Source organism: Stegodyphus dumicola, chromosome 10 (assembly GCF_044657685.1).
Source record: "Stegodyphus dumicola isolate Sdum_Otavi_A_Nest chromosome 10, ASM4465768v1".
Lineage (NCBI taxonomy): Eukaryota > Metazoa > Arthropoda > Arachnida > Araneae > Eresidae > Stegodyphus > Stegodyphus dumicola.
In genome coordinates, this window is record NC_140777.1 from 72,516,265 (window position 1) to 72,588,353 (window position 72,089).

The 72,089-nt window shown below is 32.5% G+C and overlaps 1 protein-coding gene across 1 annotated transcript; it reads left to right on the forward strand.

The window, feature by feature from the left end:
• Positions 1–7,276: 7,276 nt before the first annotated feature.
• On the forward strand, positions 7,277–41,672 carry LOC118204549 (uncharacterized). The gene is made up of 3 exons (XM_085826068.1): positions 7,277–7,757; positions 19,442–19,668; positions 39,235–41,672. Exons 1-3 carry the CDS (start codon positions 7,523–7,525, stop codon positions 39,388–39,390), a joined length of 618 nt encoding a protein of 205 aa, XP_085682194.1. The 5' UTR covers positions 7,277–7,522; the 3' UTR covers positions 39,391–41,672.
• The last annotated feature ends 30,417 nt before the right edge of the window (positions 41,673–72,089 follow it).

The following is a 72,089-nucleotide window of genomic DNA, read 5'->3' on the forward strand; positions in this document are numbered from 1 at the left end:
AGTTAGTTTTTCAGAATTGGCAACGGGATATATTTTCTCCATCTTAATTTTGATGATACGCAGATGCTGCCTTCTGTTGATGAAAAAGTGTATTATATGTTTTAGAAATATATGTTTAAGTCTGGTGTTCAAATTATTCAATGCGCGACTCTGAAAACAATATAAGAGAAAAAATATAAAAGACTTCCCTTTAATGACAATTCATCACATCATGAAAATGAAATTTTTTTATTTGTTAATCTACTTAAATTTATTTCAATAATTTTATCCTTTCTAGTTTTCCATGAAACTTTTAACTTATTTCTTAGGTTTTCTATTCATAATAGCATATTTGTTTACTGTCATATTCTTAATACTTAACGTTTCTAATTTGTAATATTTTATATAATTTCCACATATTTTTTTCATATCTTTTATAATTTTTAACATACTCTGATTTTTAACTTATATGTTATATTTCACAAACGTAATTGTTCCCGGACATGCTGTTTATTTGTTACATTACTTAGATGCAACTTCGCACTTTTTTTTAACGCTATAGTCTTTAATATATTCTGAATTTTAACTTCATTTACATAACTATACTGTTTATTACATTGTTTAATTTTAAACATAATATTTCTTATTATTAATTTTAAACATAATATTATATGATTAAGACACAATAACACGCCGAACAAATACTAATTCAGAAGTCAAGCAACAAAAATCTGCGTTATGTTTTCAAATTTTCACAGGACTAGTTTCGATGGTTTTACCGAACCACCATCGTCAGCTGCAAAAGCGCAAAATGATTTTGAAAATATAACGCTGATTTTTGTTGTTTGACTTCTGAAATAATATTATATATTTCTTATTATTTATATTTATTTACATCTCTTCTTTCTTTGTCTATTTTTTAACCGTTCTAGTTTTCTATACACACTTTCATTTTAACTTACTTGTTTTAAATTCTGTTTCAAAAGAAAAAAAAAAAAAAAAAAATTCTGTGATTTTAGTTCTTTTACTTAATTTTTTACAGAATTTCTAATTTCTTTCAGATGTTTAACAATATCTTCCTTACACTGCCCAATATTTTTTTTAAATTTAAGTCTATAACTGTTAATTACTTTTCTTACGTTAATAATTTCCCTTTTTCATAATTCTAGTTTAACTTATTTATTACTCTGTTTTTACTTCTGTCTCATCATTCGTAATTCCATCATTTTATTCCATTTTAGTCATCAATACAGTTTTTAACAATATGGATTGTTTTCATTTACTACGAATTCAGACATTTCCTTACAATTTTTAAAATACTTGTTATATTCTCCGATCGTATTTGATCAGACTTAGAAATTTCCATTCACAACTTTACAGTTTAACACCATTTATATCTATTTCTTTCTCATATATATTTTAAGGTCTTCAAAAGTTTCTAACATCATGTTTAGTTTTAAATCCCGATTGCCTATAAGTGTATTCATAATTTTCGTTTCTAATTTTACAACCACATTCAGTGTTTCATCCACACATACCAAAATATTTCTTACATCTTCTGATATTTAGTCTACGTCACATTTCAGTACTTCAAATTAATTTACACTGCTCACACTATTATTTTTTCATGTTTTAGAGACACTAACTATGCAAATTTTACCTTTTTCCTGCAGTAATTGCATCTATGTCCACACTCACGGAAAACATTTAGGGAAAACTAGCAATTTTTTGCATCACATGCACAAAGAAAATCTTAAAACCAACTTTTTCAGTATTGCACTCAAATTACTATTTTCCAAATGTGAATTACCAGAATTCTGGGGTCACCAGTATTCTTGGTTTTTACTCTGTTGCATCTTTTTAAATTTTAACATCTTACTTTTAATTCTAACATACGTCTTTTGAACAGCTTTTCCTTTTAATACTATCGTATAACCTTACCTTGTTTGCTCAAATTCCATACAGTATCTTCTTTAATTCACGATGCAACCCCAATGTCTTTCACTAACATTCTATTTGATAATACTACAAGTTTCCTTAATTGACAAAAAGCGAATTATTTCTCATTTCAAAATAGAACTAGTATATTTTTTATAAACATTACCTTCTTCTATTCAAAACACCTCATAACCTACCAAAGGAGATTCTTATCGCACGGTGCTCAATTGTAAAAATCTTTCGACATTTCAAGTTTTTAGAACTTCTTTCGCAAGTATATCAATGCCATCAGAAAATACACTTGACATCTTTACTCAATTTAAAGGCAACATACTGTTGTAAGAATTGTTTCAGTTAAAGTTATAAGGCAAATAAATACATTTTGTGCTAAATAGGCATAAACATTTAGATTCAGAATATTTCTTTTTAATCCGATGTAAGACATGAATTTCATTCATGATACGGATTGTCTCTTGATTTATTTGACCATACACTAATAGAAAAGTTTTATTTTACAAGTTCAGCTTTTAACGAAATAGAAATAAAAACTACGATACACCTTTTTTTTTTTTTTACTTCCTTGTACGAAGTAAAAAGGAAGTATTGTAATCGCGGAAAGTTTCACGCAGCATATTTCAACGAAAATATCCATTTTGACCGCTATCGAATGCAATTTAACGATGTTTTTCCGTGATATCTGTACGTAAGAACAGAATAAAAGACTCGTTTCCTCCAAAAGAATTAAAAAACTGCTTTAAAATTAATTCTGAAGAGAATTTTTCGTGGCGTCTGTACGAACGTATGTACGTACGTACGTATCTCGCATAACTCACAAACGAGTAGCCTCAGAACGTTGAAATTTTGTATATAGGACTGCTATAACATGTAGATGTGCACCTCGTATTTTGGTTGCAATCGGCCGCACCAAACGTATATAAATATATTTATATATATATATCCACTCTGTTACCTGGCTCAGTGATCTCAGTTTCTTTACTCTTATATGTTTGTAAATTGTACATTTTTTTCCTGTTTTTATCTTCCGGTTAAGGTTTTTATGCCTTTAGTAAATCTGTATGCAATATTTTTAGAATTATCAACAATTTTAAAGTTGTTCAAGTGCCGCTAAGCCTTTTTTTATGGCGGCCATTGATTGTTTACATTTAAAACAGCAGACTAGTGGACTTGTTGCCAATCTAGAGAAACTTAGCTTTGTAACAACAAAGATAACGCCCTCATTTATTATTGCCAATTAAATCATGCTTAATCCTTTCTGGAATTTTTTCGAGGAAATAAGTGTTTAAGATTTACTTCGCAATTTTTAATATAGATATTTTGAGTTTTTATGTATTTTTGGCTTGTCGCGAAGTGAGAACTGAATTAATTGAATGAGAAATGCTCAATCGTCCGTGAAAAACTGTTTCTTTTTTGTTTTATTTGCTTAATTTCTTTTATACATCATTCTAACTTTATTATAGTATTTGAATAGAACATGTGGTAACGATTAGATAATTCTTTTCTTTAAACGATATAAATTTTGTGCATTATGAGTTATAATATGAACGAAATATAATACTGTTAAGTGAATCTAGCGCCAGAGTGTCGCTATGGTAAACAAATAATAGAGTGAATTTTAAAGAATGCATTTATTCTATTGTGGTTTATGCGCTGTCGGCGAAGTAGATTTAATTCAATCCAATAAGTTTAAAAAGAAATGCAAGAAAAAATGCGTATAATTTAATATTCCGTACAAGGAAGTCATGTGGTGAGCATATCAGATGGTTTTTTTTTTTTTTTTTTTTTTTTTAAAGAAAAGGAACTATATTTCTGGAAATGGAAATGCTTTTAGAGTTTTCTTTCAATAACGTTGGTTTTCATTACTTTACTAATTTCAATAATTCTTTTATTAGCTAATATATTTTCTTATGAACGAAAGATTGTTAAAAAGTGACACAATATAACTCTTACGAATATACATACCTTTACCAGCATACACACATTACCGATTAAAACGAAGAAAGACACAGATATTTTACTCCAATCTATATTAAATTTCAAAAATATTTAAACTTTCATACCTTCCGGAGTACAAACGAGAACTAAATAGATATTGTTATTTTTGTATATTTTAGATAAAACTTTTATGAATGAGATTTGAAGTAATACTTTGAACTTCATAAAAGTGAGCATTCACTACGTTAATACATATATCATCAGTTATTTACATTAATCAATGTAATATCATTATTCATTACATGTACTATATGCATATATAAAGTTTAATTATCTTATGGCTGAATAATTAGCTATTGGGAGAAAGAGGTCCATATCTTACACTATTTAATTCACATTGAATAAATTTTCTCAAGACCCACATTGAACCACGTTCATTAATTTCGTGAAGGCTCTTTTTTTTCTGCATTTTCACACTCACGACACATTTTAAAAGTAACTACTGATTACCATTTCAGACACCGATATCATAACTCAATGTAACACTACACCATAACTCAATTTTTACTTACAATTTTATATATTCAAGAAGTACATCTAAGACTTGATCATTTTCTATGCTCTAGAAAATCGATTCATTTGAGAACAACATACCATTAAGACTTGTGATTTTAGTAGACTTTCATGTATTAACGATGTCATCGTTTCTTCGTTTTTGCAAGATTCGCATCAAACCATGTCGCATTCAAATGGGGTGGTAATAGATCCCTTTTATGTTTGTTGTTTGGTTGTTTGAAACACTTGTAAACAATGAACGCAATTTCTAAGAAGAAGAAGTATCAGGTTGTTTCAAAACATCCTCATCAGTATTTGTTTTTAACAGCTGCTACATTTAAAAAACAAGTTTGATGAGATTTCATGAGTTTCTTTAAATTCTGTTTCACTTGAAAAAAATATAAATATATGCACATATAAAACAATCCATTACTATCCAGCTTGATCCACTTACTTCTCTTGATACACCAACCCTCTGAACACGGTGTGCTGCAGATTTGTAAATTTTTATTTTTATTATTTATAAATTTTATAGCTTATTGAACTATTTTTTTTTTACATCTATGCACTTATGGAATTTAAGTCTAATCTATAAGTAATTAAGTCTAATCTATAAGTATGCAAATAAAACATTACTAAAATTAAATAAAATAATAATAAAGTATTCCTCACAAAGTAATATATTATGTACTGAACTATTAAATAAAGTAAGTAAAATAATACATTGTACATTATTTTGTACTCTTTCCGTCGCTCATGACTATAAGAAAATAAAAGATTGTACACTATATACGCAAAACACGATTAAGGAATGAAAAAGTATACTTCTTGTATCGTACAGGATAATATATGATTTCAAAGGATGGTAGAAATAAGAGTAATTTCCTTTTTTCTCGCACAAATGGCATACTATAGTAGCTTGAAGCGCTAAGAGAAGTCTTTCATTTTGAGCCCTTATTGTGACAAAAGTACCTTTAGAAGAACAGCCATAATACATTACTAACAAGAATAGTTTGGTTTGGTTTATTGAGATTACAGCAAAGCACACTAGGGCTATCTGCCTAACGGTAGGGATGGCTTCGTGGAGGACTTTCTAAGGGAAACCGTCTCGTATACACGTTACACATAGAGAAAACCACGAAAACGCCCATGCAGCCGGCCCGTTCGCGGGATTCGAACGAACCTCGGACCGAACTACCAGTATTCAGCGACTTCATACATTGTACATGTATACATTGTACATGTACATACATTGTATCGCTCGGCCGCTGGTGGGCCCTAATAAGAATGCTAGAAGTAAGAAGGGAAGGGAAACAATGGTGAATTAAATATTTTATCGCAAATGATAGCCAAGATTCCCTACCAACATATTTATGACCATCGAAGCTGGGGTGTGAAGACAGGGGTTGGCAAGTTTCCCTGCAGCATACATATATCTACGTATATATATTACGGTGAAACACCGAAATTTAGAGAATGTCGACTTTCACCGGTGAATGTCAACGTTCACATAGTCTCTTGGTGTATGTCCGAAATATTTTCCAAATACTCTTATTTCTGACTTACACCGGTCAATGTCGACATTCCCCATGTACTAATGGTGAATGTTGAACATTTAACAATATTATATTTTCTTCTCCGTAATTCAGTCGCGAATAAACGCACTTGAGACTTGAAATAAGAACTTAAGAATATGAGAACCTAAAACACACAATACATTCAAAATGAGAAAGGAAAATAATAGAAGTTAAAAACTTACTTAATTATACAGTACGTTCTAGATGAGAAAAATAAAATAACAGTCATAAAAAATTTACTAAATTATGTGATTCAAATCTTATTTATTGCAACAACTTAAACTATTATGGCACTTTACGACCTCTCTTTTCGACTTTCACCAGAGCATATCTGTGATTGTCGACATACACCGGTGAGGGTTCGAATATACAAGAACGTAGTGAAATATTCGGTCTTTCACCGACGTATTTGGTGAATGTTGATATTCTCCGGTGAAAGTCGACATTCTCCAATTTCGGTCTTTCACGGTAACATATACATAAGTTTTATAAAGATTTCTATTTTTCATATTCAGTTACATCGGCCCAGAAACGAAGTTGCAGATACGTGGAAAGACAGTATCAGGCTTGTTTGAGCTGTTCATATCCGCTATATTACGAAATGTTGTTAGTTGCATTTCGAAACTTGGTAGTTTGTGAAACTTAACGTCATTCTCCTTTCTCTTTTGCAGTTTAAGGCCGCGGATACGGTGGCACGACTGTACTTACTTTAGAAATTAAAAAAGTAAAGAAAAAAATTAGTATGCCTTTTAGATATCAAAAGTATTAAATCCTGCTGTGGAAGTGGAGCAAAATCCATTGTATCCGTTCTACCAATTTATAAACTTCTTTGACACAGAATACACCCGAGGAAAAAATAGCCTGTGTATTTAATGTCTAGAACGACGTCTGTTATTCTTCAGTCACCCTTTTTCTTTCACATACAGCCTTTAAATCTTACAATCATTGTTTTTTGTTCACCGTTTAGCTTAAATCCTAGCTGTAAAAATAAATAAAAGAAAGTAAAAAACTAAAGATGAAAGGGAGAATTGGAAACAACTGTAGAAACGATAAATCCCACGGATTAGGAGGATTGGATGTGAAATCGATCGCATGGAAAGCGGTGCCGAATGCACCACTTGCGGGGCGAAGGGGCGGGGCCCAGGGTAGAACTCTGCTCCTATCCGCTTTCGGCAAACCTGCCGATAGTCGGATAGGCGGCCAATCGCCGGAAGCCGCCTAATCGGTTTACCTTTCGCCGACTCCCCTGGGGGATTACGGGATCACGATCCACGTTTCGCACGCAGGAGCTAATCGTCTGAACGGCCTTCCTTGCACCGTTGGTGTGTTGTGTGTCTCATGAAATGCTCCGACCAGGATATCAAGACCATGACATTAATCCTTCTAAATTAAATCAATGACTGTGCAATGTAAATATACATGATTTCATAGAGTTTCAGAACTGGAGAGCTTGACTCTGTTTTCAACTAATTCAGTGTAGGCGCATCAAAAGTGGACAGTAAAATTTCTGTATTCTCATCATGCTACCCGGTTATCCATCCTTCCATAATGCTTACCCTTGTTGCTTAGTGACGGATCTCTTTAGGACACCGGCTGCCCCGCAGAGACCAGCGACTTCTTTTTCCATCGATAGCATATTGTCTAGAGACTCATCTTCAAATACTACCCGCTTAGCGGCTGCTTCTGGATCGTGGACCTCTTCTGCACCTCCACTTCACTATCATCACCATCATTACACTGGCACCGATCTGTGTGGTAAGTCGCGAAATTTTAAACAGTCATACCAGTAAAATTGCTTAACTGTCCCTCTTTTAGTTAGGTTTTGTTTTTAGTATTCGAGATCGCATTTATCAAGAGGTATGGGAATGATTTTTCATTGCCAACATTTCTATTGCATCACGATGTACCTCTAACATATCGCGCACAAGAAGAAGCGAATGAAACATTTATTAAAATTTTTGAAATTTCTTGTTTATATCCTCTAACCCCTTTCATTGCAAACTAGGCAATCCACTCCGATATTAAAGTTCTAGATGCGTTTAAATAGCCGAAAAATGTAAATAAAAGCACGATACGAATGTACAGGAAAAGGGAGAGGGACGAATTATCTGTACGGGACGAAGTAAGTTGAAGCGGAACGTCGAATGTATGGGTTCTAGTTCTAAATAAAAAAAGAATCGAAACTGTAGAATCTTCGAAAAGTGGGAGAGGCTTGATTGTTGTTATTATCAGTATCTTGAAAATCTTTCAAAGTCTGAATTTTAATTCTTTTCTCAATGTCTTCGAATATGCTATTCACACGTATATGTAAATAAATATTAAAATTTTAAACTATTATTTTTCAATAATCATCTGATCTAACTGGTAAAAAGAAAGCAGAAGCTTCAGAATTTTTTCATGAGTATTTATTAGCCTTATGCTAACGTGTAATTTAAGTTGTTCTCGCAACTTTAGAAAAGTAATTGCATGGGTCTTTTCAATATTCTGGTATTTTTCGTCTACTCTAACTATCAAGACACATCTAAGTTAAACTACCAAGAAAGCGTCTTAATTGAAGAAGCTTTGTTTGAGAAATTTTAATGTAAATATTTAGGAAAGAAGCCTCTTGAGTTGAGTCTTATTATAAATATGCAATACTCTATCGTCAAAGTTAAGAGAAGACCAACTTCAGTACTGATTTATTCAAACTTATAAAAATTAGAATCATATTATATTCTCATTTCTATACATTTCAACAATTAGATAGATTACGCTAACTAAGAAACAATTAAAAGACATCTCTTTAACGACCTATGCCTTTCCGAAGGAACTTTCTTGAGGAAACTGATTCATGTTTACGTAACACATAGGAAGGAGCACGAAATCCTGAAGTAACCAGGCTGCCTAACCACAGGGGGGGGGGGCTATTACATACGTTCAGTGAGCTTTATGCTCGATACCTGGTGTTCTTGTGTTCCCTTATAAATTTGACAGCAATTTCTTCAATTTATTTGCTATTATAGAATCGAAAGAACTATGCTCAAGGTTTGATGAAATTGAACAGGCGATACAATTTTCGAAAATGAGATTTGTTCGACTAATGCGTCATAGTTTTAAAAATTTTTTTCAGTCAAAAATATGCAGAGTAGTTGATAAGAAACAAATTTCCGAACATTTCCAATCTGAAAGTTCTTTTTTTTTTTCTTCTAACCCATCGTTTAATATTAAAGAGTAAAAATACAATCCAAAAAAATTCGCAGATTTTTAAAAATTTTAAATTATAAAAAGATAGAAAGCTGGCATGCCAATGTTCTATCTTTCTTATTAAAAATATAAATATACAATTTTTTTTTTTAAATTTTAAAACACAAACATACTGCAGAACATATTTAAAGAAGTCAAGATGGACGCAGTATGCTATAACGACGCTGAATTATAGGGGATAAAAATTCGTTGTAAATAATCAGAAGACAACAAAAAAGAATGAAAATATTTCATGAGAACTGACAGAAGGTTTAAAAACTATTGCTATAAGAATGTTTTTTTTAACATATTATGTGGCTAGAATTGCCATCATATGTTATGATGGCACTTCAGGAACAGTAACATATTAATAATATTAAATAATAATTTATCCATAGTAATAATATTTATCCAGAGGAATAATAGTTATCCACAATATAATATTTATCCATAATAATAATAATGATGATGATAATATTTATCCATAGTTTCAAAAACATCCTGAGAGCAGAAGACGGCACAAAGTGCAGAAATGCTTAAGTAATTTTATTCATCTTTAAAATCGCGGAAAATCACTTTGCGTGTGTCATACACGGTGTTTAAGGAAGCTAAAATTTAGCCTCTAAAAATTCTTTAATGCATTATATTCATAGTAAATATTTCGAACATAAGCTAAGAAATTTAAAAAAAAAGAGGGGAAGGAATGCAATAAACTTCAGCAAAGTTTTGCTGGAAAAAAGTAGATAGTTAAAGTATTTCGATTCTCATAAAAGCAAATTTTATATTATTTTAAAATTTAAAGTGGAGATAATAATGAATCATTTAATAGTACAAAATTAGGTAATTCATCCATTTCCTTTAAGATTTTCTCGTCTGATGCTTTTTGTGATAAAAAGTATAATTATTCATATGAAGTACATTTTTTTTTAGAAATAAAATATTTTTATTTACGATTTTGAAACAAATGCTTTGTTGTGAAAGCAGAATCCTTGCTAATCTAATTATTCTATTAAAGAAATCATTCTTTTCCGCTAATTAAAATTAAAGGTAAAAAACGTAAGGATTATTTAATTAATTAAAGTGCTGAAAGTTTAATTAAATTCTGGATTCTAAAAACTGATAGAAAAAAAAAAAAAAAAAAAAAAAAAAGACTTTCAGTCAAACAAAAGCTTAACGTATTTTAATTTTAAATTATCAACCAACAAATTATTTTCTATTTAAAAACCCAACTTTTGGTTCAGTTAATCATACAAATTTATGTATACATATAGATATATAAACTTAGGTAGACATATACATGCATAATTAATTATTTCAATCAATAGTAGAAAAATTTGAAAGCTCTCAGATTTTATATTACGTCCAAAGGGACTTTTTTTAACTTTTTTTGTGTAACCTTTATTTATCAAATATCAAGTTCTTTGCACTTAAGTCACATAAAATTCAAGTCGATAACAATAACAGAAAATATTTAAAAACAGCATACCTCTAGAATTTTTGATAGACTGTCTCGCACGCTGGAGATTTTTTTTTTTTTTTTTTTTTTTTTTCCGTACAATGTTGCCAATTCCCGTTTTGAAATCGTTGAGTTTGATAATCGAAAATTTGTTGAAGATATTAAATAGATAATAAAATGAATTCGAAATTCAAAATTAGGGCTTCCAGGTGCCGATGTTCTGGTGAAGGATTACGTTATTCAAAATTGGATGGCTCTAGGTACCGTCGTTTTTTCACAATGCGAGAAACATAAATACATTCATACAGATTCTTCATTATTTAATATCTTTAAATATAATACAGGGCGATAATATTTGGTGGCAACAATTTAAAAAATGATACTCCGTTTATAGTAAACCGAAGCAAAATACCGTTTCAAGACTAGTAACCCTTCTGAGCTAAAGCATTAATTTAACATTGTGTTGCCAGTTCTAATTATAATTATCTCATTATGTTTATTTGTTTATTAATTATGTTTATCTCCTATTTTTGTTGCACCAAATCAGATGTTCAATTTATCCTGTGAATCTCAAATTGTATTTCTACTATTTTGTAATCTACTTATGCCCTACACCATTATTTTTAATAAATACTGGATGCGGGGCGTACTGTGGAATTGCACGATGTACCATAATAGGCAAACTTTAGACCTTTTGAAAAGCTTCAGTCTATGCAAATTCTTATAAAACTTGCAATTACCCCCCCCCTTTTTTTTTTCCTCTCAAAGAGTTAGTATGGGAAGCCATTACCAGTTCACCTATGGTACATCGCTGGTGTCCCCCATACTTTTACCTTTACCTTTACTTTCTGAGCTAAAGCTGCTTTGATCTAAAAAAAATATTATTAAAATACTTATTTTTCTTGTATTATAAATGTATATAATATGTTTGTGCCGAAATTTTTAATTAAGCTTATAACAATAAAGAATAAGCTTTACAAAAATAAGCTTTATAATAAAGTCCTTTGAAGAATACGTTTTATAAAAGAATGTTTCGGATGCTGTAGCACTTAATAGCCCAAAGCCTAGAGGTACGGCTTATTAAGTTTGATTTAGATAAAAAGAAACGTGCAAATAATGCTTAAAATTACTAAACGATTAAGAGAATCAGCATTAAGATATACTCATAGTGTAGGACCGAGGGCGAGACGAATTGCCCAAGTTTGTTTAACCGAGAGGATATGAGGCTTTCTAGAGAGAGTTTTAATGATTTTTTCTCTAATAATGATGACAAATCACGCGAGAACTGCATGGTTAAGGGAGAGAAGGAACTTGCATAGCAAAACTGTTTTGAATTTATGCTTCGTAATAACGGATAACCAATAAATCTATATCCAACTAGAATTAAGCAATCAGAATCCGAATATGAAATATGCTATAAATATTTTGCTTCTTTAGCCACTCGGGTACTGGTGGTCTCGTAATAATTTAATTAATATAAATAGAACGATAGTTTTATAGAAATAAAAAGGAATTAGGAGAACACTAATGTATAAAAATGTAATAAATGTAAAATTCACCCAAAAAGTATTTTGAATCTCTTGATGTTAAAATAAATGCGCTTCCGAATGAAAGGTTACACGTTCGCCACTATTAGTCACATAATGTGAAACTTGCCTTTTTTTACCCTTTAAGTTAGATTAGGTTATTTGAATATGCCAAAGCCACGAGGGCTGTCTGCCTCAGAAAAGAATGCTTTTGTAGAGGGCTTTCTGAGAGAAATTGAATCTAAGCACAAACATCCACCAGTCTTAACCACTTGGCAGCTAGTGGGCTCTTCTTGCATATTTAACAAACAGATATTAAAAGAAAAATGTACTTCTTAATGATTTATCGAAGTTCAAAATGATATACATATTTATATACACTAAAATAATTTTAAATCGATGAAATTTAAATGTTATTTGAGGAAGTACTGTAATTTAAATTTATTTCTTCGTTTAAATTCCGAAAAAGTATCTCGAATGTTTTAATTATTTTACATTATTTTGTGCGTTTTTAGACCTTCCAACTATTATACATATCTATATATATAACGAAGAAAGCCTGCGTGTTTGTTCGCAAATAACTCAGTCACTACTATAGCTATCATCATCAAACTTTCTACAATTCTTTTCTCGGTTATGGAAAAGGTCGACATCCACTTTTTTCCAAAAAAAAAAAAAAAAAAAAAGTAGCTAAAATCAGAGTTATTAATAAAAACTCGGAAAAAAGATAATTTTCGCCCTCATTTTCCAAATGGCAACAGTCTTGCAAGCTGGAGATGAAAATCTGCTTTATTTCGAAAGTTGTTGCCACTGCTCGCTTTCAAATGCTAGAGTTTCTTAATACAAAAGTCTGTGTATTTCTTCGCTAATAGTAGCTAAAATCAGAGTTATTAATTAAGAACTCAGAAGAAAAGATAATTCCCCCCCCCCGCAAGCTGGAGATGAAAATCTACTTTATTTCGAAAGTTGTTGCCACTGTCCCCTTCAAATCCTACTGTTTGTTAACAAAACATTTGTAAGTTTTACTATGAAATAGAAATATCATTGCCAAACATTAAATACATTATTCCCGGTTCCAAAAATTCGTGGGAATCCGTTTCGACTATTTCGATTTCCCTACGACTTTAATCAGACGAAATATTAATTAAAAATTCTGAAAGCGCTCATTTTCGCACACATTTTTCCGAGTGGCAACAGTCTGGTGCGTTGGAGATAAAAATGCTTTATTTCCAAAAGTGTCGTTACTGCTTGCTTTCAAATCGTAGAGTTTGTTAATCAAAAATTTGTAAGTTTTACAAAATCTATACACATAAAGAAGAATGTCAGTTTGTGTGTTTGTTTGTTCGCGTTATTGATTTCTGATCAATTATGATAAATTTTTTGGCACATTTCATCGACTAAAATTGAATATAGGCGAAATATTGGATGGAACTTGAGCTTTTACGACCATTTGATTAGAAAGACGAAAATCATTAAAAACCGCGTGCCATTGTTGCTGACATAATGAGACAGAATTAGTTTATTGCTCTATCGAATTTTTTTTATGTGGGTTCCATATCACATCAGACTGAAAAATGTATGACTATGAATCGTAGTTTTTGCGTCGTTATTAGAGAAGGATTACAGCGGTATCGTTCTCTCTGTTGTTAGATGCCATTCCTCTCAATCTAACTTAACTGGCATCGGCTACTTTCGCTAGTACATATATATTGAAGAACAATGAGAAGTTTTTCATCTTACTAGTTATAAAACAATTTATGAAAACTATATAATTATATAGCGTTCGTATTTAACACAAAAATTGTTAAAATATCCTACTGCCACCCGTTTTCCTTTCTAAGCAACTCAATATTCAGTTAAATTAACTCATACTCCATACTGATAAACTTAAACAAACGTTTATTTATCTGTATCTCAATTCTAAAAATAATTAAGGTTTTATTTATTTTTTGTTCGCTGCATAAAAAGTTTATTTGTAACTATATAATAATTTCTGTATGTATGTTTAATATTCTTAATTCATAAGGTATTTCTAAAATTCATAATAACATTTAAAAACTTTTAATTTGCTGTTTTTCGGATTTAAAAATTCTCTTGTCTATGTAATTTCTTATTTGAAAGAAATAGAAGGAATGCGCGAAACAGTTTGATATCCTACAGGATTTATTCTACGTAAGTCTTCATTCTGTCAGTGTAATCAATAGCGAGATATATTTGTTCAGGCTTAGCAAAGTAGGGATTAATTTGTTTTTGACGAAACTGGATGAGGTTTAATTCAGCTTACACATCTAGGGATTGGAAGACGTGAGCAGTACTTTAATATAAGAATTCCTTCCCTTCTTTCCCGTTCTCTAATTAGAGATGTTTCCATTTTATTAAAGTATGGGCTTTAATTTAATGCATTTGCTGAAGAATATAAGAATTAACTATTCTTTTAATTTCCTTTAATTAATTACTTCTGAAGAAATTTATGTGATTTTTTGTTTGAATTATCATTATTGAATAAGTTATGGCATTTTATTAGTAGCGGGTAAATACTACATTTTGGTCAGAATAACTTTTAGCATTTAGTACTTAAATTGAAGTAAACAGATAATGTTGTTTGTATGAATGCAATGTGTGTTTGTATGAATTACATTAATGTATATGAATTTTACTGCAGTCAGTAGCTGTAATTTTATTACACCTTTGAAAAAAATTTAAACTCTGCAATTTTTAAAAGAACTTGATTCTACATTTGTGCTAACATCGTATGAACACGCTTGCTATATTTAAACGTTAGTCCTAAAATCATGTCATCAAATAATCCATATGTAATGATTTAAAAAATGGCTTTAAGAATAAAGGAAAAAAATAATAAACTAAAAGGAATCTGAAAGCTTTCAGATTTTACATTACGGCCAAAGGAGCGTTTCTATAATGTCTTGTGTGTCAACCTTTGTTTATTAAATATAGTGTTCTTCGCATTTAAACCATAAAATTCGATTCAATAGCAATAGCGCAACATAATTTTAAAATGAGCATATCTTTAGAGTTTCCGATACACAGTCTCGCGCGCTGGATATAAAAATGTTGCTTTTTAGTCCAAAGGGGCTTTGTATCTGAAGGACTATTGTTTTCGTTTTCCGATTTTGCCTTGGTTCACTATAAATGTCCGTTTCACTTTTCAAACTGTTGCCACCAAATGTTAGAGTCCTGCATTATATTTGAAGAAGTTAAATAATGAAAAATCTGCATAAATGTATGTATATTTCTCGCATTGTGATAAAACTACGGTACATAGAGCCATCGAATTTTGAATGACGTAATCCTACTGCGAATATGGGCATGTGGAAGCCCAAATTTGAAATTTTCTACAAATTTGTTTTATTATCAATTTCATATTTTGTAAAACTTTAATGAATTTTTAATTAACGAACTCAAGGATTTCAAAGCAAGCAATGGCAACGTTGTACAGAAAAAAACCTTTTTATCTCCAGCGAGCGAGACTCTGTATCGGAAATTCTAAAGATATGCTCAACTTAAAACTAATTTGCGATATTGCTCTTGAACTGAATTTTATGGTTTCAGTCCGAAGAACTTAATATTTAATAAATAAAGGTAACAGACAAAATGTTAAGAAAACGCCCCTTTGGACGTAATTTACAATCTGAAACCTTTCAAAATTTTTTTAAATTTATTTATTTATTCCCCCCCCCTGCACAGTGTTTGAAATCGTTGAGTTTGTTAGTCAAAAATTTTTTAAAGTGTTACGAAATATGAAATCGATAATAAAACAAATTCCAGATACCAAATTAGAGCTACCAGATGATCTTATTCTGTGGAGCACGCCGTTATTCAAAATTTGATGACTCTAGGCACCATTGTTTTATCACAATGCGAGAAACATGCATGCATTTATGCAGATTCTTCATCATTTAATTTCTTTAAATATAACGCAGGGCGATAATATTTTGTGGCAATAATTTCAAAAGTGAAACGGACATTAAAAGTTTTCGACGCAAAATGCCAAAACGAAATTAATAGCCCTTCTGGGTTCAGCCGTTTGGGCTAAAGAAAGAAAGAAAGAAAGAACAATCTGAAAGCTTTTGTAATGTTATATTGCGCCCAAAGGGGCGTATACTTCATTTACATGCACGTATATGTTTCGAGATCATTTAACTAATGTTCTTTTTGGCTAAAAATATTTAAAAACAGCCTATCTTTAGAATTTCCGATAGACAGTCTCGCGCGCTGAAGATAAAAATGCTTTTTTCTGTACAGTGTTGTCATTGCTTGCTTGGAAATCGTAGAATTTGTTAATCGAAAATTCGTTAAAGTTTAACAATATATGAAATACGCAATAAAACAGATTCGAAATTCGGGCTTGCAGGTGTCCATATTTCGGTGAAAGGCTACGTTATTCAAAATTTTATAGCTCTAAGTACCCTTGTTTTTTTACTATGCGAAAAGTATGCTATCATCGCATTCATACAAATTCTTCATTACTTAATTTCTTTAAATGTAATACAGAGCGATAATATTTGGTGGCAACAATTTGAAAAGTGATTCAGACTTTTATCGTGATTCAACGCAAAACCTCTTTTTGAGACTAATAACTCTTCTAGGATAACGCTCTTTGGGTTAAGAAAGAAAGAAAGAAAAGAAAAGAATTCATCTCTGTTGCATAACGCGGGAATGGAAAAGCCCAGATGTAAGAAATTTGAATGTATATTCTGTAAGGATATCCGTATGAGCTCCAAAACGATATTTTCAAAATTTGATTAATATTTTACTTTTATTTAATATTGACGCGATATTTATGGATCCCTTGCATATATTATTGTTTAGCAACTGACATATTCATTACAAAAGAATTTTAGTTTTCACAGTCAAATAGAAGTGAAAATAATATCCCAGATCTCTGAATCGCTAGCATAATTTACCGATTTTTCAAACAAACATTCCAAATCAAATTATCCTTCCAATGTTCTCAAACTGAAGCGTCAGATACTTGCAGTTCAAATTTTCTTGGATAGTGAGAAATGATGTTTCAAACATTTTTACAAACAAGAAAGGTAAATAAAAATTCGGTGAGTTTCTGAAATGTTACTCTTTTGAGTACTGCTAAGGAAGTCTACGCTTCTTTATTGATCAATGGCTGTTTCAATCACTCATTTCTTCACGCGAAAATGACATGATATCACTTATCTATATGTATAAAGAAGAAAGTCTGTGTGTTTGTTCGCTAATAGTAACTAAAATCTGAGTTATTAATTAAAAACTCAGAAAAAAGATAATTTTCGCCCTCATTTTTTCTTCCCCCCCCCTGCAAGCTGGAGATGAAAATCTGCTTTATTTCGAGAGTTGTTGCCACTGTTCGCCTTCAAATCCTAGTGTTTGTTAATAAAAAACTTCTAAATCTTACGATGAAATAAAAATAGCATTGCCAAACATTAAATACATTATTCCCCACTCCAAAAATTCGTCGGAAGCCATTTCGACTATTCCCATCTTCGTATGACTTTAATCAGACGAAATATTAATTAAAAATTCTGAAAGCGCTCATTTTCGCACACATTTTTCCGAGTGGCAACAGTCTCACGCGTTGGAGATAAAAATGCTTTATTAACGTTGTTACTGCTTGCTTTCAAATCGTAGAGTTTGTTAATCAAAAATTTGTAAGTTTTACAAAATCTATACACATAAAGAAGAATGTCAGTTTGTGTGTTTGTTCGTTCGCGTTATTGATTTCTGGTTAATTATGATAAATATTTTTCCACATTTAATCGACTGAAATTGAATATAGTTGAAATATTGGATGGAACTTGAGCTTTTACCACCATTTGATTAGAAAGACGAGAATCATTAAAATCTGCGTGCCATTGTTGTTGATATAATGAGAGAGAATTAGTTTATTTTTCTATCGAATTTTTTTATGTGGGTTCCATATCACATCAGACTGAAAAATGTATGATTATGAATCGTAGTTTTGGCATCGTTATTAGAGGAGGATTACAGCGGTACCGTCTCTGTTGTTAGATGCATTACTCTCAATCTAACTTAACTGGCATCGGATACTTCTTCTAGTACCCTAGTATATTGAAGAACGATGAGAAGTTTTTCATGTTACTAGTTATAAAACAATTCATGAAAACTATATAATCATAGAGCGTTCGTATTTAAGACGAAAATTATTAAAATATCCTACTGCCACCCGTTTTCCTTTTTAAGCAACTCAACATTCAGTTAAATTAACTCATACTCCATACTGATAAACTTAAACAAACGTTTATTTATCTGTATCTCAATTCCAAAAATAATTAAGGTTTTATTAATTTTTTGTTTGTTGCATAAAAAGTTTATTTGTAACTATATAATAATTTCTGTATGTATGTTTAATATTCGTAATTCATAAGGTATTTCTAAAATTCATAATAACATTTAAAACTTTTAATTTGCTATTTTTTGAATTTAAAAATTTTCTTGTCTATGAGCGTTCAGGGAACCAAAGCATAGAATTTTCCCAATAATAAAAAATGAACTTCTTTCTTTTGTTCGTGCATTGCGAAATGATGTATGTGCGGTATCTCCAACGTTTTGGACGGAAGCGAACATGACATTTTATGGAATGACGGAGATACTTCAAACACCGATTCACATTACAACAGTGATATTGATACCCTGAGTGATTTATTATGAAGTGATTTATTATGAATTATGTATTATATTATTAGAAATTTTGTCAATCTTCTAACAGAGATTGTGAATTTTATGACTATAAAACTATTACCATAAAAAGAAAAACGCGTCTTTTTTTGTGTGTGCAACTGATGAAAAGATTATTTAATTAACAGCACACATTTGGTAAAATTACTGATTTTATTATAATGAACTTTTTTTTATATCAGTAATGTTTTAGCATTAGACTGTACAATATTGTGTAGTAGATTGCCCCACATTATAGTTGCACCTAGGCTTTCACAATGAAAAATTGGCCCCCCAAAAATGTGTGACTATTACGCGTGTAAACACAGTATTTGAAATCTGGATAACTGGAGTTCTACTGTACTTTCTAACAAGATTTTCAATTAATTGTACGCAGATTATTGCATTTGAAAATGTTACCGTATATCATAGTCGAAGTTTGCGTGAAAATGATGCCATAAACAGGATTTAATTAAAACAATAAATATTTCTAATTCGTTTTCATTGCAGTTCTTTTCAATAAATTGCCCTGATTTTTTCTTTTACAGCAGGATTCGCAGGCGGCATCCTGTCTCCTTATTTGCCACCCTCTCCTGTGTTTTTAGGGAGCGGTGCACCGGTGGGAAGTCACAGGCGCAAAAGAAGGCATAGGACAATATTCACAGAAGAACAATTAGAACAGCTCGAGGCTGCCTTCGAAAAGACACACTATCCTGATGTTCTTCTAAGAGAAGAGCTGGCACTCAGGGTTGATCTCAAAGAAGAAAGAGTTGAGGTAAGAATTATTTTTGCCTTTTTTCAGTTTAATAAATTAATAAATTAAGCAGTTTTGAAAATCGTTTATTTCAAAGCATAACAGTTTAGCATTCAACTATCAGGTTCTGTTCCGCCTTACTTTCTTTGGGAACATGCAAAGACCTGACTCGGAACAGGGAGCTTACTAAAGCTATGTTCAATACCTGTGGGAAGTAGACAGGATACACAAGAAGGGTATACAAAACCCTTTATTTTTTCTCTATTTACAATAACTTCCGTACTTCGGAATACAAAGACCCACTGCTTGTGGTCTAAACGTAAAAATATAAAAATAAAACTAAACTCTAATTTAACTTTAAAATAATAAACGTGGAAGATTGGCCTTATATTAACAGGAAGCCGTATGTAGTACAGAGAACTGTGAACACTACAATACGTTTAAAAATTATCAAGAGGATTAAACCTCTGGCCTGGAAGGCAACCAGCAACTGAGTAAAACTTCTAAGGTAAGCGGCCTGCTTCGACTAACTGCTTCCTCTCCCTCGCTTGGCAAAAAGCCACAACTTAAGTACTTGGCGTTCGCCAGACAAACTTTGCATAAATACATTAACGCTTATAATTCTGGCCGGAAGTAGAAAATAAGAAGTGATAGTAAAGATTTAAAATAAAATAAACGTTAGTAAAACTTAAGATCCTTACACAACAACGAACATGAAATTTCCAATTTCAGTCTCTGTAAGTTTTTTTTTAAATTGAAATCTATCAGAAAACTCTAAGATACTTACTTTATTAAATTCATAAAATACTGAACTATTTTGTAATCAACTAAACTGAAATTGGTAATTAAAATGTTAAATTTATAAAATGTAAATTTAAACCATTGAAACAAAAGAATCATTGCTGATTCCACAAACATTTTGAAATTCTTTAATTAAAAATTTTTTCCCTGTATTTCTTTACAAATTATGTATATATTAACCATTTTAAATCAAAACTGTGGACGAATTAACTTTACTGTTATCCGAAAAAAGTGTTCATTAAGAAATGAACCTAATTATTGCAATTACAATGCGCAGCAAGCTTATCTCCCTTCTTTCTACATGCCTTGGTGGTGTAACGGTAGCACACTTGGCAAGTATTCGGGAGGTCCAGGCTGGAGTCCCAGCGGGGACATTGCTCATTTTTCACGTCCCCTGCTTCTAAGTAACCTAATGATTCTACAACCTTTACAGGCTTTATCCTTGTACCATTCTAAAGAATTCTTCTGCAACTGTTACTTAAAAACTTCCAATGGCATCCCAGTTCCCATAAGTTTCTTTAGTAATATTACAGAGTTGCTTTTACAATGTAGACCTAGATCATAAATATCGCCTCGTAGCGGCCCTTAGAGACATACTGTAAGTTATTTATGCGAATTCAGAGCTCCAGAGTTTAAAGTTTAACTGAATTAACACTTGATAATAAAAATATCATTTAATAATACTCTCCCTTTTCCTTTGATTTAAAATTTTGCATTGATATTCAAATAATGTTTTTCAACTTTTGTTGATAATATGTATTTTAAGATTCAAAAGTTTAAACTATTTTCTTTGTTTAGTAAATTTAATTTCCATTAATTTGATAAATAAGTGTACTTTTGAAAAATGCGTTCTTAAATTTTTGTTTGCCATTAAACTCTGCTAGTATTCGAAAGATCTGGGATTCAAAAGATTCGAAAATTTTTTAAGATATGGATTAGATAAAACTTGTCGTTCCTATCATCTCTTGAAAAATTACACACATACATATCTAATGCAAAACTGAACATCTTTTTATGCATGTTCCAGAGTCATTAAGTAATATCGATGCAGGAACAGGAAAAACGCACTTTGCCCTTGCCGGGATTTCAACTTCAGACCTCCCGATTGTGCGACCGACGTGCTTCCAGTTACACCACTAAGGCACGCAAAAGAGAGGGAGAAAATGCCTTATATACCTTCCCTTTTAAAAAAACGACTGGGGATGAAGTGACCCATTCGCCAAACCCGGATTCGTAATGGCAAACCGCACATTGAGTTGATCAATGTTAACGAATTTCGTTTACTGCGCATTTGTGTTGTGTACCGTTGGCGCAGTTGTGTACCGTTGGCGTGGCAGGAAGTACTGGGGACTAAGCATAAGCAACCATTACACAAGCCTGTTCACCATGTAGGTCTTATCGACTATTTACAATTACAATACTACCGAAATTTATTTGTGCTTAATGCATTTGCTTCTGTTTCATTTCATTTTGGTTTATTTTGTTCATAAACGTTATATTTAATATCAGTTGTTTATAATAATTTCGTTAACTTTAATTCAGCAATTTAAACTGGATTTATTCTTTAATTTGTTAAAGTATATACGAATGGAACATATAGTTATTTACCTTATGCAATTGCTTTTACTCTTCACAAGTATATCAATAAAGATTCAGCTAATATATCCAGTATGATTCCTGTTTTGTAATCATTCTTAAACAAAACTTTGACTAGTTTACAATCGATAGTTATCCTCTAAGTAATAAAGGAACATACAAACTAACAAGTTTTAAAACCCCGAACTCTTTACGCCCAGATAACAAAATATCAACCACACACCGTATTTATCTTCTTTTAAAATTGTACCGTAAGTCGTAATACGTCGAATTCTCTTCTGGGCATGCGCAGCATACGAAATTCGTTTAACATTGATCAACTGAATGTGCAGTTTGCCATTACGCAACCCGGATGATGACGAATTATTATCCTCGCCTTTTAGTTCGGTCGCCACTTTTGGAGTCATTGGGTAATATGGATGCAGGGATATGGGAAATGCACACAACGTTCGCCGGGATTCGAACTTCGGATCTCTCGAATACGCGTCGGACGTACTATCAGTTACACCCCAAAGGCAAGCGGAAAGGAGAAAGAAAATACCTTATAATTTCAGAGAACAATTATGTATATGCGAAAAAGCTATCAAATTCTTAGCTATCAAAAACGTATTCTTAGCTATCAAAAACAAGTTTTCTTTTATCCCCCTCCCCACGCTTTTTTTTTTTTTTTTTTATATGTTGATAAGAATTGGAGATAAACCAGTTTTTTTGATAGACGACAAACTAGTTTTAGGACGTACCAGACCCACAAACCGACCAATAAGTGATCTTTCCGCGGTCTTTAGAACCACTAGGTTCGTAATTTGTATATTCCCGTAGCCGAGACTGCCTAAGTACAGATCCTAGCCAGTAACTTCGCAGAGTTCTCTACGTCAACCTCCGGAGGGGGGATAATGCAGAGTAAAAGTTAAAAAATTAGCCTTATAGAATTTAAATTATATAATTTTTCCTGTGTATGCATTTTGTTTAAAATTTTTGAGTGATCACTAATATATTTGGCCATACATTACTAGTGAATCAATATTTTTCAATTATCCTACTTTATGTATGCTTATGATATATAAAATAAAATCAGAAATATGTTTTTATTATCATTATTTTCTTATCAGTGATGGTTGATGTTTTTGTTGATTTCGATATAAAATATTTAGTTTTTTGTAAAAATTTCACAAAATAATGAGTTTTTATCGCTTTTGTAGTGATTATATTTAAGTGTGAGTGCAATCCAATAAAAAAATTTCATAACTTCAAACATATAACAAGCATTTTGGAAAACGCCCTTCGAACAAGTTAGCTACCTGATGCGGTTCTGTAAAAATGCAAAATATTCATAACTCTTCAGAAAGTGAACGGGTTTTGAGTCTTCCTATATTAAACTGCCTACATAGGCATAGAGTTTAAATTAATGCATAGTAAAAAAAAGTTCAAATGCATCATTTCAACGCAGTTCTTTCCTTTGTTAAAACTTATATATCGGTTTTCAAATATGTAGCTCATTCCTTGTAAACGTTTCTATTGTGTACAAAGTTTTGATATTTTTTAATAAACTCCTATTTTACTAATCTTATCCCTCCAATAAAAGATAAGGAAGAAATTTTACGTATCCCTCCAATAGAAAATAACGAAAAATTTACTCACATATACCAAGGTTTATTTGCGATCACTTAACGTTCACAAGGAGAGCAGGCGGGGTGATAAAAAATCATCGTGATCATCACCAGTCTTCTTTTCTCTCCTGTGAGAGAACAAGGTGAAAAAGACAACTTTTAATTAACACTTAAAAGCATTTCGGAAGTCCATTCTCTGATCAGAAATTTATAGGCGATGGAATTCTTTTCCACGCTGAGGCTCGATATATCGCTTTTAGAAGAGAGTGAGGAAAAAATGGAGACGCATTATTCTAAAACAGTGCCCCGCGAAATAGACTTTGAAGTGGTGAAGTCAGGGAGGCGCCGTCAAGTGGCACCTGCTCGTGACATTCTCCTCTCCAACGTGCGGTTCCCTGAAAGGAGGTCCGACATCTTGGGACACCACAGGACTGCTCTATGTCGGTCTCTACACAAAGGGATCCATAACATTGCTGATGATTGCATTTCCGCTCAACAGCAGAGATCAGCCGCTTCCAGTTTCAATTGTTGTTCTGGTATTGAGATAACAAGTTTTCAGAGCGCAGATTAAATGAACAAATAAAGTGACTGGAAATCATCAGCAAATGCTTTCTAAAACGCCCAATGTGTATAACTGCAGAAGGCATTGATTAACAAGTTATTAGGATTTGAATCGTTGGTTTAAATTCTTCATCCCGTAGTTCTATCAGAATACAAATTAGCCGTTATGTATTTAAACCGAGAGTTTGAATCTTTCAGAGTTAGAAGTCCTGGCAGCCTCGGACTGCAGTTACATACTATCGCCAGCTCTGACAGAGATTTATTCTGCCTTTAGGCACTTTGCTAGCCGAAGTTTAAATATGCGCCGTTAATTACTTGAACTAACTTGAGTACATATTGTGCGTAGTCACACACTACGTTACTTTAATTCATACTTCATCTTAACGTCATTTTAAATACTCGCAAATAGCGGAGCTATATTCTGTAGTACAAAGTGGTGCCTGCCTCTTGTTATTTTAGAGAGTTCAATAAAAGGTTATTCTAACTCTTTTATTGAAAAAGATTATTCTAACCTTTCTAAAACTTCGTTACTTGAATTCAAGCTAGAGCGATAATTCGCTTGCCAGTCTAATAGGGCCTGCAGACCGCTGAGTTAAGTTTCTAGATATAGCAGAACCATGCGTAATTACTGATGAACTCGAAAGTAGACGGAAACAAAACTGTACTGTAAAGATTTTGTGTCTATAAGGATGTAAATCTTTGCCGCATTGTTAATAATTTAAGTTTTCTCTCGCTCTTACACTCGTAAAAAGCTAGTTTATTAATGTCGCCATCACCATTTTGTTTTCTTCGTATTTCAGGCTGTTCGAATCCATCTTCCGCCATGCTTTGGTCTTAAGGATATCAACCCAAAATGGCCTAGATCTAAAGATCCAAAATTTAAAACGCCCCCAAATCCTCCTTTAATTCCTTCCCCATTATTATTTTTTTCCCTTAAAAACAACGAAAACTAGCTTATATATTCCTGAAATAGCACCGTATCTAAATCTCCAGAGTGAACCATACTGGGCAAAGAAATTTCCAGTCTGGACCTCCATCTAATTTGGTGCCAATTATATCCTGAGCCATATGTAATACCTACATAAGGAGCAAATTCTGCAACTAAAAGGATTGTATTGCAATTAGGATTGTATTCCAACCGCATTTGTGTACCAAATACAACACGTAGTTATCCGCCAAATAATTCATGTACACTCATGTCCATAAATTAAGGATAATACAAAATCAGGCAAGGGAAGAGTTAGAAGCAAAACAAATTTGACTAATTTGTAAAGCTTCTTTATTAAACAAAAGGTAAAGAGCAAAAAAAAAAAAAAAAGGTGCTATATGTTTGATATTATTAAAAAAAATTAGCGATTTTTCTCCCTGGAGCAAATTACAAAAAACACCTATTTACAAAAAACCAATATTACATGGTTGGTATGATTGTTAATACATTATATGTCTCACAGACGATGCAATACAGTCCGTACAATGCCTAGGCATGCTGAGTATCAAATTATCGATCTGATCTTGGGGGACATTACACCACTCAAAGAGCAATGCTCTCCGAAGTTCCGGTAGACATGTAGGAGGAGGCTGATGGGCTGCAACTAGTCGGCCAAGCATATCCCACACGTGCTCTACTGGATTCAAGTCCGGTGAGAATGCTGGCCAGTCCATACGGGTGATAACCTCCGATTCAAGGCATTCGCTTACTATGTTTGCACGGTGAGGACGGGCGTTGTCATCCATAAACACAAATTGTTCGCCCATGGCGCCCCGAAACAAACGTACGTGTTGTTCCAGAATGACGTCCCGATAGATTTGGCTTGTCATGGTTCCAATTCGAACATGCGAGTCAGTTCTGGAACCCAGAATAATTCCACTCCAAACGAGCACTCCTGCACCACCGTAACGGTGTCGTTCAATGATGTTTTCTTGATGGTAACGGGTACCTGAAGCTCTCCATATGAAAGTCCGGCGAGAATCAGACTGCAAGCTAAACCTGGACTCGTCGGAAAACATCACACAAGCCCACTGTTGCGGTGTCCACAATGCATGCTCTCTACTCCAGGCTAACCGCAGGCGACAGTGAGTTGCAGTAAGTGGAACGCATCTGACAGGTCTACGAGCATATACACCAATCTGCCTAAGCGTCTGTACACGGTCTGCCTTGAAATTGTCGCACCAGTGGCTGAAGACAGCTGACGAGACAGGTCTGAGGCTGCGCTCCGCCTGTTTCTTTTGGCAGTAAGTCCGTCATAGCAAAGTATACTACTGCATTCTCGTTTTCTATTACCTATCGCTTGGGCCATGCTATGATTATAATTATAAAGTTTTATGTTAATTATTATGATTTGACCTTTACTACAACTTCTCTTTTCAGTAGTCCTCACCAGAATTCAAATTTGTTATATGTGTATTTAAGCAGAGGGTTTGTTTGTTTATAATAGATCACTCTTCATCACCTCTCTCTTCGAGAACCATGGTTCAAAAATCACTACTGTCATGAGCACCTCGCGGCACTGTCCCATATGAGCCTTAACAAGTCGTACCATCTGTACGGTATACGCTGCTAACCAGCGTAACTTGTTTAGAACAGAACTTCTGGTAACATATCTTGCTGTTAGGTATTATCACATTGCCAATGGTTAAACAATGGGTGTCCGCTGCACTAAAACCTGAACCAGTTAGGTATTATCGCCATCTCTGCGTAAGTTTATTTCCGGCTTTAGCGTCTTTTTAGTTATCGTTTAAAATACGTAAAGTACGAATTGTCTTAAGCCAGCTTAAGTAGTTTATTTTATATTGTAATCTCAGACTACCTTACATTTGAACTAAACTTTATTTTATGTTAATTTAAATATTCGTAAGTAGCGAAGGTTCGTCTGTCGCACAAGCAATGACTTTTTGATCATTTAAGAGTTAAATAAAAGGTTATTTTAACCTTCTTAAGACTTAGTGCTTTCTTTCAGACTAAACGATAACTCACTTCTAGTCTAGTAGGATGTGCAAAACAGTAACACAAACTTCTAGCTATAGCAGCACCGTACACTGTTTGAAGCCATTCTAACGGCTTGCTTCAATTATCATTTAAATTTATGACCTCTGACATATCAAACTTATGAAATGTTACACAAGCTTAGCTAGTGAAACCTATATCTTTGATTTCTTCATCTAAAATCATATTATATTGGAAGATAATATAATCACAATTTTCAAAATTATTTTCATTCACCCACCACGGGGGGAGGAAACTTTAGATTTATTTTTACTTTTTTGTATGTCTCAAAATTTGATAACGAGCGTTGAAAATTGGCTTGAAAGCAGGAAATCACATTTATTAAAATTATTTTCAAATTTTTACTTTCAAATTATTATTATAGATAACTACTCACAATATCTGCTCTAAGTATCTACGTATGTCAATTTGAATAAGAATATCTTTTATTAAATTCTATACCATTGCAAAGAATTCTTCTGTAAGATGTTTATTTATAACTGATTTAGCATAATAAGTATATATTTTAAATACTTTGCCACTAATTTTTGTAGAATTTTTTTCATAGGATATCTATGCTCAAACACTAATTTATTAAGTTCTTCAAGACCAAATGAGTCAATGCAAAACAACTACTTCCTCTCTCATCTCTGAAAATTTTACTCAGTGGTATAAAATAATCGTAGTATGATGTCTTCATATTATGGGACTGTGATAATATGAAAAGACCGATATATGTTCGATGCTCTCTGTACTTTTATCTATGCAGCTATTTGTCGTCTCGTACTCGTATAAGTATCAAAAACGTCAGAAACCTTGTGTAAAACACTCTCTCTGTATCAAATGCTTGCTGTTTTGGGAAGTCTAAAATTTCTCTACCAATAAATGTGAAACTGTTTAGATTTCTCTTCTCTCTCTCTCTCTCTCTTTTTTTTTTTTTTTTTTTTTTTTTTTTTTTTTTTTTTACTCTGAGATTCACTAAACTTGGTCAATGGTATAAACATTCTGTGAAAAATTATGTGAACAGCATGAAGTGTTGATAATGATTTTATCTATGAAAAAATTCTTTTAAAAACATGTTATGATGCACAAAAGGCAACACTGTGTTTCTTTAGCCCAAAGGGCGTTAGCTAAGAACGACTATTACTTTCGTTTTGGCATTTTGCGTCGCAAACATTAAATGGCTGTTTCACTTTTAAAATTGTTGCCACTAAATACTATCGCCCTGTGTTATATTTAAAAAAAAAAAAATTATATAATAAAGAATCTGCATAAATGTGTGTATGTTTCTCGCACTGTGATAAAACAACGATACCTAGAGCTATCCAATTCGAATAACGTAATGTTCCACCGAATTTGAGCATCTGGAAGCCCTAATTTGTTATTTGAAATTTTTTTTTATTATCGATTTCATATTTTGTAACACTTTAACGAATTTTTGATTAACAAACTCAATGATTTCAAAGCGAGCGATGGCAACACTGTATGGAAAAAAAATACATTTTTATCTCTAGCGCGCGAGACTGTGTATCGGAAATTCTAAAAATATGCTCATTTCAAAATTATTTTGCGATGTTGCTGTTGAGTTGAATTTTATGCTTTAAGTGCGAAGAACGTGATATGTAATAAATAAAGGTAACACACAAAACGTTAAAAAAATGCCCCTTTGAGCGTAATGTAAAATCTGAAAACTTTATTTATTTTTTTTACTTGCTAATAAATCAGGAAATAAAAAGTGCAAGTGCGAAATTAATTAGTAATAGTGGGATGAAAAGCCATAAATTGACAATAAAAGAAAGTATTTTAAGTAGTACCCCAATTTAAAATTAAAACTAGTGTTGTAAAAAGTGCAAAAAAGAGAGGTTATATTGTGAAGAAAATCCTAAATGTATTATATTTATACTTACGCATGTTGGTGCTTTATAAACTAAATAGTCTTCCAAGCCTGTGTGTTTTTAAAGATGAAGATCCAGAAAGGGAACTGCATTTTAATCTTTTAAATTTAGCTTTCAGCTTAACATCTAAAACTGCGTGAACTTGTATATTTGCAATGCGAAATGAGAAACCGATTTTTCTGATCTTTTTAATGATGATAAATAATATTTTAACACCGAAAAAAATAAAATCTGAAATGTTCCAGATTTTAAATTACGTCCAAAGGGGCGTTTTTTAACATTTTGTGTGTTACCTTTCTTTATTAAATATTATGTTCCTCGCACTTAAACCCTTAAGATCCATTGCAACAGCAATATCGCAAAATAGTTTTAAAACTAGCATATCTTTAGAATTTCCGATACAGAGACTCACGCGCTGGAGATAAAAATGTTTTTTCTGCACAACGTTGCCATTGCTCGCTTTGAAATCCTTGAGTTTGTTAATCAAAAATTCGTCAAAGTTTTAAAAAATAGGAAATCGATCATAAAACAAATTTCAAATTTCAAATTTGGTCTTCCACATGCTCATAATCGTTGGAGGATTACGTTATTCAAAATTCGATGACTCTATGTACCGTTGTTTTATCACAATACGAGAAATATACATACATTTATGCAGATTTTTCATTATTTAATTTCTTCAAATATAATGCAGGACTCTAACATTTTGTGGCAACAGTTTGAAAAGTGAACCGACATTTATGAGTCCGACGCAAAATGCCAAAACGAAACTAATAGTCCTTCGGGATTCAAATCCCTTTGGACTAATAATGATATGCAGCAACCAAAATAATTTAAATACATTTTGTAATAGTATTATGAGGAAAATATACTCATGCATTCCTACGATATTTTTAACACTGTGAGAAATGCTTAATCCTATTTTTATTATAATAAGAAATCTTCACACGATAACGAGAAATATTTGTAAGCTCTCATTCACTGAAAATTCACTTACAAATGAATGGGAATGAGGTGTTTTCCAATAATAACAGCGAAGGCTGTGATAACATTCTCTTTTTATACAATCAACTTGATTCGCAATTGCTCTTTTCTAAATATATATTTCCAAAATTAAATCCAAACGATTTATTTTAGTATTGCTGACCGTAAGAAAAATGGAAGATTTTAACGTTCTGTCGAATATATTTAACATTTCTTACTTTAAAATTAACAACTTCTTAATTTAATAGGACATGATTTTGTTCGAACTTGAATCTTTTCCTGAAAGGGAAAATGGCGATACCTAATTCTGAGGCTTAATGATAGAGTCTATTGGAAGAACATGAAATTTAGGGGGAAAAAAATATTAAATACAAAAATTTTTAAAAATCTGAAAACTTTCATAGTGGCGTTTCTTTAACGTATTGTGTGTTACCTTTATTTATTAAATATAATATTCATCGCACTTAAACGACATAAAATTCAATTCAACATCAATATCACAAAATATTTAAAAATATCACAGCTTTAGAATTTCTGACAGACAGTGTCGTGTGCTGTAGATTAAAAATATTTTTTCCGTACAGTGTTGCCATTGCTCGCTTTGAAATCGTTGAGTTTGTTAATCAAAAATTCTTTAAAAGTTTACAAAATATGAAATAGATAATAAAATAAATTGAAAATTCAAATTTAGGGCTTCCAGGTGCCCATGTTCGGGTGGAGGACTACGCTATTCAAAATTTGATGGCTGTAGGTATTGTTGTTTTTTTCTGAACGCTAGAAATATGCATACAGTCATGCATATTCTCCTTTATTTAATTTCTTTAAGTATAATACGGGGCGATAATATTTGGTGTCAATAATTTAAAAAAGTGATATGCCGTTTATAGTGAACCAACGCAAAATGCCGTTTCGGAGCTAATAGCCTTCTTTGCTAACACTCCTTTCGGTTGAAAAACTCTTTAAAAATATATATTTATTTACGGACAAAATAAATTTATTGCATTTCCTCCACCTTTTTCTCTCTATGTTGTGCGTGTGGATATATTCACATCTTGTTCACAAAATTCTTTACCCGGATTTTATTTTCGCAACCATTGGTCGTAGACAGAACATAGGGAAATGTTTTAAATAATGCAAACTACCATATTTTGGCAATTTAGTTTAAAGAAATAATTTAATAGAATTTAAATTTAAAGAAATCAATTTTAAAAAAAAATTATGATATCTAACATTTTATACGTTTCTCCGATCCCTCTACTTATAAAAGTTATTTACTTATTATAGAAATAAAAGCGAGATGAAGAAAAATGAAGGGCGAAAGGTAGCGTTTTTCTGAGTTTTTAATCAATATCTTTCGCTAATTAACGTCGTACAAAGATGAATGTGGTCGAAATGTCTTCTCACGAATTTTTGGAATTCTGGGGGTACCTCTCTCGAAATTCAACTCCCCGCCACTCTGGAGAAGATAATGCCACAAACAAACAAACAAACAGACAGACCCGCACAGATTTCAACAGTATAAATATAGTCCAGTGTATTTATTTATAAATTCCAATTAATTATTACCGCAGTAGTGAATATTAGCCTTCTAAATTACCAATTATTTTTAACACAATACTGCACATCTGCATTCTAAATTTCCCTTTGAATTTCTTAGGAGATTATTTCTTTTAAATTCTCTATAACTTTATTAAATTAAATATTATTTCTGAGGCAAATGCGCAAGATTATACTTCAAACTGAATAGGTACAAATTATTTCTCAATCGTGGCTGGAGTGATGTTAGAAGAAAGTAGATGGAATGATGAACTGGTAACGCATATCTACATAGCTCCAAACAGATGTAATCGTTGTGACGATAACACATATTATTTCTGAACAAAATAATTCTTCAGAAGCACATTGCCATTAAAAATCACTCCACTACAAATGAATATTATCTGCACTCTACAGTTCTATATACATTTATTACATTTTGAAAAAACGAACAATATAACATAAGAGCGAGATACAAGTCTGATAAGAAGAGGGGGGAAAATTGAATGCGCACTTCAGGAAAGCCTTACAAATAAGCTCGGAATCGTTTGTTTGAATTCTGAACAGCGACTGGGCCGGAGCTTTCGCATTGCAGGTCATTGCAGATAAATTAATGACGTAATTACAGCACTACAGATTCTTTGAAAGGGTACGTAGCCAAAACAAAACCAGGAACTAAAAGGGCTATTGACAATTAAGTTAGTAACTTATTAGAAATGTTCTTCCGTATTTTTATATTTCACATATATATATTCGTAAATGTTACATATATGCAAGTTATATATGTTTTATATATATATATATGTAAGCTATAAAAATATGACGGGAATTTATTAATAAATTAACCTTAATTGGGACAAATTGATAACAGAGCTTTAAATTTCTAATTTTCAATTGAACTACATCCCCTCTTCAAGGATGCGTAATAATAGCAGTAGTATTTATAAGCTTTGAAAGTCTTCGTTTTAATCCTGAGCAGCGACTGGGCAGAGGTCTGCATAGTATACATCTTCTGGGAAAGAGTTACTTAATAGTCGACAGAATGTCGTTAAGTGTGGGTACACCAATGGAAAAATTCATCACTGAAATTTTAAATCAACAACATTATAGCACCTTGCAATTTAATTACTGCTTTGCAGTTAATGAGTGATTCAAACTCAACAGGAGTATTTCAAATCAACTGCAAAAGATTCAGCATTCCTGTCCTCTGTTTCTATTTATAAAATGTGCTTTCAACTACCATATGTGAGATACTTTCGTACACTTCCGTTTTGGTATCCTAAATTAACAGAGGTCATCAAAGGTCATTTACTCCGCACGTCTTGAACTCCAGGAAATGCTTTTCATCCATTTCTGGTTTAATATACGGCTTTCTAGATGTTTTATCTATAATTAAACGTATTTTCTTTCAGTCAAAGTGCATGAAACTACTGTTTTTTCATGAAAACATAATTACTGCTGCTGCAGTGGGTTTTAAATTTTGCATGAAGTGTTTCATTAAAAATTTTTACATGAAGTATTTAATTAAAATTTGATCGTTTTGAGAAGACATAAAACATAGTGTTTGTTCAAAGAATGAAAACATAAGTATGCTTATATTTTCATTTAATGCTTTCGCATTTATTAATTTTGTTGGTGCATTTTTATTTATATTTTTTGCTAGAAGAGTGCCTTTAATTTTTTCATAACTATAAACAAATTAAATAATTAATGTTATTTCGAAATTTAAAAGCGTAATACTATTTCTTCTTATATTGGATTAAAAGTATAACATTATTTCATGAAATTAGAAGATTAAAAGTTTTATGGTATTAAAAATATAAATTAAAAAAACTGTTTTTGAATTAATTAAATAAAGGATTTAAATTTTTTTTTCAGGAAAGATTATTAAATTGTGATGTTATTAATCATTGTATTTTTTAAATTATTTTTAAAATGTTTGAATTAATGCTAAGAATTTTATAATTCTTCTGAGCATGAAGTGAATAAAAAAAAAACTGAAATAATTTTGAATTCTACTACATAAAATGAATATAAAATAGTGTTCTTGAGTATACTATAAAAATATTTAACATTTTGGTAGTGAATATTGTTATAATGAATATAAAAACATAAATAATTTTAGAAATTGAATAATTATAATAAAACTGATTTTAAGTAATGTAATTAAAAAATGAAATTAATGCAAATAAGTAATACGAAATTATGGAAAATCAGTGTTAAAATTTATAGACGATTCCGTGTTAGATATAGCGTACGTTGAGAGAGTACTGGTTCAAAAACAGAGGCCTGTTATTACCTCTGATGAAAGTTCCTTTCGCTCTCCTCATGTAAGATAATGTTGAAATCATTTTATGTTTGAGTGCCATGCTTTATGAATTATTATTATTGTTCCATGTATTTTTTTATTATGTATTAGTGCAGATCACAAAGGTCTGTTTCCTTATACAAGCCTTTTTCAGTAACTGCCATAGCAACCTCTGGCCACTGGTGCAGAACAAACACACCAGTTACTCAAGTGGATATACCCTATTGATAGAAATGTTTATTTAGAAGTACTGTGGGGCCTTTCAATGTAGTAAAATAAGGAATTGAAAATGAAAGATAATAACAGTGAAACTATAATTTCTGCAATGTTACTCCTATATTTATGATTTCAAAATGTAATTTATCGCTATGAAAATGAGTGTTATAAATTTTTATATGTGTTACATCTAGTTTTAGTAAGTAATGGTTATGTAAAAATTTTTATTTGTGATACTCAATAAGAACAACAATCTTTCCTGAAGAATTATGATTATGTGGACTCTAAAACAGTGGATTGAAATACTAAAAAATTTAATAGGGCTCTAAAAATTACATTTATCTTCAACAAACCTTATCTTAAAACTTTAGAATTAATTAATTATATTAGTCAAATTTTTAAGATTTTAATTTCTCTTTATTTGTTACTGCTTTAATGTTTCTTCTTTAAAAAGACTTCTCTGTCGCTAAGCTTTTTTCTTCTTGAAGGCGGGGAACAGGTAAGGCATAAAAATATGAAGGAAATTTATTAACAAATTAAACTTAATTGGAACAAATTGAAAACAGACGTTTCAATTTCTAATCTTCAATTGAAGTATGTTCCTTCTTTAAGGCTGCACCATTCTACGTCAGTCTTTTACTGCAGTATTTGCATTGGTGTAGACTTTTGCCCAGTTGGCTTCTCAGTATTAATCTGGAAACTTTCCATTATTAAAAATACTACTACAAATTACGCATCGCTCTTCAGTTGTTTGGTGATATTAACCAATATTAATTACACACACATATATATAGAGAGAGAAAGAGAGTATGTACTTTTGTCTTCAGCTGTTTCGATAATATTAATAAACGAGGAGAAAAATATACCTCAACGAAATCAACGAAATGTTTGTTTTACCCGCAGTATATTAAAATCATATAAAAACGAGTACATACTTTAACATGAGATTAATTAGAAGTAAAATTACAAATTCATTAATAGTTGAATGGTAATATTTAACCGTTCATTATTAATATTAATAATAAAAACGCAATATTGCACAAAAATAAATATAACTCAAAAAGTATGTGTATAACCCTTTTATTTTCACAGTGTTCCTAGAAACTGTTAACCGAAAATAACTTATCCCTTATCGCAAGGTACGGAACTCATCTTTTATCTTCGCACTTAACACACCCTGTGAATTTATCCTCTATGATTTGGAGGATTTATTACTCCAGTACATTCCTCATCCATACAATTGATTTATTATCTTTATCGCATTTATTTACTTATCCCTTACCGCAAGGTACGGAACTCATCTTTTATCTTCGCACTTAACACACCCTGTGAATTTATCCTCTATGATTTGGAGGATTTATTACTCCAGTACATTCCTCATCCATACAATTGATTTATTATCTTTTTCAGAACATGTGCTCACATGTTGTGCATAGATATATTTTAATAAAAGATTATGCGCTTTCTTAACCACATTATTCCAGCTTCAATCTACCTAAAAAAGTTTCGATGATAAGGATTTAACTGTGGGGTTCAAAGCATAGATTATCTGATTAACTATCACAACTCTCCAATTTCATGATCAAACTGCAACACAGAATTAACTTCGAAAGAAGCCTCTTTTTTCCTCCGCCAATAATAATAACTTTTTTTTTTTTTTTTTTTTTTTTTTTTTTTTTTTTTTTTTTTTTTTTAAAGTTAGCATTTCTGTATGTAGATGGAGAATTAAATATCGAAGTAAATAATCCTGCTTGTCAAATTTCAGATGATTATGAGATAGATCATCAGTTCGAAATGAACAAGAAATCGAGGAAAATAGATATGATTTTTGCAACTAGATTGAGACCCGTTAAATTACGAAGTCTTTAAATATGTTCAAAAACAAATAGGAAATGATTCCAATAATACCAAGATTCTGATCTGAATCATGTTCATTCACAGTATGACTTCATGTGAAATAATATCTGCTTTGAAACAAGAAGAAAAATTACCATTTTTTCTCCACTGGTAATTAAACCTAAAAAAAAAAAAAAGCGATCATTCTTATAAAAAATGCTATTCGACCGGTGGAACTCATGGAAAGGTGAAAGTATCATTATTTTTCTTACTGTCCAAATGGATTGCTTGGCGCCAGTTTGGAATGAAATTTAGATTGCCTGTACAGCTAACTATTCATCTCTTGTTTATTCAGATTAAAAATATACAGGAGTTAAAATCCACAGAGATCAGAAAATGAGTTCAAATAATAGGGGCTCTATTTAAGTTAGGGTTACTTGCTGCAAGCAAATTCTTCAAAATGTAACAAGGAACCGAAAATGATTTAATCAAACAGCTTATTATTATGTCCTATTATTGCTATTTATAAATGAAAATAGTTTCGTAATCGATGTGGGGATGAAACTATTTTCATTTATAAATAATAATTAAAAGAAAAATAAATTTGATAATGAAAGATATGCTGGAATTGTTCTTGGGGATTACTTCCAAAAATGATAGATCTGTTAAACGCGGTGTTCCAAAATGGTGGTATGGCTGCAAAGCGAGTTCCGTCATCGCGGGGTATTTGAAGGAGGTTTTGTTCCGAACTCCGCCTAACCTGCCTAGACGTTTATTGGCCGAGACGATGAGCATTTCGCTCGGGATGAATGCGCGTGACGTTTTCTCCCTCTCCCTTTCATCCTTTCATCCTGATCATTTCATCCGATCTCTCTATTCCTCCAGAATAAATTTGCCGCTCTATTCGATAGAAAGGCATTGAAGGAGAGAGTGAATAATAATTAAAATATTTTCCGACTCCCAACAGGAGAATGTCAGGACAATTAAACGATATTTGCTGCATTGTTCGATGGGGAAGAACAGACAAACCTTCTAGTACTTGAGATCTGATCACTTGGGATACGGTAGTTATTCCTGCAATTTACAGTTTCTGGAGTTACGGTAAAAGCGCTTATAATAATGAATTCCAAAACGAAGGAAAGCGCATTCATTTGCGTGACGGATTTTTTTTAATATCTTTTTTGCAATTTAAATAAAAAATGATCTTAACAGGTTGCTGATCAAAAAGAAATAATAGGCAAATATTAAAATGTCGTGCGCTTTGGTTAAACTGTGGAGGTTGTCTGGACTTAAATTACTACTTTTATTTATGTTTTTATACATTCGAAAGAGTTTCATTTTGAAGTTAGTGTTCGAAAGGATAGTAGGTTCATTTAATTAAATTTTAATAATTTTTGCTATCGCATGCTGTTTCAAAAATAAATGTTCTTTGATATCTGTTGAGTTTGTAATCCATACCCTTCATTAGTGAAGCAAATGCGAAGATCAGTAAAACAGAACTGGAAATGTTTTGAAAATAATATGTGCAAAATCATTAGAAATTTTCTTCCGAAAATTGCGCTGATTAAAATAAAATAGTGATATCATAAAATTTAGTTATTACCTCTATGAAAATTGTCGTCTATTTAGTCAAAAGGTTTATTTAATCAAATTAGGCTTCAGCTTAAATGAAAAATATAAGGCACATAAATATATTTGTTATAAAAGCTATATATATATATGTGATGTATCAGATTTTGTCCAGAATAAGTAGATCGTTGAAGAAATATAGATGTAGTCGTAGCTTAAATAATCAGACGATAAGTTTAAAAAACAAAGGATCCATTTATTATTATTCAGTAGAAATAGCAGTTACAAAATCAGATATCCGGAGTAAATAAAAAGAATTACTAATAACTTTTTGTATGAAGTTTACTGCATCGTTGCATTAAAAGAAAAAGTCCCGAGATTCCTTTTGCGAGTCTTTTTATAGCCTCTGGGAAGGCGGAGCTTCCAAGAAATGACATCATCCTCGTCAGCCAATCCAGTTCGCTTGAAATATTTCCAGAACATTCTAAACTGTACGTGTAGAAAAGGCGGGAAAAACAACTTGACTACGGGGCTGTGGATTTAATTCCACGTACTTTCAAAATAAGAGAACATCGCCATTAAAAATGAAAAGAACATATAGTTAGAATTTTAAGTGTATTCTTGACTATGGAATTTTATTATTACAAATATATATGTGAGTGTGAGTATAAGATATAAAATATGAAAGACAATTTCTAATTTAATTTGGAAACAGCTATTTTAATTCCCGATGTTAATTAAGATACAACCCTCTTCAAAGAATCTATACTGCGTCACTTACGTCATTCTTCATCCTGTAGTGCTCTATTTCACATATACATTTAAATACCTACTTTTATCCTACGTCTATACACATACTTCTTGAAAAATATTCTTCATAAAGGTCGTCATGGTGAAGATGACGTGTGGGGGGTTACCCTTTTTACAATTATTTCTATAATGCTGCGCTTCAAGTTTCCAATTTATCTAGAACTATGTCTGAAACAAGGTGCGATATTCATAGTAAATAATAAAAGTGTTTAAACCCAAAATTAGCATAAATAGTTTTGCATTTATTTGCATTAACCTTAATTTTAACTGGCAAGCAGCGCAAAGTTGTTTTCTCCATAATAACTATGCTATTCAGGGTATTACCACTTTTGCTTCAGAGCCATTGCTCAGTATGATATTTTAAATTATATCTATGCAGTTTATGCAGATCATTCTTCTAAATTTACATACCTAAATACCGTTGAGGGATGTGATAAAAAGTTTTTACTTGGGCTGATTTGTTTCTAGATAAAAGTGTTCGATGGATTTTTTTATTTTCCATTTAGAAAAGGACAAACGAATATCAAAATTTAAAACACTAACGTTTACAGTTATTTGCACACTTTGATTAATTTAGCAGAAACCGCCCATTTATATTTTTCTGCAAAATATTTCTCCTCCAGTTTTAAATATGCTAATTGTAAGTCGTTGAATAAAATTCACAATTTCTTGCTTAAAGAGCGACATTTTCCCCTTTGATTAGGCAAATTCTTGCTCTGCTTCCAGGCATCTGGTTCTGAAAATTTCCTATTAAACGAGTTTTGTGAAATATCAGTTCCCTTCAGAAATACTCTTATTATAGAAATTTTGTCATTTTTCTGTTGGGAACCGATAACAAAAGATATTTTAAATAGCATCTCACATTACTGTTCTATTTCTTTCTAGGTTTGGTTCAAAAACCGACGAGCCAAATGGCGGAAGCAACAACGAGAAGAACAAGAAAGGCACAGACGAGAGGATCGTGTCTCTAATCAGCCAAGGTACAACGACGATAGCAGTGATGGGGCAAATCCTTGTTGGCCAGATCGAATTCCAGACTGAAAGTGATTCTGCTTGTGTTGCGCAAATGGAAACAAATCATAAAACTGCCACTTCATCCTCATCTTGTAGCACAAATAAGTCAGTTTTTGAAGAAATTCTGCTTCAAAGAAATCCTTCATTACTGTAACTTGCTTCATTTTCTAGATTGTAAGAATGATGGAATATATCATTAGTTAATCTCAGTTCCCAGAATAATCATACCTAAGTTTATTTCTTCCTCCTGGATAAAGAGCTTAAAACTCTGGAATTAAAATAGCATACGATGCATTTGAAATTTGTGTGTTTTAAAAGCAAAGAATTCGAAAGTTTTGAAAATGAAAGCAAGGAAATTGATAGAATTTCTACATCACATGTTTCTTCAAGCTTTTAAAAGAAAGCATTTGGGAGGGGGAAGAGTATTTTTGTCAAATACTAGTTTAAAAAATTGTTTTTCAAGCTTATTTTATCTTAATATTTTGTTCAACTGTTTTCTATAGACTATGATTTACTTCGTTTCATGATTAAGACGACCGGAACTTATTCTAATATTTTTAAATTCCAAAAATAACGCATTTTATAATATCCTATGAAACTTATCAAATGGAGCAAGTTTACAAGTTTATTATTGTTAGTATTTACAAGAGTAAGAATTCCGTACAGCTTTATGTTCTATTTAAAAATTAAAAATTCAGGTTTAAAGAATAAATGGAGATATTTTCTCCAATAAAAAATTAATTAATTTTTCTTCAAATTCTAAATTCTAAATCAGGTTTTCAATGTAAGTATTAATGGCCATTAATCCATCTATTTCACTTACATTTCAATTATCTGTTCAACTTGGTGGCTTACAATTAAATGAAAAATAAAGTATCTTTTAACACTGCTTTAAATTTAAAATTTCGTTAAAGAAGAAAAAGTTATTCATACACTTCCTATTTTTGTATCAATTTAATGCGAATTAAGTTTAATGGCCACTATGAAATTCGAATATTACAAATTGAATTTCTGTCAGAGTTACATAGGTTATAAAATAGATAAAAATTCTGATAATTAATTATGAAGTTCATTGATTATATTTAAATTTTAAGTTTAAATTATAATTAAAATACGACTTCTAAAAGCAACAAAAAAAATATATATATAAACCATTACTTAAGTCTTTTCTTAGGAAATAAAAATTTTACTAAAATCCTAGTTATAAAAATAATTTTAAATTCCTGAAAATAATTATACAAAAATAATAATTATTCACAGATATGTATTAAATATAGATGCTTAAAGAATGCTATGGATATCGAAAACAGAAATTCAAAAACATATTATAACTAGAAAGTTTAGAATTTATATTACATTATAATACCACTTTTAAGATTTAAGAATATAACAGAATACCAGTTAATTTATATACGAGCCGTTCTTGTTCCAAATAATCACTGTTAATGTAAAAATGAGTCTCAGTATTTGCAGGGTTAATTTCTGTAAAAAATAAGATTTGAAAAAGATAATTTAAATTTACATTTTTTTCGAATATAACAGTAACACTTATATTTAAATTTATTTGTGTAAAAGTGAACTGAGCTAAAATAGCTCCGAAAACGTAAATTTCATATTATTAAAAATGAAAACATTTAATTTTGAAAATAATAATTATGATTTCGTGTTAAAATTATAATACCAATTCAACATTGCCGATTTCTGTTTTAAAATACCGTCTTCAGATAACAATTTCGAGGGGAGGGTAATTGTAATTGGTATCTAAGCACATGAGAAAATAGTTAGTGGGTGCTAAATCTTTCATTTTAAAAATAATTTTATGAAGTTAAAACTAATTTCATAAATATATTTAATTAAAAAGAAAGACAGAATAAAAAAAATACTGTTAAAGCAAAAATCCTATTTAAGAATTTATCCATTCCTTATTTTACTACAAAATTAAGTACTAACTTATCAGTTTTCTACTACAATCTGCAATACGAATTTATTATAGAACTATGAAAGTCAATGGTGTATCGAACAATCAGTGTAGATAAACATATTGTTAAAAAAAAGAGTGATGAAGATAATGGAAACTAAATACTCCTAAAAACTTTATCCTATAATAAGGTATTAATTTGTAAATAAACTGTATGTATTAAGCAGTCGTAGCTAATCTCTCAAAAGAGAAAAAGCACATTTCTAAAGTAAATTCATGTTGTATAGACATATGTTTTTATCGAATTTTGTTTCTGATATTTGTGTAGTTTGTATTTCTTGTAAAATATGTTCATGTAAAGAAATAAATGTATGCTTATAATGAGGGTTTTTTTTTTTTTTTTTCTTTTGAAGTAAAAGCTAAAATGTTTTCATTTATAACGTTTTTAAAGTGAAGTTTACATAAAACACAGATATGGGGAAAAAGATCACAGACTGCAGTTTAGCAGTTTATAATTACGTTTTCAAGCCAAGAAATCATAAGAGTAAATTATTCGGTTTTATGATCAATTTTGTTGAGAAGATTTTTTGCTGAATTAATTTTGTATGTTTGTTTATTTTTATGACAAACACGTACTTTACGGTAGGATATTATGTCGTTAAAATAGGATTTAAGATTTTTAGGCAGTTTTTCGTTCATGTTTGTAGAATTAAAAGGACTGCTTTAAATTCGTTTCTAGAGAAAATATAAGAAATTCTTGCGAATTAAAATTTACAGTTGCAAAGTTAAAAAAAAATTATTTTCAATATATACCTCAGCTTAATACTAGTTCAATTGCATTATGAAGTTAAAGTTATAAAATGGCTATTTTTAATTTTAAAATCTTATAGATTACGCATTATAAAAAGCTCCTTTGACATTTTTTCAGATTACTGCAACATAATGAAAAAGGTTTACATGATGGTGCACTTACACTACAAATCATATGAGGCTATGCTCAATAAGTTGATTTTTGTGCTGAATACAGACAGATTTGTGCCCTTTCTCTCCTTTTCAACATAAAATGGCGAAAACTTCATAAACCCTTTTAAAAAATTATCACAAGTAAGTTTAAGCTTCTTAGATTCAACAAGAGAACCTTTTTTCTACGACGGAAGATAAATTCGGGATTGTCGTCTAATACCGAAAGAGCAAAGGGGAAGAGAGAACGAGGAAGTTAATACAGAGAAGTAATAGTAGGGAGGTGGAAAAAGGGAGAACAAAATTGGAATAGAACTGTTCATTTGATGGTACAAAATGGGGAAATCCGAGCAGAAAACATGTTTTGTGATGTTAATCTGTCTCGACCTCTGGGGAGGTCCTGGGGAAAGATTAGCGCTCAGGATTTCAAGTCTCCCTGACCAGATGGTCTGGGGTTCCGTAAAACAAAAAGTCAACAACACATGATCGTCTTTTTACGCTGCTACCGCATAATGTTTAATCCGGGAGCTTAAGAGTGTGCAGGAAACAGCCTAACATATTGTTGGTCCCTCAGACCTACCTGAGCGGCGAATATAAAGGACCAAAGACTTCATTGTGAGCAAATAGATTGAGATTTGTCGTTGTCGCTGAGTTTTGCATGTAATTGAATGAAGAGAACGAAACACCCTATCTCTTTTTCCGAGATATGTCTTTCTTTCCGTTTTCGTTAGCAGCAGTTTAATGGCTTAATCCAATTCTTTTGAAATTTTTGAATTAATTCCTGATTCTGTATTAATTTAGTAAAATTTCCTGTCAGGTAATTCTTCTGATTAACTGGTGGAAAACAAAGTTAAAATGCATACAAAAATTTTTATCAAAATTCGAATCTTCTGTAGAAGAATTTCAATTATCTGTATTTCAATTCCTCCACAACAAAATAATATAGATGAGTATTTTTAGATGTATTTCTTACTGGTATTGCTTCAAATGGCAACATTATAATTTTATTTAAATAATATATGCTGAAGTATTGAAATCAGTTTATTGCCACCATTGCCACTTATGAGACATTAATTAGAATTTATCTTTTCAAATTTGATTACGGATTGTTTTAACTGCAAGAGAAAGCTATTTAAAAGCCAAACTTGTTAAAAACGTCATTTAATAAAATTTCTTACAGAGGTATTGTTAAAATAAAAACATCATTGAGCAAATATTAGTATGGTGACTGTACCGCACATTAAAACTTTCATCTGAAAATTGCCCCGCTTGATTTCTGGATTTAGTAAAATTTCATAAATGAATTTTTCTTTCTTTATGTTTCTTTTCTTTACTTTTTTTAGTCCAAAAGGGAAATTTGTCCTGAAGGACTACTGTTTTCGTTTTGCGATTTTGCGTTGAAATCTAAGGCTGCATCACTTTTCAAAGCGTAGCCACCAAATATTATCGCCCTGTATTATATTTAAAGAAATTAAATAATGAAGAATCTGCATAAATGTATATATGTTTCTTGCATTGTGATAAAACAACGTTACCTAGAGCTATCAAAATTTGACTAACTTAATCTTCCATAGAATATGGGCATATGGAAGCCCTAATTTGAATTTGAAATTTTTATTATCGATTTCATATTTTGTAACACTTCAACGAATTTTTGATTAAAAAATTAAACTATTTCAAAGCGAGAAATGGCAACGTTGTACAGAAAAACATTTTTATCTCCAGCGCGTGAGACTGCGTATCGGAAATTCTAAAGATATGCTCGTTTTAAAATTATTTTGTGGTATTGCTCTTAAACTGAATTTTATGGTTTAAGTGCGAAGAACATGATATTTAATAAATAAAGGTAACACATAAAATATTTTTAAAAAACGCTTCTTTGGACGTAATTTAAAATCTGAAATCTTTTAGATTTTTTTTTTTCCCCCTAGTTTTCTTACACAGCTTAGAATTATACACTTTTTTTAACTGAAAACGGGGAGGGGGGGAGATAATTATTTAATCAAAGGCAACACATTTCTGACTATATATTTAAAATTCTTCTCTTTAATCTATTAGTTCTTAGATATTCTGGAGATCAGTCTACTCTGTTCATCTGATATTGTCCTCAAACTACCATGTTCATCCGCATAATAGTCGCACCCCCGTTTTGAAGGTGGAAAAAATCGTCAAAAGTGTACAATATTGTGTAGCAGATTTCTCCACATAATATAATAGTCACACCTAGACCTTTGACAATGAAAAACTTTCAAAAAATGTGCAACTCAATAGTCGCATTTTTTTTTTTTTTTTTTTTTTTTTTTTTTTTTTGCTTTGAGTAAACACAATACTCTGAAACAATTTTTTTTTAAATATTTTCTATTAATACAGATATTTTGATCAATTTGTTTAGAAATCTAAAGCACACTCCTTTGAAATTCTTTTCAAATTCAATGGAAACTGCTCCCTTTTCTTGTAAGCTTAAAAAAAACCAATCAGCTGTTAAGTGCGGCTTATAAAAACCTACCTCTTGCATAAAATTTTACTAATATTTAATTTTTATAAGTAAAATATTCTAATTAAGATCTGAAATTCGTCTGACGTTTAATACCAGAAATATTTCCTTATTAACTTCTCAAATCTTGAATGACTGTAGCTATGACTTGCCATTCCCGAATTTAATACAATAGAATAAACAAAATGTTAAGTGCAATGATGGATGATGAAAATAACGCTACGGTTACGTGAGAAATATTAAAGTAACCACTTAATCTTATAATAAGATAAATGCACTAAATATTTTAGTAAAGTGAATCTATTGAACTAAAGATATTGAAAATAACGGCATTAGTTCATGATTTTGTTTTAACAGCATTTTTGTTATATTGCAGATGAACAGCAGTTTAACTGTCCGATCCAATTATTAGTCCAAAAGGGCATTTTGCCCAAAAGGACTATTAATTTCGTTTTGGTGTTTTGCGTTGATTCACTTTTTAAATTATTGTCACCACATATTAGAGCCCTGTATTGCATTTAAAGAAATTAAATAATGAAGAATCTGTATAAATGTGCGTATGTTTCTCGCACAGTGATAAAACAACGGTACCTAGAGCCATCAAATTTTGAATAACGTACCTTTCCACCCAAATATGGGCATCTGGAAGCCCAAATTTGGAATTTGTTATATTATGGTTTCATATTTTGTAACACTTCAACGAATTTTTGATTAAAAAACTAAACGATTTCAAAGCGAGTAATGGCAACACTGTACGGGAGGGGAAAAAAAATATCTCCAGCGCGCGAGACTCTGTATCGGAAATTCTAAAGATACGCTTATTTTAAAGTTATTTTGCGATATTGTTGTTGAACTGAATTTTATGGTTTGAGTACGTAGAACATGATATTTAATAAATAAAGGTTAACACACAAAAGGTTAAAAAAGCCTCTTTGGGCGTGTAAAATCTGAAAGCCTTCAGATTTTATTCTTTTAGTTCTATCGACTTTAAAAATTTTGCTTTATTAGTTTCAGGATTAAGTGATTATTTTATTAGTTGAAAGCCTTTTTCATAACATTTCCGTTCCAGTAAATAAATTCAGATTAATTGCAAAATTCTATTTCGGTATCGGCCAGTTTGTTTAGGAAGTGAACACTATATTTGATGAAGTCCTTGTACAGAATACAAAATATTTTTAAACGTATCAGGGCTGTCTCAGAAATTCTTGATTCTTCTATTAGTTGAAAGCTTTTTTCATAACGTTTCCATTGGGCTTATCATAACATTTCCATTCCAGTAAATAAATCCAGATTCATTGCAAAATTCTATTTCGGTATCAACCAGTTTGTTTAAGTCCCTGGTAAAGATTACAAAATATTTTTAAACGAATTAGGGTTTGTTGATGAAAAGCTTCCTTTTTTAAATCAACCATTCAGCCGCACTCTTCACATTGCGCTCTTGCTTTGTAAAACCAATAAGCCGATTATATACCTCACGCCGACTCTGATACAAGCCTTTTAAAAATGGGTGGTCCGGTTGAATTTTGGATTTTTGAGAGATTATTGTGATACAAAGAGACAATTTGATAGGTAATCCCTTTCTTTATAACTAACTTTTCTTTAGAAAAATCAGTATCTTAACATTTCTGTTGCGACAGGACACATGATGACGGAATATTTTTTTCAAATTAAAATGAACAATCTTCAGCAAAAAAAATAACAACTGCCTGGTCGGTCATAGCTTCTACAATTTTTTCATTATTCCGGGCATGAATTCACCTTCAAAATATATATAAAGACATCCGCATTTCATGATTGTACCCTTTTCTATGCACATATTTGAATGAAGATTCTTTGTATAGCATTTATAGTCAGTACTAGAAAAATGCTTCAGCAACACGCAGTTAGGCTACATTGCAGAAAACTTGAGACAATCTTAAAATAAACTTAAAACATCTCGAAATTTCGTTAGCTGATTCACAATTCCAATTTGGATTTTTTATTTTAACTTTCAGATATATTAAAACATTTTAACATATCGTATTTAATTTATCTATTAAATTTAATATATCTGTCAGATTACTTCGATTTATATTGTTAAAAAATAGTGATACTATTTTATAAAGTTAATAAAAAAATTTAAAAGCTTACAGATTTTATATTGCGCCCAAAGAAGCGTTTTTTAACGTTTTATGTGCTACCTTTATTTATTAAATACATGTTCTTCGCACTTAAACTACATAAAATTCAATTCAATAGCAATGTCACAAAATATTAAAATACAGCATATCTTTAGAATTTCGAGTAGACAGTCTCGTGAACTAGAGATAATTTTTTTTCCGTACAGTGTTGCCGTTGCTCGCTTTGAAATCGTTGAGTTTGTTAATCAAATTTAGTTAAAGTTTTACAGAATATGAAATAGGTAAAAAACAAATTCGAAATTCAAAATTCGAGCTTCCAGGTGCCCATCATCAGGTGGATTAGTTTTTCAAAGTTTGATGTCTTCTAGGTACCGTCTTTTTTTCACAGCACGAAAACGATACTTTTCATGCAGATTCCTCATTATTTAATTTCTATGAATATAATACAAGGCGATAATAAATTTGATGGCAACAATTTAAAAAGTGGTAGGCTTGTATAGTAAATCGAGGCAGAATGCCGTTTCGAGACTGAATTCTTTTCAAATTCAGTGGAAACCCTCTCATAAGATTATTGATGACCGAATATTATGAGTCTATGGTCCCTTCTTTTGTAATCTTAAAACACTAATTAGCCATTAAGTACTGTTTATAAAAACCAAAGTCTTGAATAAATGTTTATTAATTTAAGTTTTTTAAGTAAAATATACTAATTAAACATCTGAAATTTGTCTGACAATCTAATACCAGAAATATTTCTTCACTAACTTCTCAAATCCTTAATTAGTAATTAATAAACTGTGAAAAAAATGCACAATTTACCAGTATATAAGAATAAATAACTGAGCTCTTCTGGTCTAAATTTCCTTTGGGTTATGATGGAAAGTAATTCTTTTGTTTACTTAACTAAATTCTTACTTAAGATTACGGAATTACTTAAGATTGCGGAACTAGAATGAATAATATTTGCTTTGATACGAAAGCCTGAATGTTAGTTAGCTAAGAATTTAAAACTAGTGGACAGTATTAGATTTTTTACGAAAATTAATAAAATGGATTTAAATCGCCTCTCATTTTTTTATTGCAACCATTCCCTTACTAATTAAAATTGCAATTTAGCACATTTAAAATTTTTTTTCTAGTTTCATTCAGAAAGCAATACCAATCTATGTTATAAAACCTTGAAATAAGAAAATGAATATCTAATTCAGTTAACTTTTTCATTATTTGCTTGACTTTAATTGTAATTTTTAATAGAAACAGTGGTTCACATCGAATTTTCCATTTATTTCAAAGTGAACCTAATATATACGATATTTTTTCATTTTTACTTTTGAATAAGCTGTACCTTTAAGGTCTAATTCTCTTCCTCACTTCTCAGGAACTTTCAAGTACTACTTCATAACACCATGCATGTGACAGTCAAGATACTCCATTTGCATAATATTCAGGCTCTACATTTTATGAAACATGTATGCATTTATGAACATATGGACAATTCGAATACAAAATTTGCTTAGAAATCAAGAATATTACATGCAGAACTGTATAAAGTGAACAAATTTTGCATGTAAACCACAACGAAATTTACGAAAATTATAGACTCATGCAAATAATAAAGCAAAATAATTTAGTCAGTGAGGTAGCAGAATTTTTGCATCCTTCATTGAGAATTACTTTGCTGTAGCTTTGTATATTATTTACAAAAGGGACTCTTACTTATTAGCATTAATGAAGTTTTCATTTGATGATCAAAGTGAAAATAACAACACATTAACACATAATAACATAATTAAGACACAATAACACACCGAATAAATACTAATTCAGAAGTCAAACAACAAAAAGCAGCGTTATATTTTCAAAATTTTCACAGGACTAGTTTCGATTGTGTTAATAACATGTTAACACATTTACGGCTGCGCTTAATTTTGTATGTTTATGATCACATATGCAAAATGTATGAGATTTGTTTACAAAATTACGTTTGTTTTACTAAATTCATATGAAATTTCAGTTGAATTTTTTAGTAAATAAAAGTACCTACCCAGTTAGAAATTTAGTAATTTCCAAGTTGCAGAAAAAAAGTTTATTATTAAGTCTATTAGGAATAGGAGGGAAAACGAAATTTACTTTGTGAAGCAGTAGAAGAATTTTTGTATAATTTATACAGAACTGTTTTGTTCCAGATTTATTTCTTGAAGAGTGATTTCTTGTCATTGCAGTATTAACTTGAAGATATGTAGCCTGTTTTGCCAACCAATTAGCTTTTCATTTCCTAGATTGTCAGTGTAGCCACATACATGAGAGAAAATGAAATCAACACTTTTATAACAAGAAAAGATATTCGTAAGAGAACATAAGGATGAAAAAAAAAAAAAAAAAAATCAGTGGACATAAGGAAGTTATAAAATGAAGAAAAATTATTAGATAGCCATTTAATTTATTAACTAATGCACAGTAATTCGGTTTTGTTGCGTTCGGATAAATGATTATTCAGACAAACAAAAAATATGTCAATGTAAGAGAAGAGAAATAACAGCAAGAGAAATGCAAAATATCAAAATTTCCTTATTCTCCCTCCGTTGACGATGATTCGTCCCGTCTCTTGGAAAAGTCTCTCCAAAACGCCGCGTACGAATAAAACCTCTGAAACCCGGTCGGGTTCTGTCGTCGGATCGCGATTTAAGCTGATTTGTGTCATGTGCATGTGTAAGCACAGATTAACGGGGTCCCTCGATTGCCACTTAATCTGTGGCCCACCCAAGCCGTTGTACAGCTATCCTCCTCCCGCCCTTTGTCGCTTCCGGATTAGGAACTCCCCTCACGGCTGCTCGTTTTCTATCCTCACTCCATCGCCAGTCACGGCCCGCGGGCAGGGCAATGGATATTCGAAGGCGCTAACAGAAGGGCGGGATTCCCAACTGTAGTGTCGGTGGCATGTGGGGAAGGAAGAGTGAATGAGAGTTCTTCATTAACTCTAGCTTGTCCTCTGCAGGTCCTCCATCGTACGAAAGCCATCCCCCATGATTTAAATCGTCGCTTTACGTTCAGAAGAGTTGAGGTGTTGAGAAAGATTATTATATTCTTGTATTTGGACCAAGAAGCTTCTTTTCAAAACAAGAAACGGACTTGAATTATTGTAGGGCACTGTACTGCACATCATACCCTGGTTCCTTGAGGAGGATTATAAATTCAAATCACGAAATATTCTTGCATTCGCGTAGTGAAATTTGACTGATCTCAACGTCAGGTGGTTTTTCCTTCCATAAATAACATAGTAAGAATATATTCCATAGGCAAGTTCGTACAGTATTCTTGAATTGCAAATTGGAAATCTCAACGTGAAAGAAAAGAGGGGCTAAATCCAGTTTTATCAGAAAAATAATCTGTAAGCTTTCTGATTTTATATAACGCCCAAAGGGAGTTTTTTGTTTTTCATTTACACATATAAAGTATTTCTCCCGCCTTCTTGGTATGCCTTCGTGGTGTAGTGGTTTGCACGCTGGACGCGTATTCCAGAGGTCCGTGGTTCGATTCTTGGCGAAGGCGTTGCATATTATTTATCTTTCCTGCTTCCAAAAATACCTAATGTCTCTAAAGTGGCGCCCGAACTAAAAGCGTTGTGGATGATGACTCTCCACACCCAGGATTTGGCGATTGGGTCCCCTAAAAACCCCAGTCGCCCTTTAAAATGTGGAGTGTATATGGTACTTCTCCCGCCTTCCTAGCGTGCCTTCGGGGTGTAGTGGTTCTGCACACTGGGCCGTTATTCCAGAGGTCCACGGTTCGATTCCCGGCTAAGACGTTGCTAATTTTTCATCTTGCCTGCTTCCAAAAATACCTAATGTCTCTACAATGGCGCCCGAACTAAAAAAGGGTGTTAGATGAGGATTCTCCACACCCAGGATTTCGCGATTGGGTTCCCCAAATAATAACATAATGTCTCTACACACATACAGTAAGACCCCGCTTAACGCGGGGGATACGTTCCATCAAAGTACAGCGTAATGCGAAACAGCGCTAAACGAGGCTATCTTTACATGTAAATATTGGGGTTAGGGGAAGATGGCTAGGAAATTGGTTAGGTATTAAATTTAAAAAGTATGATTTTTTAATAAAAATAAAACCAAACATTTATTTCTTAAAGCCGAAATTAATACCACATTATTATTTCTTGCAAAACTAAAAACAAAATATAAATAACAAAACGAATATTCTTAAAAAAAAAAAAAACAAATAAAATTCTCAGTCAGTCATATTTAGTTAGCCTTCCGCGTTTTCAGTGTTCTGCCTTTTTGTGACAAAAGCATCTAATGTTGTTTGCCTTTTTCTTTTGCGTTGTTCTCTTAAAAGTTCTTCATAAACGGATAGAGCATCTCTAACACCACGCCTTATTTTTGAGCTCCTGTCAAAATTCGGATCATTTTCAATGAATTGATCCATTATTTCAGTTATGGTAGACAAACTCCTTTTTACAAACGCCATCGAAAGTTCTTTTTGCTCTTCTTCTGAATCACTGCTGTCAACATTTTTGTTTTCTTCTTGTTCAGTTAATTCCTTGAGCTCATCATTGGAAAGACTAGCCGCTGCTTCTTGAATTATTTCTTCGATATCTTCCACATTTACCCCTTCAAAATATGTCTGTACAATACCGCACCAAACAAGAAATACAAGTACACTCTTTCGGATATGTATTTGAAACCTATCGCTGCATAATATTTCGGGGAATCCCCGTATGCTGCGAGCGATTTCGTGGAATCCCTGGGTTGAAATAAAAGAGCGCTAAACCGAAACAGCGCTAAACGAAACAGCGTTAAGCGGGGTCTTACTGTACATACACGTTTTGAGAGCATTTGGGCTGACGCCACTTTGGGCTAAAAATATTTAAAAGCAGCATATCTTTAGAATTTCCAATAGACAGTGTGGCGCACTGGAGATAAAAATATTTTATTCCGCACAGTGTGTTGCCACTGCTCGTTTTCAAACCGTTGAGCTTCTTAAAAAAATTCATTAAAGTTTCAAAATATGAAACAGATAATAAAACCAATTTGAAATTAAAGATTTGGGCTTCCAGGTGCCCATATTCGAGTGGAGAACTACGTTATTCAAAATTGGATGGCTCTAGGTGTCGATGTTTTTACACGATGAGAGAAACATGTATACATTCACACAGTTTCTTCATTATTTAATTTAACAGCCGTTTATAATGATTCGATGCAAAGCCTCACTTCGAGACTAGAAAGGCTTCAGAGCGTTGTATTTTAACATTTTGATTAGTTTAAAGTATAGCTACTGATTACATTGCGTTATACTGTGATACTGTACGAATACCTCTGAGAAAAATTCCAGTGTTTTGTTGTATTTCTTGTGATAAGAATAAATTTTATTAACCTTTTATCGGACTTCTGCATTCAATCTATTACGAGGCCGGACGCACGCAACAGTTTTTGATATCAGAAGTGGGCTTGAATGCCAGTAACAAGAGCGATGAAAAAACAATTTAGGTAGTTGATGACTGCATTTGCTACATTCCAAGAAAAGATGGAAGTTGCCGTCAGCTCCGTTAAAGAAGAATAGCATTTGAAAGCAGGCCAAGCAGTGAAAGCTGGTAGAGAATCAGTTAAAGCAAAGATGAAAGCTGGCCAAGATTCCGTTAAAAAAGAGATGAAAGCTCGCCATCTTAAGAAAGAGATGAATGCTGTTAGAAGCAAATGTATGGGTTCCCCAAGCTAAGGACTGTCATCTCACCTCTTCTTTGAGAGCAGACGCAGCGGACTCAGACTCTTCCCGAAAACAAAAGGCTAGATTTCGAAGCTTTGTCTGGCGCTTTGGAACTGGGCTTTGGGGAGAAGTGTTTGAAAGGCTTCAATTAAAATCCCGTCAACAGAGACCCAGGGAAACACTCCAGGAACATGCACGGGTGTAGAGAGGCTGTCTTATCTCGCCTTTTCGGAATGTCCGACAGAAACAAGGGATGTCCTGTCCCTTCAGTATTTATCGATGGCATCCGGGATCCCGAAATACACAAAGCTTTGAGAAGGGCAGACATCAAGGATTTAAAAAGCGCTCTAGTGTACGCCATGAAATTCGAGGTGCCCAGCAAGCAACTCTTACAGAGCGCCACCCAATCAGAGCTGCTCATATCCAGGAGCCAGTTGATCAAGTCACTGCTCGTCTATACGATTTAACGACACAACTCAGTAACTTGAGACTGAATATTACATGGAGGTAGGAAGTAAGATGGAGTCGCCCTAAACAAGTTTCTCCCGTACCCTGCTCTGAAGCACCGGCGATCCCTACGTGGTGACCAAAACATTGGGTCATTTACTATTGAGTTCAATGGGATTTGACGCGTTCGGATGTAAATATTTTGTAATTACGTCGTAAATATACATATAAATGTATATATTTTCTTTTTCTACAACACTTCAGAATCCTAAGTATGTGAAAACAACATATTTTTAAACAACATTTCATTCTGAACGGAATTAAATGCTATACTTTTCACAGGACAGTTTTCTCAGAATGGTTTAATTTGAATGAAATATTTTCACAAGTTTTCGTTAATTACATTAGAAAAAAAAATTAAGGTAATTCGATTTTATTCGGTTAACGTACAAAAATTAAGATCAAAGTTTATTGTATTATTAACATTAAAATTATGCATTATTTCTTTTCTATTTATAGTATCAGGTTCAGTGTTTCTTCTTACTTGCTTGGGGAACATTCAAGAACCTGACTCGGAACAGGGAGCTTACTAAAGCTATGCTCAATAAATGTGGGAAGTAGACAAGATACACAGGAAGGGTATACGAAACCCTTTATTTTTCACTCTTTACAATAATTTCCGTACTTCGGAATACAGAGACCAACCACTTGTGGTCTGAACGTAAGAATATAAAAATATTAACTAAACTCTAATTTAACTTTGGAATAATAAACAAGGGCCTACGTGGAAGATTGGCCGTATATTAACAGGAAGCCGTATGTAGTACAGAGAACTGTTAACACTACAATACGTTTAAAATTATTAAGAGGATTAAACCTCTGGCCTGGAAGGCAACCAGCAACCGAGTAAAACTGCTAAGGCAAGCGGCCTGCTTCTACTAGCTCCTTCCTCTCTCTTGCTTGGCAAAAAGCCACAACTTAAGTACTTGGCGTTCGCCAGACAAATTTGCATAAATAAGTTAAAGCTTTTAATTCTGGCCGGAAGTAGAAAATAAGAAGTGATAGTAAAGATTTAAAATAAATTAAACATTAGTAAAAGTTAAGATCCTTACAATAGAGCTTCTTCCTAAAATACTTTCTTAAATATGACATGATTTTTTGGCTTCTGAGGCATCTTTTAAATCGGAAAATGTAAGTCAATTTATAATTAATGCTCTATTCGGTTCATTTTAAATTAGAGAATTATTAGGAATTAGCGAAATACTTTAAATAGTACTTGACTTTCTCTGAACATTTCTGAAAGGGAATAAAATAAGTTTTTTTTTTTTTTTTTTTTTTTTTGGAAGTATTATTTAAAACTTGTAACTGAGTTATTATAAAATGTAAGGGGAATAATTCTTTTAATTATACTTATCAGATTTTTTTTACCCTTCATTTCAACAATACATAATCCAAAACTCTTTATTACGTTCTTAAGTGCGCATCTGATAGCATTTGCTTTACAATACCTTTTAACAGATTGCTTTCGAATACGAACAATTCTTGCTTAAATAGTTTTATAACGTATTTGTCAACAGGATTTCAATTTATGTTTACAATTCAATATTAAGGTTATTATATATTTAGATAAAATTTATAATTATTATAAATTAGATACATTTAATAATTAAATTTCTTCACAGTACTTTCACAGTTGTTTATAAGTGAATAAATTCTTCATTTCAAATACATTTATAAATAATTTAATGAATATTTATGTATTTTGTCAAAGGCAGATACATGGTTTTTGCAATAATATGCAACAATAATATATGGATGTGAAAAAAATTTGTTTTATTTAAAAACATTTTGGCGTTTGGAAAATAAAATAAAAGTAGCGAATACTCTATCAAGGGTATCGAAAGACGTATACAATTTTAAATGTACCGTAAGGTATTTTTCATTCTTTAAGCATAACATTTTTCTTAAAATCTATATTTTTGCAGTTCAACAGCTTAGAATTTTATAAAACAAATTCATAATCAAAATCGCTGTTTTTAGTTATCGAAAAAAAAAACCAAGATGTGATTTTTGCGTAAATGTCACTAAACTATACAAATTGCTATTATCGATCACACTATGAATGTTTCTTTCATGCGAAAGTGTCCCCTTTTCGATTTGTATGGAACTGTCGTGTGTCGAAATACTATCAGAATCCTGTCAAGCGAGCTTCTGAATGTAAACAAAGAACATCCCATCTGGTGACCCAAGCTTCAAAGCAGTGCTTCACTTCTAGTGTCGATTGGCCCCTCCTTTCTTTCCTACCTCCATGGAATATTAATGACAAGAAACCGACTCTAAAGTGCTGGAACTACAGTGCTGAAGGTCACATGCGAAGAAACTGCAGAACACCCCAGGGCACGGATGTTAATACCGCTCCTAGCAAGATGGAGGGAAACTAATGAATGGCCATCTCGTGGGGAGGAGGTTGCCAAATAATGAAAAGCCCCAGTTTAAAGCGCTTTCGATTTCCGCAATGAGTAGCGGCAGAAATGGACTTTTCATCATGGGACATATCAATGGAATTCCCTGCAATATGACGATAGATACAGGAACAAACGTTACCATCATCCGAAAAGATTTGGTTCAACAGCTCGAAAGTAAATTTATCTGGACGCCGCCCTGCGTTACCCTCTAGACTGTGTCCGGCGAGGAGATCGACATCAAGGAAGAATTAAACGTTAACATCACGTTTGGGAGTGCCGCTTAACATATGTGGCAGATATGACAGATCCTTGCATACTTGGATTGGACTTTCTAACGAAATGCAATTTTCCCTTGGATTTTAAAAGTAACAAATTGCATTCTGCTTCTGAGGACATAGCCCTATTCGAAATCAATGGGGAAGGAGTTGAATCTGTCCACAAAATCATAACTCAAGACGATATCACAATACCAGCAACAACAGAATTTTTATTTCCTAGATCCATAACCGCTGCCATAGAACGAATACATTCCGCTGCCATACATTTTGAATGTAAACAAATATGGCTGCTATGGCACAAAAAAAAAAAAAAAAAAAAAAGGACTTAATAACGCACTTAAATTACTTTTAAATTGTTGATAACTCTACAACTATCGCATGCAGATTAACTAAAAGCATTAAAACCTTAACCTGAAGATAAAAACAACATAATTCAATCATTTTAAAGCAAAAAATGCGCAATTTACCCGCATATAACAATTTTAAAAAAACGAGTTCACGGAGCAGAGTAACAGAGTGGGTATATATATATACATATTTATATAATTTTGGTGCGGCAGATTGCAACCAAAAAGGAAGGTGCACTACATGTTATAGCAGTCCTATGTACAAAATTTCAACGTTCTGAGGGGACTCTTTTTGAGTTATGCGAGATACGTACATACATACGTACGTACGCACAAGAAGGCACGGAACGATGGGAAAAAATCTCTTCTGAATCCATTTTAAATAGTTCGTTTCGGGAAAAAGTGCCCTTTATTCTGTCCTTACGTAGAGATGTCACACAAAAACATCGTTAAATTACATTCAATAGCTGTCAAAATGGATATTTTCGTTGACATATGATCAGGGGCGTAGCTAGAGGGAGGCAAGGGGGCATCTGTCCCCGGGCGCAGAATCCAAGGGGCGCCAAACTGATGTTACGGCATTTTAGAATTAAATGTTTTCCATCCTTGGCAAGCAGTAGGGGGCATGAAATCTTCAGTTGTCCCTGGGCGCTGAAAACCCTAGCTACGACTCTGCATATGATATCCGGAATTAACAAATAACATGAAAATTGTAAGTATTAAAAGTAACTAAAAAGAATAATAGATACTTAAAAGAATAAATGAGTGTAAAATTATTAAGTGCTTAATACACAAAATAGTAATTTCAGCTTAAAAAATCTGATGTGTACACCACATGACTTTCTTGTACGGAATATTAAATTATACGCTTTTTTTCCTGCATTTCATTTAAACTAATTGAATTGAATTAAATCTACCTCGTGGATAGCGCATAATACACAATAAAAAAATGCACTCTTTAAAATTCACTACCTTCTTTTACCATAATGACACTCTGGGGCTAGGTTTACTTAACAGCGTTACATCTCATTCATTTTATAACTTAGCATGCACAAAAATTATATCAGTTGAAGAATTGCCTAATCGTTGCCACATGTTCTATACAATTACTATAATAAAACTAAAACGATGTTGAAAAAAATCTGATGTATACACCACACGACTTCCTTGTACGGAATATTAAATTATACGCAGTTTTTCTTGCATTTCGTTTAAACTTATTAGATTGAATTAAACCTACTTCGCCGACAGCGCATAAACCACAATAGAATAAATGCATTCTTTAAAATTCACTTTATTTTTTTACTATAGCGACACTCTGGCGCTAGGTTCCCTTAACAGTATTATATTTCGTTCAAATCGTAACTCAGAATGCACAAAATTTATATCATTTAAAGAATTATCTAATCTTTGCCACGTGTTCTATTCAAATACTATAATAAAGCTAGAACGATGTATAAAAGAAATTAAGCAAACAAAATAAAAAAGAAACTTTTCACAGACGATTTAGTATTTCTCATTCAATTAATTCAGTTCTCACTTCGCGACAAGGCAAAAATGCATAAAAACTCAAAATATCTGTATTAAAAATTACACTTACGTAAATCTTAAACACTTATTTCCTCGAAAAAATTCCAGAAAGGATTAAGCATGATTTAATTGGCAATAATAAATGAATGCGTTATCTTTGTTGTTGCGAAACTAAGTTTCTCTAGATTGGCAACAAATCCACTAGTCTCCTGTTTCAAATGTAAACATTAATGGCCGCCATTAAAACAGGCTTAGCGGCAATTAAACAACTTGCTGATAATTCTAAAATTATTGCAGACAGATTTACTAAAGGCATAAAATCCTTAACCGGAAGATAAAAACACTATAATTCAATAATTTTTAAAGGAAAAAAAAAAAAATGTACAATTTACAAACATATAAGAGTAAAGAAACTGAGATCACTGAGCCGGGTAATAGAGTGGATATATATATAAACATATTTATATACGTTTGGCGCGGCCGATTGCAACCAAAATACGAGGTGCACATCTACATGTTATAGTAGTCCTATATACAAAATTTCAACGTTCTGAGGTTACTTGTTTTTGAGTTATACGAGATAAGTGCGTACATACGTTCGTACAGACGCCACGAAAAATTCTCTTCAGAATTCATTTTAAAGCTGTTTTATAATTTTTTCGGAGGAAACGAGTCTTTTATTCTGTCCTTACGTACAGATATCACGCAAATACATCGTTAAATTGCATTCGAAAGAGGTCAAAATGATATTTTTGTTGAAATATGCTGCCTGAACTTTTTGAGATTACAATACTTCCTTTTTACTTCGTACAAGGAAGTAAAAATTAAACAAATCAAAAAGAAACAGTTTTTCAGGGACGATTCAGCGTCGCTTACCTAATGCGCATGATCTACTAATTAATTCACTTTTCACTTCGCGGCAAGGCAAAAATACATAAAAATTCAAAATATTTTCATCAAAAATTGAACGATATAGAAAAACATAAAACACCAAGTACAGTTAAATTAATTTAAAAAATCCATTTTTACAGTTAAAATTAGTTTCTACGCAAAAACAAGCTAATACCTTAAATGATAATTCCAGATTGAATTAAGCATAATTTAATTGGCAATAATAAAAGAAAACATTACTTTGTTGTTGCGAAGCTTAGTTTTTGTAGATTGGAAACAAATCCACCAATCTGCTAAGTTTCGAATGTAAACAAATATGACTGCTATGGTAATAAAAAATTAGGCTTAGCCGCACTTGAAAAACTTTTAAATTGTTGATAATTCTACAATTATTGCATGCAGGTAAAGACATAAAATTTTAACCAGAACAACATAATTCAATCATTTTTAAAGCAAAAAATGCACAATTTACAAGCATATAAGAAAAATGAAACATCTCACTGAGCCGAGTAACAGAGTGGATAAATACATATATATTTATATATTTTTGGTGCGGCCGATTGGAACTAATTTAATAAATAAAGGTAACGCACAAAACTTATAAAAAAAAATTTTAAATAAATCTGAAATGTTTCAGATTTTAAATTACGTCCAAAGGGGCGTTTTTTAACATTTTGTGTGTTACCTTTCTTTATTAAATATTATGTTCCTCGCACTTAAACCCTTAAGATCCAGTGCAACAGCAATATCGCAAAATAGTTTTAAAACTAGCATATCTTTAGAATTTCCGATACAGAGACTCACGCGCTGGAGATAAAAATGTTTTTTCTGCACAACGTTGCCATTGCTCGCTTTGAAATCCTTGAGTTTGTTAATCACAAATTCGTCAAAGTTTTAAAAAATAGGAAATCGATCATAAAACAAATTTCAAATTTCAAATTGGGTCTTCCACATGCTCATATTCGTTGGAGGATTACGTTATTCAAAATTCGATGACTCTATGTACCGTTGTTTTATCACAATACGAGAAATATACATACATTTATGCAGATTTTTCATTATTTAATTTCTTCAAATATAATGCAGGACTCTAACATTTTGTGGCAACAGTTTGAAAAGTGAACCGACATTTATGAGTCCGACGCAAAATGCCAAAACGAAACTAATAGTCCTTCGGGATTCAAATCCCTTTGGACTAAAAAAAAAAAAAAAAAAAAAAAAAAAAAAAAAAAAAAAAGCCCCTTTTGACGGAATATGAAATCTGAAAACTTCCGGATTTTACTTTCAATTTTCCATTGTAAGGGAATCCTGCGACAATCATAAATCCCTTACTGAAACTTTCTTTGCCATTGACGGAACTAGGTTTATACATTTTTATTTATTTATTTTATTGTTATTATTTTCGATTGATATGTTTTCATATTATTTTCTGAGGAATAAAAATAACGAATGAGAAAAAAAACTCCATTATCGTTTTCCGTAGAAAATAATGCTAATAGAATTTTGTCTACTAAATGATATTAAGCCAATACGTACAAAAAAGCAAAAAACGAAACATGTTTTCGGTAAGCATGCTTTTGGAAAAGATAAGGTTATTAGAGGGATAAAGCTCGGTACCTTCGGAAAGCGTGTTTAGAGAACGAAAATACCAGTAACTTATTATTCGTTAGAAAGCCGGGCAAGTGCAGTTGCTTTCCTAATACGATCAACGATGGGCATTAGCCGCATTGAGGCTCGGGTCACGGCACTTGCTTGGCTTCGTCGCAAAGAGGGGTTAGCTTCTTGCAACCATTTGGCGATGTTCTGCGAACTATGCGGCGAAAATATCTTATATAAAAGTTAGATTCTCCACATGATTAAGAAGAAAGATACATAGTCTTAACAATACTCATCATGCGTTTTCCCGCCGATGAGAAATTTCAAAATAGAAATAAATAAGAGGTTAGTAATAAAAAAGTCAATAGAAAATTATGCGGTTCCGGTGGATGTACAAATTGATTTTTAATTATAGGTTAAATATAGCCCACTTAGACTAAACAGAAATGACTATATACCTCACTTGCATTAAACTATATTTTTTTACTTGTATAATAGTCACAACATATTTTGATATTACATCCTTCATCAAGATGAAAATGCGAAATGTGCAGGAAGAATTATTCTGTAAATACAAATTTGTTGCTGCCACTTGCAATAGAAAAAGTCTAATCCAATACACAAGTTATCTGGTAGTATTTACTGACATGTTTATGTCTCAAACCATGATTATAATGTATTGTTACGAATTTGGTATTTAAAAAGCTAATGTTAGTTCAATTATAAATTGTTAGTTGTTCAATTAAATGGTTTTATTTCTCGATTTCAATTAGTTGTTCAATTAAATGGTTTTATTTCTCGCGCAGTGCAGCGCGTGACGAATATTAAAAGAAAGCTAAGCAGGAAAATTGAAAATACAAGAGCGCGTGCATTAAATAAATAAATATCTCTTTTTGATTTCGAGAAAGTACTGGAAAATTCTAGCGCGTGATTTTAAAATCTTATAAAAGGAGGAAAACATCTCACTTCGTAGTTGTTGCTTAGTTTGTTGTTGTTTAGAAAACTGCTCTTGTTGATTGTAGCGAATTCGCGGATTAGCTTTCTTTAGCTGTTTTGAATGACGTTCTATTGGACATTTGAGTAGTTAAAAGGTAAATACTGTGAGATATTGTAATACTGCATGATAATTTGAGAAAATTTAAGCATTTTTGTTGGGATAATAATAAATTTTTGTTCATTTTTCATCGGACTTGTGCATTCATTTCATAACGAACCCGTACGCACGCAACAGTATTTAACAATAAGATTATTTTGGTATTTAAGAATGATTACAATGTATTTAAAAATATTTATAACGTATTCTCAAAGAAAATAAATTGGGTTTGAGATTCAACCTTCGGCACTTTTTAAGTAGTAATTCTATATTATATGCAGATGCTCATCAGATGACACTGTATACCAGCCTTTGCAAACTAAATGCGAGAGATCTAAGTAATTGTTGTTAACAAATATATAGTTAAATCTTGAGTGATTTAACATAATATAGAGGAAAATGTATTTAAGCAAAAAGGAAGCTATTTTAAACTTTACAGATCACTGATACAATCTTTTTCGCATCCCTTTAACTCTGTCTAATGTTGTTGTCTTGTCCATGAATTTAATGAAAGAATGGTCAAGGAGGTGATCTGAGAGTCTCCCACCCTTCTCCCCTACCACCAAACCACACGAGAGGACTTTCGGCTCGCCATGGATTTAGACTGCCCCCATGCCACAAAGACATTATACATTTACAAACATCCATGCCTTCTCCGGGATTTGTACTCTGGGCCTTCTGTACCGCAGTAGGCTCGCCTAGCCACTATACCACCCGGGCGGCGAAACTGTCTAATAAATTTCTGATACGTTAGTTGTAAGTAAATCCCAGATCACTGTGGCTTCGATAATATTTTCGAAATAATTGTTAGTATTTTTGAGTTAGTTTTACTAATTGCTTGTGCAACTGGCACATCATTGCTAAGAACACTTACAGGATCCTTAAACATGTTGTCATCGTAATCATCTGAATAAATTTGCAATATATTGTGATATAGGTGATATTGGGATATAGGTACAATATATTGTGATATTGTGATGATTGTGATATATATATATATATAGACACAGAGCGAGATAAATAGATATATAGATAGATATAAATATATATGTACAGTGTGGATTTATTAGGGATTTTTTATGCTGGAGACGTAAAAAATGTGCAGTACCCTCTCTGGGACTCGAACTCTAGACCTCTCGAATACGCGTCGAGTATGCTTCCAATTACACCCCGAAGGTATGCGGAAAGGAAGGAGAAAATACCATAAAATAGTTACATTAAAAAGGAAAGTGGAAAAAGCAGACTCTTAGGAAAAAATAATGTAATAATAAAATAATTATGAATATATATTAACTATTCACACCGAATTAAAAACTATAAATGAAGAAACAATTATGATTCATTTAATAATTGTATATTAATTAATAATCATAAATTAATTCAGATTATACAAAAAAATAATTAAAACATCAACTATTTTTTGCTGCCTTCAAAAATTGCCTCCCAGTCTAGTGCTAGGTTGCAATTTACATTTTGAGAATCTCTGCAGGGGATAAAGACATCTTATGCTTTGCTGTTTGTAAAAAAAAAAAAAAAAAAAAAAAACACGATTCTGGATGGAGGTAAAATTTAAGGGGGATGAGAGCGAAAAGAAAATAAAACTTACTCAAAATTCCGGCATTTTAAAAAACACTGCGATTTGGATAGCAAGAGATCACAGTACCAGAATCCAGATTATTACAGTTTTATTGTTTCCAAAAACTTTGTAGAATTCTAGATTAAACCGTACATTTTAAATATAACAGTATACATTACGTCAGAGAGAGATTTTCTAATATAGAAGTTTTATATAAAACTGCTGCGCAAATAAGGAAAATAAAAATACGTCAAGAAATTTATTTTTCTAATCTATATTTTATGTTGAAGTGTTAAAAATTCAACTTCTGCGGCAATGAATTTCGCCACAACATGGACTGAAAATCTGAACTTCGAGAAATACCTGTAGCTGCCCTACCATGAATATACAGAAGAATTTTAGAAATTGTCCATTTTACATATTTAAGTTGTTGTGACATACATAGTTTTAGTAGATAGATTCTTAATTTTCACCATTTTAGAATTTGGAAACACGTGTAGGTTTAAGCAAAATCTTCTAGACCGGAAAGCGGAAGTAGTCATTTCCAAATACACATTTTCCCTTTAATTTCATTAACAAAATCTTGGACTAACTGCATCATTGCTATTGGGTGAGTGTTGCTGTATAATGTAAAAATGCCATTGATTTGACGTTGCTATCTGACTGCAATATTCTACCGAAAACTCTATTTAAACAAATAAAAACTAGGTTTAATCTTAAAGTCGGGGTAGATTGGATTGGGTTATTTAGATTATGTCCAAGCATTTAAGGATTATGTGCCTAGAGGAGAACACTTTCATGGAGGTCACTTTAAGGGAATCTGGTTCTTATTCACGATACACTTAGGGAAAAATAATGAAAACTCCCATATCATTAGCCTGTTTCCCGGAATTTGAATCCAGATCAAACTACCAATGATCAGTAGGTCTGTCGCTCAAAATAATCGGAATTTGTTTGAGAAAAAAAACGAGAAGGGGAAAAAAAGGAAAGAAAAGTTAAAGTTTTTTCGAAAGTTAGGGACGCCCGTGCCCCAGCACCACTGACGTCTGACTCTCCCCTGAAGCTAAGAAGATGCAGTGGGCATCGTACACCAATTCGAAACAGGAACCATTCATTTTTCATTCTGCAGTCGTTTTCTTTTATCAGTTCTGGTCCATTCCTTCCCTACAGTCATCAATGGTACTCTCAACAATAATTTCGATAATTGCCGCCCAAACGGGAAAATGCTTAGTGTCTCTGACAAAAGAATATAAATGGGAGAATACGAAACTCTTTCATATTCTTTGCTCTGATTTCCCTGCCGAAGGGCCTAGGTTCGAATTTCGGAGAAGACATAGATGTAGATTGTCATCCCGTCATAGGAGGCAGCGGTGGCCCACCTATTAGGTGCCTCCATAATACAGTAGCCACCACTTCATTCTGGTCACCGTCTTCTCAAACGATGACCCAGAAGATGACACGATAGAATAACGAAAGATCCACGATAACACCGCCATTCCTGCGACACGTCCCGATGTACTCTTTAACGATAAAGAAATCAAACAGCTGTTCCGTCCCCTTCCTCGAAAAAAAAGCACCAGGACCTGACGGCTTAGATTATTCAATCATCTATACAGCTTATAAAGCACGCCCTTCCTTCTTTAAGACCTACTTCAATCAGCTTCTTCATCAACAAATCTTTCCAGCAGTCTTCAAAAGAGGACATGTCGTTCTCTTTCTTAAAAAGAATAAGAACCCACAAGACCCAAGTTCTTACCGGCCCATCTGGATCCTCTCTGCTTTAGGCAAGATTTAGGAAAACCTCCTCGTTAACAGGCTCAAACAAGACCTGCACAGAATTAACCATCTCAGCCCCAGGCAGTATGGATTCTGCAAAGGATTTTCCACGACACATGCCCTTTACAATATTCAGGAAACAATACTACGCAATAAAAACAGCGACATGCACACAGCCTTCATTTCTATAGACCTAAAGAGTGGGTTCGACACATTCTGGTGACCAACAATAAAGAGAGCACACTGCTCCTCCAACCTATTCAACATCTTCAATAACTACCTCCAAAACCGCCATATCCAGTTTGTAAATAACGACGGTACGACATCCAAGGCACAAGAAAAAGGTTGTCCGCAAGGGTCCTGTGCAGGACCGATACTCTGGAACATCACCCTTCAATTCAGTCCTTGAAACCAACTGTCCACAGCATACAAACATCACCGCTTATGCAGACGACGTAGCCCTGCTCGTAAGAGGACGCACCAGGAAAGAACTGGAACGCAACAGCACAGAGACCTGCACCTTATTTACCACCGCATGCAACAAACTAAAGCTCACGATCTCCATAGGAAAATCGTCAGCAATAATAATTCCCAGACGAGGTACCAATCCAACGCGTCGTCTATGCATCAAACTCCTAAGCCGAAACATTAAACTTGTGCGGAATCTCAAGTATTTAGGGGTAGTATGCGACCAAGGTCTCACCTGGATTCCACCTATCATGGAAACCAGAAACAAGACGTCAGTTATCGCCCCATAGCAAGACAATTTCAAGGTAGAAACTGAGGCCAAAACCCCCATATCCAAAAGGTGCTATACCTCACAGTTGTAGAAAAAATAGCTTTATACGCTGCAGTGATCTGTGTGCAGCCAATGGGAACTCGCAAGATCAGGCAACTTACAACGCCCCTTCGCCCTGCAATTAAACAAAGCTTACCGCAGAACCGCCACCAATGCAGCAAGAGTTCTAGCCGGCATATTACCACTCCATATAAAAGTAGAGATGGAGGCAACTTTCACTAAATTGATCCACCTACTCAAAGATGCAACTTTTTCAAATACCAGCTACAGTCCAGTCCAGTTTGAACGCCCCTTCACTTCTATTCATATCCATCCAACTTCTCAGGGAAAGTGAAATCCACATCAAAATTGACAAGCAACAGACTCACACCCCGACACACGCACTACGGATTGGGGACCAGATCTACACAGATAGATCAAAGCAGGAGAATGGCAGTGCTTTTGTGCACTATGAGAATGGCAAAATTGAATACGACTGGCAAAAACAACTTTGCACTCCCAATAGCATCTTCCAAGGGGAAATACTGGGAATTACTGCAGCAGTGCAACATCTCATAGATTACCAGATCCCACAAGCAAATATCTATACCATCATCATGTCTCACCGCTCATACTCAGTCTCCAATATCTTCTTATGCAACACCCTCATTACCATCTCAGTCTCGTCTGGGTTAAAGCCCATGCGAATAATGAGGGAAACGAGGCTGCTGACACATTGGCCAAAGATGCAATTTTCAACCCGATAGCCCAACCCATCACCGTACCTGCGCCCTTATCTAAAGGGTCTCCTACGAGAGCAAGGAATGCACTAATAGCAACAAGAGTGGACCGAATGCAAGACAGGCAGACGGACTTTCATCCACCTTCCGAAAGTTTCCACCGACCGGCTCTTTGCCGTAGCACTTCTCACCTACTTCATCACGGGTCACGGTCCATTTCCAAGTTATTACAATCGCCGTAGTATCTCAAATACCGATATCTGTGTCTGCTGATAAGATGGGTCACCAGACCATTACGTATTTGAATGTCCTTTGACGGCTACACACCATCTCCTGTTACCTGCAAATAATAGGGACGGTTATCACCTATTCCTTATAACGCATAAAGAAGCAGTTAATTCGATCTCCAAGCATCATGAATACCATCGCGGCATTGGGCACAGACTTTTGCCTACCGTGCTAAAATGCCGCTCTGGTGTACTGACGATAAGCTCTAAGTCTTGTCCAATGTATTTTACAATATCTGGGCTTCACCACAACTGTATGTTTAAGCTCCCATGCCCACAAATCTAAAGTGGCAATACTAACAATTCGCAAGTACATGACATCTCCTTAGTGAGATATGTTAACGCCTCCTCAATGATATATGTGTAATCCCTTCAACAGCATGTGAACAAGCATCTTCTTGTGCAGTGTTAGTGAACGCTTGTGTGCCTCACGGTGCACTCATTGCTGGAGCACTGCCCAATAATCAGTGCTACAACATCCTCGTGCTATTTTAATCAGTATTTTTTATCTATGTTCTTAGCGACGCTACAATAATCAACGCCTTAGCAATCTAACTGCACTCTTCTGCACGAATGAGTATTCATGAACGCATCATTCATCATTCAAGATGTACCTATATTTATATACAACAGAACTGCCCAACACTAACCTTGCGCTCCAGCTTTCATGTGACTTCATGTACTCCATTTGTCTTTTTGTGCCTTAAGTGAGTATGTGTATGTACCTGTTTTATGTGTTCTCTGTTTATGCATTTTACGCGTTGTGTTTTGTATATTGTTTGCTTATGTGTATTTATGTCTTTTTATGTGTACGTCTTGTGATATTTTTAGCTTAACTACCTACCATCTGTAACACCACAGCTTGCCTCTGCAATCTGTAATACAATAATACTAATGCCCTTGTGAGGCCATGTACTTCCCTTTGACAACCTCAATAAGCTCCTGGTGCAGCCTCTTGTGGCTTCAGGGAGCTTTTTCTGTAGTTAGAGGAGGGTGTGGAACACATGCCTGTTTACCTCTGTTAGACACCAGGAGTTCCAGTGCTCCGTAACCTAACTACCTACCTATAATAAAGTGGCCACCGCTTCCGCCTTTAGTAGTGGCCCACCTATTAGGTGCCTCCATAATAAAGTGGCCACCGCTTCCGCCTTTAGTAGTGGCCCACCTATTAGGTGCCTCCATAATAAAGTGGCCACCGCTTCGGCCTTTAGTAGGGGCCCACCTATTTAGGCTCCTCCATAATAAAGTGGCCACCGCTTCCGCCTTTAGTAGTGGCCAATACACTAACGTCTAGTGCTCGCCGTTGGAAATACAAAATAATAATAGTTTCAATAACTTTTCAAGTGAAACAATGGTTTGTTATATTAGATGTTAAGAAAGAACTAATGCATCAAAAGCATGGGGTTTCAGTTTCTATAGGTACGTTGTTTCTATACATAAAGTAATTTCTGTTTTCCTTTTTGCTAGTGTTGTTTCTGCTGCATTACATTTCTCTAGGTGTGGTCCTTTTGGCTGTAAAAGCATCTATCTATTGTCTATTTTGGAACTAAAATAATGATATAATAACGAATGTGATGTTATTCAAATGTTATTTCTTAACCTTAATTTTATGTATATTACTTTTATGTAATATACATAAAATCATATACAACAGTATGGTTGAACTATGATTTTTTGAAAATAAAATTGGATTAATTTTAATCACACAATTTTAAATTACTTAAAATTAGTTTTTGTACTGTTTAATTAATTTAAATTATTATTTTTATGAGCAATAAATATTTAATTTTTGATAGATATTTTTACATTAAAATGAATTCAACTTTAAGTATTTTAATTCGTTAATTTTCAATCAAGTTGCTTTATTTATTAAAGATGCGAAATTCCGAAAGTAAAATTAAGCAAGTTTTATGTTATATGTATTATTAGTTGATTATCATCATAAAATATTAATGAAAATTGTGTTTATACTCAAAAATTAGTTACATTTAATTATTTTATTGTAACATCTTAGGAGCTATACAATGGATTTAACCTTTGCACCTATTGAAACAGTTCTTTTAAAATTAGATGTTTCTTTTAGGAAGCTCCGCAATCAGCCCTTCATTGCTGATTACTCCAATACATTAAAAAAAAAAATCTGATGTGTACACCACATGACTTCCTTGTACGGAATATTAAATTATACGCATTTTTTCTTGCATTTTATTTAAACTTATTAGATTGAATTAAACCTACTTCGCCGACAGCGCATAAACCACAATAGAAAAAATGCATTCTTTAAAATTCACTTTGTTTACCATAGCGACACTCTGGCCCTAGGTTTACTTAACAGTATTATATTTCATTCATATTATAACTCAGAATGCACAAAATGTATATCATTTAAAGAATTATCTAATCGTTGCCACATGTTCTATTCAAATACTATAATAAAGCTAGAACTATGTATTAAAAGAAATTAAGCAAAGAAAACAAAAAAGAAACAGTTTTCACAGACGATTGAGTATTTCTCATTCAATTAATTCAGTTCTTACTTCGCCAGAAGGCAAAAATACATAAAAACTCAAAATATCTATATTAAAAATTACGAAGTAAATCTCAAACGCTTATTTCCTCGAAAAAATTCCAGAAAGAATTAAGCATGATTTAATTGGCAATAATAAATGAATGCGTTATCTTTGTTGTTGCGAAACTAAGTTTCTCTAGATTGGCAACAAATCCACTAGTCTCCTGTTTCAAATGTAAACATTAATGGCCGCCATTAAAACAGGCTTAGCGGCAATTAAACAACTTGCTGATAATTCTAAAATTATTGCAGACAGATTTACTAAAGGCATAAAATCCTTAACCGGAAGATAAAAACACTATAATTCAATAATTTTTAAAGAAAAAAAAAAAAAATGTACAATTTACAAACATATAAGAGTAAAGAAACTGAGATCACTGAGCCGGGTAATAGAGTGGATATATATATATAAATATATTTATATACGTTTGGTGGGGCCGATTGCAACCAAAATACGAGGTGCACATCTACATGTTATAGCAGTCCTATATACAAAATTTCAACGTTCTGAGGCTACTCGTTTTTGAGTTATGCGAGATACGTACGTACGCACGTACGTACATACGTTCGTACAGACGCCGCGAAAAATTCTCTTCAGAATTAATTTTAAAGCAGTTTTATAATTTTTTTGAAGGAAAAGAGTATTTTATTCTGTCCTTACGTACAGATATCACGCAAAAACATCGTTAAATTGCATTCGATAGCGGTCAAAATGGATATTTTCGTTGAAATATGCTGCCTGAAACTTTTCGCGATTACAATACTTCCTTTTTACTTCGTACAAGGAAGTAAAAAAAAACTAAGGCTTTTTATAAGAATGTATTTTAAATAAAATTTAAAAATCTTGAGACGAAAATGGCTAGGAGTACACAGTTATGCATTATGCAACGTATGTCACAGTAAATACGGTTGATACATTGCATGTCTGCAATAATGAAATTCATTCACATAATATATTGCCCATGCAATTACACATACAAATAACGCAACATTTAACAAATTATTTATGGGATACCATTACAACGCATTATTTAGCAATATAGGACAGCATTTGTCATCACTAGAATGACCTGCTGTTTTTCTTGTATTTGATCGTTTAATATGAGAAAAACAACAATAAAAAAGAAAAATAATAATCTGATGTGACCAGCAAATGACCAATACCATGTTAAGACGCAGAAATGGCGAAATAACAATGAGGTTTAAGTAAACTATCAACTTCCGGTTGATGGTTTTTAAATGAAATCTAACTGGTTTATAAAATCTACTGTTCAATGATAATTATAATAATAATATTAAAAAGTCTGAAAGCATTCAGATTTTATATTACGTCCAAAGCGGCGTTTTTTTTTAACGTTTTGTGTGTTACCTTTATTTATTAAACATCCCGTTCTTTGCACTTAAACTATAAAATTCAATTCAACAGCAATACCACAAAATAATTTAGAGAGAGCATATCTTTTAGAATTCCCGATACACAGTCTCGTGCGCTCGAGATATTTTTTATTCGTTAAGTTTGTCAATCAAAAATTCGTTAAAGTTTTAACGAAAGAGATAACAAAACAAATTATAGATTTGGGCTTCGAGGTGCAGATATTCGGGTGTAGGACTACGTTATTCAAAATTTGATGCCTCTAGGTACAGTTGTTTTTTCACAGTGCGAGAAAAATACATACATTCAAGCAGATTCTCCATTATTTAATTTCTTTAAATATAATGCAGGGCTCTAATATTTGGTGGCAACAGTTTAAAAAGTGGAGCGCCGTTTATCGCGAACCAACACAAAATGCCAAAACGAAATTAATAGCCCTTCTGGGCAAATTGACCCTCTAATTTATCTTCAAAGTGTTTTGTTTGTTTTTCCTTTTAAGAAATAAAAACATACTTTATATTAGATACTTTATATGAGATGGATTATTTTGCTTCCTTTATTTATACAGACATTATTTAGCTTAATTTTACTAAGCAAACGTGTAACTACTTTTATTCCATGCAGAAAAAGAACGAGCCGCTTTCCTGATTTTACCACAATGTTCTCGCAGCTGCATCGGCAACGGGCACGTCTTCCCATCGCGTGGATTTCGCGAATTCGCTGGCAGGCGGCCAGGCGGCAAACCCTTGAATAGGCACTTGTACAGCCTCCGTATGATTCTGTAAAGCGGCTAATAGGTGCATATTAGGTGGATGAAACAATGTATTGCTGAGAAGCCTTCCTTCTGTTTACAACCGACTAACCCGATCAATTAAATGCGCCGAAGCCTTGTCGAATGTCGTGTTTTGAATTGAAATTGGTCTGTGTTCACTCTTTACTTTGAAGCACTTGTAGTGTCGCTAAGGAAATGAGATTTTTTTTTAAAGTAGAAATTTGCTACTCGGTAAACAAAGTTATTTGTGTCAGGATAAGCAGGCCATTAATCTAAATTTATCAGCTAATCCTTTCACGTTTTAATGCAACATTACCGTCATGTTCTCATTTACATGACAAGATAGCATTAAAAACGCATTTCATTTGCGAATGTAGTATAACATTAGAATTAATGATTAAACCTGATTAATGCATGATGATAATAAGATATAGTTGAATAAAAACTATTAGCCCGAAAGAGAGTTAGCTCAGAAAGGCTATTAATCTCGAAACGGAATTTTGCGTTGAAGCATTATAAACGGCTGAATCAATTTTCAAATTGTTGCCACCAAATATTATCGCCCTACATTACATTTAAATAATACAGGTTATATTTGAATGTATGTATGTTTCTTGCATTGTGAAAAAGCGACTGTACGTAGAGCCTTCCAATTATGAATGACGTAATCCTCCATCCGAACATGGGCACCTGGAAGCCCGAATCTTGAATTTCAAATTTGTTTTATTGTCTGTTTCATATTTTGTAAAACGTTAGCGAATTTCTGATTAACATACTCAAAGATTTCAAAGCGAGCAATGGCAACACTGTATGAAAAAAAAAATATTTTTATCTCCAGCGCGCGAGTCAGTCTATCAGAATTCTAAAAATATTCTGTTTTTAAATATTTTGCAGCATTGCTGCTGAAGAAATTTATGTGGTTTAAGTTCGAAGAACACGATGTTTAACAAATAAAGGTAACACACGTTAATAAACGCCCCTTTGGCCGTAATATAA

Excerpts from the sequence above, each read along its gene's own strand:
- LOC118204549 (XM_085826068.1), top strand. The coding sequence starts at position 7,523 with ATGCTACCCGGTTATCCATCCTTCCATAATGCTTACCCTTGTTGCTTA. Across the intron at positions 7,758-19,441 it reads CACTGGCACCGATCTGTGTG|CAGGATTCGCAGGCGGCATC; the intron begins GTAAGTCGCGAA and ends TTTCTTTTACAG. Across the intron at positions 19,669-39,234 it reads TCAAAGAAGAAAGAGTTGAG|GTTTGGTTCAAAAACCGACG; the intron begins GTAAGAATTATT and ends ATTTCTTTCTAG.